Below are 67,572 nucleotides of genomic sequence, written 5' to 3'. Positions count from 1 at the left end.
TTTTTATATCATATTATACTAGCTGATACTATGTATCTATCTGAGCTTATCCTTTTAACAATATTTTATTTCAACCATTTCTGATGGTATTTGAGTGTGGAGCGGATCAATCAATTTATATATCAGCCTTCATTTAGTGTATGATTTCATGTTGTTGGTGCCTGCAGTTTATGTAAATCATTCTTATAAGATACAGTGTTATTATGTATGAGTGTTCATTAGAGGACAGTATAATTAATGATCTTCAAATGCTAGTAACTTAAAGTTAGAATCCAATTAAGCAAGTGGAAGTATAGGATGAAAATAAAGAATCATATGAACGATGGTGCCAAAACATGGAGATTCTGAAGAGCTAGTATAGTTTATTGGGAAGAACTTGGACCTTATCCCGCTTGACAAAAGAACATTAATATATTTCATTTGGGATCATGTGTATGTGTATGTTAATATTATGAAATTTGGGATCCCTAACACATCCTTTTTGTTTGTTCAGTGGTTACGTATCGGATATAAGAAAGAAAGATTGGAGAAAATGTTGGCCATTTCCAATGGATGAGTCTGATAACGAACTGCCACTTCCACCACTTGAAGTGCCGAAATTTCGATGGTGGGGCTGTGAAAATTGTCAACAGGCAACTGCTAACGAAATCAATCATGGAAATGATCAAACAGATGTTAGCCACAGGAATGGAGGTATATCTGATTGTAACTGCAGTAATGCGGTTGTCAATTCTGGTACTCCGGAATCTCCAGTGGCTAGTGCTGCCACTCCAGTGAATGCGGAGTTCGATCTTAATATCCCTATTGATCTGACTGGTGACACTGATGGTTTACCAGTTAGGAATGAGATAGAAAATAATAATGCAGAAATTGTACAGAACAGAATAACAGGTAAGTTCAAGCTCAGTTATATAGGAGTTTCTTATTTCCTACTTTCTGTGTGTTGATTGATTTTCTCTGTTATGTTCAGACCATGATATTGGCTCGGAGATTAATCTCAATCATCAAGTGTCAAGTGTTACACTTCCAGAAGCTCGTCCAGATCACATGGAAGAATGTCATATAAATAAAATAGGTAGGTTAAACTGAGTAAACTTATAAATTTAGGCTGCAGTAACATGGTACCGAGAAATTAAATTTGTATGTATCATAATAAGAGTGTATTGATTTCTTCGTTTTTTTTGTTTCCAAATACCAAAACAGCTTGTGAAGCTAATGTGGATAAGAGCCCTTCTGATATTAATGAAGGGACACCTACTTCTGAAGAAAACCAATGCCACAACGGTTTAAGACAATCTGGTTCAATTTTGAGGGAATGTACAGTAGTTGTCGGAGATAACATCATTGATCATGCAACTGAACATCTTTCACCAGAGTTGGCTGATGGCAATCATGATGTGTCAGTGGAAAATGAAGATGAAATTGTCAGAAATCATCAGGGTCGTAATGTAGAAAGGTCAACCAGTTTAACTCGTAGGAGACCTAGAAAGATGCGCTTGCTTAAGGACTTATTAAATGAAAATGGAGAGGCAAAGACTGATAAAACCACCGCAAGCAGATCACTATCTCATGGTCCTCTTAACCAGTTTACAACTTCAGAGGTACCACCAGTTTTCCAAGAAAACGAGGATGTTCCAGTAGATTCGACTTTGACATATAAGGGTCGCGGTAGAAAGCGAAAGTTTGTTGTGGATGAAGAGTCAACATCTGCAGATATGTGCTCCCAGAGGCTTGATAACGAAATTCAAAACCCAGGGGGAGTTTCTAGAACAGATAACACTGCAGGTAAAAGGCACAAATCGGTTCCTCATGTTGACAAACACTTGATTTCTAGGCCACAAGAAGGACAGTGGAGAAAGAGTGGGAGCACGGTGGATGTCACAAATAAGGAAAATCTGTCTGAAAGTCCTTCTGGATCCTTTCCTTGTGCATCCACTGAGAAGGGAAAGGATGATTTTCCGCTGCATATGTTAAGGAATAGAAATGTCTGCAATTCCAAAGGAAAAGGCAAGATGCCTCAAGCTGATGCAGAAATGGATTCTATAACCGGGAGGAAAAATGACAAGCTAGTTGAAGGTTCATTTGCACATACAGCATCAAAGAATTTGTCAAGTAGGCCTGAATGCATTGCAGTTCCATCAACAAAAGGTACATCAAATGGGAAAGAACTCAATGAGGAAAGGCATCTTCCCTTAAAAGGCTATCCATCGGAACAGATTTGCAACAAGCAAAATATCAGTCAAAAAGAAATTCAGCTTCGAGAGGGTACTTCAAGAGCTCAACTTAGAAATATGGACGGCAAAGCCATTTATTGTGGAGCTCGAAAAAATCCTTCAAAGGACATGTCAAATGCAATTCTTGAAAAAGGAAAAGAAGTATATCTTGAAGTAAGTAGTATTAAACTTTCAACCCCCCCCCCCCCTTCTCTTCTTTTTCCAAAAAAAAAAAAAAAGAAATAAAATAAAAAATTGACTTCCATGATCAAAATAGATGTTATTTCTTTATATTTCCATTTGTTAAGAACTTTGCAATTAGTTCATTTAGTTGTTTCTACAAGATTCCACTGGCCCTGCCATAAATTTGTCTTTTGAACAATTTTATCATGTGAGCATCAACCAGATCTTTTTATTTTTGTGATATGTGTGCTTCATACTTTCTTCAAACTTTTGATATGGTCAACTATTTGATTTCTTTAACCAGAAATATTTAAATAACATCATATGAAACTGCTTTGTAGCTTGATCAGATTCTTCAAACTAACAGGAATTAGTTCTTTTGACCATCAAATATTTATTCATGCTGTAGTTTATTGACATTCTCTTATTGATGTCCAGTTGGGAATTCTTCAGTTTATTTGTTTTCATTAAACTTTAACTGCTAAATTAATCTCTTAAAATGTGTAGATTTCCTTCGCATGAATGTTTTTTCTTTAGGGTCATGAGACAACGAACTTTTCATAGAAACCATGTCTCCAAGGAGATAACAGCCCTTCTTTTTCAGGGAACCAATGGAGACAGAAACAATAACAAAATGATTGAAGTTGTTGATCTAGATAATAGTCTGGAAAGATGCGATGATTTGACAGCAGAGGACTCTGACCATGGGTCAGAAGATGATATCCCAATGGAAGTTGTAGAGATCTTGGCAAGGAATCAATATGAGAGGTCTCTACCTGACGTAGAAAATTTAAGCTGCCAACTGGAAATGTCTGTCCAGAGGGAAAAAGATCACGTAAGTGATACAGAAATTGGAATTAACAGAAGACAAGGAAATGCATTCCCAAGAAAAGAAAATTCAAGTAACTACTTTTCTTCAAGCGCACTCCATCAGTTCCCGTTTGGGTTTGAAGTTCCACAATCAAAAAATAAGTCATCAAATGGATCTCATTACTCACCAAGTGATACCAGGAAGCTTGGTCCTGCTCAAACTCCAATTTTTAATAGGAGGAATGCAGAGTGTAGATCCTCTGGTGCTTCCTCACATTTCAATGGAAGATCAAACCGATTCGAGACTATTATGCAGCAGGATGGAAGTGCTTCTCATGTTCGGCCATTGTCGAGCAAGAAGAATGCATCCCTGGGATGCGTTGATTTACGCAACAGAACTGTTTCGCAGCCTAGAGGTAGTAACTTAGACTTAATTTCACTTCAATCTGGGTCGACACAAAGGCAGAACAGGAGAAGGGATCTTTTTGACCTTAACTGCCCAAGTTCTCAAGATATTGACCTAGAGAAGCTTCCTACAAATACTGATTCTGGAAACATGAGCAGCAGGAATGCAGAACGCGCACTTACTGGAGAAAGTAATGGGACGGAACATGATCGTTATCAGAGTGTATCTCATGATACGTATTCCAATGAAGCAATACATGCGCTGCATTTACTTAGCTTAACCGGGGCAGGTAGGGAGACAGACACATCATCTACTGCAAGTAGAAGTGCTAAAATGGTTAGGAGACCCTCTAATCCCGGCATATGCAGTGCAAACTTGGAGAGAGAGACACATGGTTCCCCACGAAGGCAGATTTCTGAGCATCTCAGCAGCATTAATTTATCAGATAAATCACGAAACCGCCTTTTTGACTCTCCAATCTCTGCCACTTCAACAGATCAGCATGGTGGGAAGATCAGAAGTACTGATTTCAGGGACCAAAATTTGCCAAGGTATGGAAATGGAATTAAGATGAACGGCTCCAATGCAGCCATGCAAAATGTAGATAGTCTGCAGCTCAGGGGGGCCAATGTTGAAACGGAAACCTCGAATCAACATAGATTGGATGTTGCAGAGCCCTGGCAAAGTATCTCTGGAAGCACAATTGTAGTTAACAGAAACCCGGCGGAGTTCACTGCACCAGAAGATGGTAATCCATACATGATCAATGGAGAAGATCTGAAATTCGAGGATATCCCCCCAAACAGAAGGCGTGGCTTACCTGCTCCACGTGGACGCAAGCAAATGAAGACTCGAAGGTTACAAAATGAAAGACGTTGAAATCAATATAGAGTTGTGCATAGTTAGGCTACAGCTTTTGCTTGATTCCTTCATGTTGAAACGGTCAGCATATACTACTTTATGTTCCTTTAATTATATAAATAATTCTGCAGCGGACTTTGAGTAGGAACATGAGACTTAAATAACAGTTTTTTTTTTCTTGCAAAGTTTCAACTTTCAAGGAAGAAACTTATCTTTGAATTTAAAACTGAATTTCATTATCATGCTACCAGGTGCCATACACAAGTTTTATGTTATAATGTATTACAGTTTTGATGTTGTAAAGTTTGTGTGGAAGGAAATGTGGGGTGTGGTTGAAGAAAAGGAACTTGTTTTCACTTAACCAAGCGTCACGGATTCTATTATCTTGTTTGGAAATAAAAAATTATAAAACTCTCAACATATGGTGCCTTGCCACAAGACAAGAAGGAATGTTTCTTGGTGAATACTCTAAAAGTGCATAGGAGAATGTGTGGAAGACTGGAAATAGTCTCAAATAAAATGACAGGCAACTTATTTTCCTTAATACTCGCAACAAGTTCTTAATTGTTTAAATAAAATTTTTGGTTTAATTAGTACAAATACCAGAAAATCCAAGAATAAGAATATAATTGTTACTGCTCGGATGGTAGTTAACTAGTTATTTTCTATTCATACTTCTAATTAATTGTGTATCAGATCCAGCAGTCATTTTACATAGTTAATTGTGTATTCAAGAATGAACACTTTATGCTTCAAAAAGTTGATGTGCCTCGATGATGGAAATTGAAGAATGTAAGACCTGAAATTTCATCTGGTCATCTTCAATTGTGTTTAATTCTTTCACCTTGTAATGATAGGAAATAGCTATATAGATCAAGAATATTTCAAGAATTAGTTAGTTTAGTAACAATAAAGATCTGAGGGTTGTTAACATTAGAATGTATATATTATAGTGTCAAGGCTTGCTATAAATACGAGCCTCTTGGTGTACACTGTAAATAAGTGTGTGATAATAATAATCATTCTCTTTCATCTAGTTCTCTATTTTCTCTTAACTTGTTATTACTTTTAGATAGTATCAAGTGCCAAATTAATGATCCATGGCTAAATCCTCAATTCTTTACTGTTGCTAACCTAACTAATTATTGAACATATTCATGATCTATATAGCTATTTCCTATCATTACACACCTAGTTATGATGTACTTTAGTCATCCTATGTTTAATTTTGTTTTTAAATGATATATAGGAGATAAAAAAACAAATCATCATCACCTGCAATTAGCATGTAGAAATTAAATACTAATTACATAAGAGAAAAGGATAATTATGTATTCATTTCTTGACTTAATATTGGGAGAGACACCAATAGACAAAACACATGTTTAATTGTTGTGATCGAGATATGGAAGACCAAATATTTGTGTCTTATGACAAAAAAGACATAAATTTGTGTCTGAGATGGCTAGAAATAGGAGAGATTAGGATAGAGGCACAAATTTAATGAAATATTTTGCACTGTCCTCACTCTTTTTTTTTATAATTTTAGATATACTTTTTCTTTTAGTTTCTCTTCAGTGTCTTCCTCAATCTTTTGTCATTTTACCTCTTCCTCCACTTCTCTGTGACTCTATCTTTCCCCTCCTCCTTCTTTCCTTATTTCACTCTTTCACTCTTCTCTTCCGTCTCTCCTTTCTCTCTTGTTAAAGGTACCGTTAAGAATAAAAATAATTTGATTAAAACGGATAGTTTAAGAATGGAAAATGAAAAATATATGCTGGAAGAATTTTATTTTTAATTAAAAATGATAATTTTTGTACTTTATATATTTCTGTATTTTATCTATTCTAAAGGCTTGTCGGAATGAGTTTCTAAAAAAAAAACTTTTTTCAACTGATTTTTTTATAAGATTTTTTAGAAAAATAAAAGTAATTTTATAAAACTATTATTTATTTACCAAAATAAGCCACCAATATATTTGTGTATAAATATATTTAATTTATTTTCAATGTCTATTTGTATTTTAGTATGTGTTTGATAGTTGGTTTTAGTGTACAGAGAACATAGTCGATAACTTTATGTTTTGATATCTCATGTAAAACTATTTTTTTATTTAACAATTATATTTAGGTACAACAATATAAAAATATTTTTTTATTTATCATGTTAAAAAAAATTAAGTAAAAAATATCTTTTAAAAAAAATATAAATTATAATTTTTAAAATTTTTTTATTTTTCTAATACTTTTTTATATTTTGCCAAACACACACTAAAAAAATAAAAAAAATTATTAAATTTCTTTTAACAACTTAATAACATGCAAACCAATACTAAATAAACGTAAATAAATATATTCTTTTAGTTATATCTAGTGTAAATAAATGCAACAGAAAACACAATTTTGTTTACCTTTATTCCTATGTTAAATATCTTAAAACACATACCAAACACATCATAAAAATAGAGATACATCTATTTCAATTTTTGGGAAAAAATTATCCACTTCACTATTAATTGTATCCACTATTAGGCTAAAACGGTTATGTTAATATTCACATCATCATTTATAGTGTTTTAAAAAATAAATGTGGTAATAAAATCATTAATAAAGTTATATATATATATATATATATATATATATATATATATATATATATATATAATCACAATCATACTAACCATTAGATAAATATTAATAAGCATCAAAATATGAAAAATAAATCAAACAGTATTGCTCTTATTAAGAGTACTAGAGTTAGGGAATTAGATGGAAAATCAGGGAACTCAAAGAAAAACAGTTGAAGACGAATTTGAGATAGATAAGAAATTGAACAGATAGAATTGAAAAATGTAATCAAAGGAAAAAAGAGATGTCTTAAAGGCATCATTTCACATTTCACATATCAGCCAATAAAAATTACAATATCTTTTATTTATACTAGAAGCATGCAAAAAAAAACGTGAAAAGAGAGTATTGATTCTTGAATGTAGCAATCTTTCAGTTGGAAAAAAAAAAAATACGTCTCATAGCAATAAGCATGCTATAGCATTCAAACAATACACTAAAAGAAAAATCCATAAATATCTGATGCTTTTCTGTTACACAAAATGTTGTCCAGAAAAAATTGGATGGAAAATATACAAGAGAATGAGAGAGATAAAGCAAAATGAAAGGGAAAAAATAAAAAATAAAAAACTACCTACTGCGGGTGGCGAACTCAAGGAGAAGAAAAAATGACATGCATTTTCAGTTTCAGATCTTTTTATTCATGATTTTGTATTATTTTTCGATTTCTTTAAATTATTTCTTTTAAAAAATTAAACTAATAAAAAAAATACATAAATAATTACATGTTTAACATTCATCAAGTCTTTGAAACCACAATTACATATATGCATTTCTGTAATATTTTCTAACAGTACTGGAATATAGTATCTTTACATTGGAATATGCTTCACGTTCTTGATAACATAGTCAATAATTCGGTCGATGAAGAGTCAACATATGTTGTATGTGTTTCTAAAAATCACTCATGTGGAAGCCAAAGCATCAAAGAAAAATTTAGAGCAGAATAATTGTGTAACACCAGAACTCCCATCAATAATTAAGTTTAATCTATCCATGGATAACTTAATTTATTATATATTATTAATTTTATAACCAAAATATCTCGCATGTTATTTTTTTATTGTATTTGAAATCAAAATTTTTTTTCAAAAATGAAAGAATTTTTTTCTTTTTCCTCTTCCTTTCTCTATCTTTCTTATTTTTTCACTTATTTTATTTTTTTATATCATTATCAATGACTAATTATAAATTTGACAATTAAAATATGTAACATGATATTTTCTATTTATATTAAAATTAAAATATTAAAATTAAAATATAGTTATATTATATATTATAAATTATTATATATTACTAACTAATTTAATAACCAAAAAATATATATATTACATGACACTCTTTTATTAAAATTAAGAAGAAATATTTCTCTCCAAAATTAATAAATTTTATTCTTACATTCTCTCATCTATATCTCTCTTCTTTTTTCTATTTCTCTCTACCTTTTCTACTATATATATAATTTATAATTTATATTTTATATTAATAATTTGACAAATCAAAATATGTCATCGTAGATATTTTTCATTATAATTAAAATAATATTTTTCTTTCAAAAATTAACAAATTTTCTCTCTCATTCTTCTTCTTAATCTTTCTCTCTCTTTTCTCTCATTCTCTATCTTTCTGTTCTAAAAAAAATAAAATTAACAAAATAATATCATTATTCAAATAAAAATATTATTATTATATATATTTTAATTTTTTTATTTAATTTTAAATTTTTACCGCTTATCTTTCTAATTTATATTTTCACTTCTCTTCCTTCAAATATTTATTATATATAATTTGGAGAGAATATTAATATTGTGACTAAAAGTTAAAATCAAGATTTAATTATTTAAAAAAAATTAATTTTGAGTTAATTTTATAACTATCAATATAAATATTTTTATGTTAATATTTAATTATATTTTTATATAGATAGAAAAAATATTTTTTTTAAATAAAAAGCATAAAAATTAATTATTTTTATTTGTGCAACAATTTAACATGTAAGCAAATGTAAAAGTATACACGTTTAATTGTTTCAAATTTTAGATAACAAATGTTAAAAGTAATTATTAGTAAAAAATTAAACTCTTTTACATAAAATTAATAACTAAAGATTTTATTATTTGTTTGATTTTATAAATTTTTTGTGCCATAATCTATAATATTAGAACAAAACTAATATAATTTTAAAAAAATTGTATTCCCATAATATTATTATGGATAAAAAATACTAATATATTATAAAACCTGCTCATAGAGTGAACAAGTCAGTTAGGTAGTTATGTCTTGATAACTAAGAGTAGGTTAAGCTAGTTGATGAGTTTGTTATAGTTAGTTATATTTCTTGTACAGCAAGCTAAGATTATAAAGCCTCTTGTGTCAGCACTCTACTCACTCAATCAATTTTTGGCACTTTATTTGAAATTATTTCTCAAATGGGGATGGCATTTTCAGCACCTTGTTTGTTAAGTTATTTAATGTTATTTTCCTTTCCTTTCAATATGTTTTCTTACACTTTTATTTTATTTGATCATGTTTCGTATTTCCCATGAGTGAGTCATTTTCTGTTTTGACTTGAGAAACCATTAGCTTAGAGTAGTATCTTGAATCCTAATATTCTTCATGGATAATGAATTTAGCATTGAATTTGAAATGCTTGGACTAATACTAATTCTAACTAACTTTCTGCATCTCTTGTACTATACAAACTGCTTTATTATCGATAACCTAATTGACATCTCTTCAAAACTAAAAAATTATCGACGATCTAATTGTTATTAAAATCAAATCTGTCAGTAACTTAGATAGTTTTTTTTTTTTTTACGAGCCAATTTTTACTGATGGCTAGTAGGCTAGTAAAGTTGGTATATAATGGAGCCAATAATTCTTGCCATGAATCATTTTATTGTTTTCACTATAGAAAATATTAAAAATGAGAATAGAAAATAAGAGCGCAACTTAAATGCACCCGTAGTTTTTTTTTGTATAGTGTTTAATGTTTGATTTGAATTGTGATGCACCGTGAATTGAGATTTTTATATAAACTCAACCCTATCCTATTCGCAGGTTGAGAATATCTCAACTCTAATACTATCCACTCTTAACCCGCGGGTATTCGATTCTACCTGCGAGTTACAAAAAAAGATACAATATTATTATATAACTTGATGATAATTTAAAATAAAACTTACTAAAAAAAATATTAAATTATCAATTAATGATCTTTTTTTAATGACTAAAGATCTTTTACATTTAGTGAGAGGTATTTGGTTCAACATTCACTTAAAACATATTTTTATATAAGTATATAACATATACATATATAGGGTGCGGGTTGGTCGGGTAGGGTTGAGACACAACCCGCACCCTACCCGACTCGCACGAGAATCCTACCCGCACCCTACCCTATCCGCTACGAATCGGGTTGACAACCCTACCCGACTGGGCGGGGTCGGATTGAGTATCCGCAAGTAGGGTACATGTTGCCACCCCTAAATGCTAGAGTAAGTGATGAATTTGAGATGTCACAACGCATTACAATTATTTTAGGTTGGAATTGAGAAATTTTGAACACTAGACAGAATAAAATTTGAATGTTATGGTGCATTATTGTATTTATTAGGATAAAATATTACTTTAATATTTAGGTTAAATTTTAATTTTTTTTAATATTTAAAATATTTTATTGTTTTAAATATCTTGTTTTAATTTTGTCTTAAAAATTAGATTCTTATTTTCTCCTCTTTGTACAAGAAAGAAAGTACAATGCAAAAGAGGTTTTTGGTAACTTGAAAAATCTTCATCTATCTACTATAATATCTTACTACAAGACTACAACGACAAATTAGGTCAAGTAAACAAAGGCAGCGAATAAAGTATACGGAGACAATGAGAATATTAAATAATGTGAACAATATGAATATGCCGGATGTTCAATTCATAGGTATGCAGATAATTATATTAATTATTCTTAATTGGATGATTATCCCTTTTGATTCGATTTATTCATGCACAGTTAACTATGGCTAGATATTTAATTCACTAGTTGTGCGGATAGTTAGGGTTTAGGAGATAAATTGGAATGGAGTATTTTTTTACTTTATTGAGTCAATTTTAGAACTCATTATCTACATTATTTACAAAAGTCATTGTCTATCTAACAAAGACATAATATATGTCACGCGTTTAATAATTTAGATCCAGGAAAATTGTTCCTTCAATATATTCTAGATTTGAAGATTCTTTGGAGTTAATTACCACACGTTAATTTATGTGTTATCCGAAAATTATTTTTCCAGTGAAGCCATGAATCGAAAGAAGTAAACTTTGAAGAAATTATATTTTTGAGTGTCATGCATATGGTATAACTTTGCTTAAAGTACTTGTATCATTTTCCAGAACAATTTTAAATACATTGGTAATAAACAAACATCATCTTTTTCCATCATTCATATAATTAAGTGGAAACTCATGTGCAGTTAACTTTATATGAGTTAATAGTTAAAAATCGTTAAATAATTTGATAAATTTGATTAAATTGTAATCTATCAGTTTTCAACTATCAACTTCACATGAAATTACTGCACCTGAATTTTCATTGTATAATTATTCTATACTGAGGATGGGAGAGATGACTTTGAATATCTACAAACCCAAGCATCCTTATAGACAAGTCCTTGGCTACAATAATAATTGTTTTGTGGGCTACAATGTCTGTGTTCACTACATATGCATAACCCTTCAAGAGCACACCCATCACTCTTCTCTAATTCCTTCCCAAACAATATTTCATCAGACCAATTACTAGAAAACACATTTTGTGGATCCAATTGTTGTTTTGCTTCAATAAACTTGTTGTAATTTGGGTACTTCTTATCCACTCCCAAGAATGCAATGTTCCTATTCTTAGCCCAATGTGGCTTAGCCCCATACTTAAAAAACGCCATTTGTTCCAATTCTTCCCAAATATCTTGGTTTAATCGCGGAGTTGATGCCTCTTTGGCTCTATAATAATTGAAATCAATTACTATAGAGTCTTCAGATTGACCTAAATATGCATCCGACCCTTTGATATAACGTATAAGAATACCGTTATAGTTGTCAACCCCACAAAAATGTTCCGGGTTTAAGTCTCTGAGCTTTTTCACGTCCAAGATGAAATCACGGAAAATAGAAGCTGGAAAGATTGCTGTGGATTCATAGAAGGACAAGGCTTTGATTCTTGGATCCCAAGCACATGATGTGAGAAGTGATTGGGAGTATAAGCATGAACCTGAGGTTTGCATTTTGCTTTGGTAACCGATTACTGGATAGCCAGTGAAAAGAATGCCATTGTTCTTTAAACCATTTGCTGTACCTCTTTTAAATGCTAATGTTGCTGCTGCTGTTAAGCATTTTCCATGCGTGTTTCTTGTTTTTTCTAACAAACTCTCTGCATGCACATCATCATGCATTTAGTCTCTATAGAGGACCAATAAAATTTTGTGAATTATTATTAATTACCTGTAGCTCGAACTGCTTCGGAGATCGAAGTTGGATTATTTTGAAATCCAATGAAGTCAAAGACTGCATTACCGGAAGTATTTAAGGGAACCCTTGAATCGTATCTATAAACAGCAGTGTGTTGTGATGGATACCAAGTTATGTCTGCAAACTCATATTTCTTTGCATGATCTGCGTACAAATCTTCAAGACCAACATCGGTCGTGAAATTGTAGGTTATGCTTCTTTTGAACCTTGGTTCCACTCTTAATGTTACCTACAGGTTAATAATAACATTACTAATCCATCACATTTTATTAAGGATAAATACAAAATTAAATATGTACTAGCTATAAATTTTCAACCAACACTAAAAATATTAATACATGTTGGAAAAGGAATGATCACACATTGACATACATTTATAATCAAACTTTATAAATAATATTCGAAAAAGTCTAGAGGCCAGCAACTTTTGTGTTTTTTGACCAGCACTTAACCATCAAAATAAAAATGAGTGATCTCCCACCATTAGATGTAATCTCACACCATTAAAAATACTATTGATGACCAATTGATGGTTACAAAACACCATATATCCGACATTCTCAATCTCTTTTCAATCCGGTCAAAAAACCCACATGACAAGTGTGTATTCAAATGGAATGAGACACGTACTCGTCATCTTTTATGTATATAGTATTTGAATACATACTAACAAATATATATTTGCTATCAGCTATTTGTAAGACGAACACGAAAAAGAATGAGAAAATTGTGTGATGGTTTAGGCTTAATGAATCTACTTATAGAGAGCTCAAATTTTTGTCCCTTTATATTTCACTTGCACAGTAAACAAGATAAATTATGACACATCTCATTTACAACAAAAATGAGATATGTAATTTGGGACAAAAAAAACATATATTAGTAATTATTTTATTTATTTACACAATTTGATAATATACAAATAAAATTAAAATAAGCAGTAGTTATTTTGTTAAAATTAATATCATATGGACACATAAGCTACACCGTCTTTGTGACGTTAAAGAAGTATATAAAGGTTTTTAATGTGTAGGTATAAACAATAAAGAGTAAATATTTTTTTTTTTGGTCTCTGATTATTTACTTAAAAGATAAAGCGATTTTCTATCATTCCAAAATTTTTAATCATTTTTTAACCATTCAAATAATTTATTTAATTAGTCTCTAACTATTTAAGTAATTAGACTAAATAGTTCCTATAAACGTGACTTGCTAATGTATAAGGGACCACTTATACTAATTATTTAAATAATTAAAAATCAGATCATAATTAAAAGTTTTAAATGGTAAAAAACTATTTTATTTTTTGAACAAATGATCAAAGACTAAAAAAACATTTACTCAACAATAAACAATAAAACTCTCCATAAACTGCATGATTGAATTTGATACGTTTCAATATTTAGATTTTGAGCTTGATCCCAACTCCCAAATAATACTCCCTCCAGAAATAATTAGAATCAATGCATTAAAATTTTTTATTTAGTAGACAAGACTTCATTAAAAAAAAAAACAAAGAGAATGGATTATGGATGTTTGTCTTTTTTATCGTCCTACTTTCGAGACACCTCAAATTATTATTCATACCACGCGTGGCGGCAATCAAGGAAAAAATTCATGTACAAATTGTCCGTGTGAATATCCATCATTCTTTTTTATATTTTAATGGTCTCAATCTAGATTTAGATGAAATATACTATTCTCACTTTTCAAATGGTATGACTATTTTAAAATAGGATTTTAAGAAAATAGAATTTAACTAATATATATTTTAATAGTATATATTAAAATTATAATTAGTAAAAATGTTTAAATATTTTATTTCAATAAATATATAAAAGTATTTTATGAAAACTTTTTAACTAATAACTTAAATATAAATTCTTAATACATATATTAGTTAAATTATTTAAAATATTATCATTTTAAAATTTTCATATTATATTATATTATATTAAACGCATTAAATTTTAAATATATACCTATATATACCTTTAAAGTCAAGATTTTTTTCTTGTCTTTCTTTAAAGTCAAGATTTTAAAATACAAGAAATAACATCATCTTTTATAAAAATAAAAAACTCTACTCTTGTTTATTTATGTTTAAATATTCCATCAACTTCAAAATATTCATTATTTTAAAATTTTAGTCTATTAATATTTCAATTCATTTAACATCAACAAAAAATTATATATTTAAATAAATTTATTAAATTTTACATGTATAAAAAAATAAAAAATAAAAATTTTATTTATGAGTACCTCACAAACACAAATATAATTCTGACAGGCGCATATTAGTAATGAAAAATGTTAGGTAATTTTTTTATATTTAAATTAATATCAATTAATTTCTTATTTTTATTAAATATTAACTACCCAATCTTTCTCTCAAAAATAACCCTATAATACATAACATATATATAGATGAAACATAAATTAATATTTTTTTTAAATTAATTAAATATAATATTTACTGAAATGGGTAATGTAAGACTACAAGAATAATTATTTTTAACGATAAATTTTTAGGGACAATAATATAATGGTCGCTATTTTTTTAATTTAAGTTATATTTTCGTGGTCATTGTATATTTGCTATTAATATTATATATTATAATGACAATTATTATTATTGCCACTAAAAATATAAAACTACTTCTAGTGAAAAAAATTTAATAGTCATAGTACTATGGCCGATATTATTTTTATTAAAATATTTTATTTTAATAATAGTTCCACTAAGTTCACTCTCACCGAAACAGAGAGAGTGAGGGCCGAAACCCTAAGTTTACTATCACCGTCGTCACTGCCCGTCGCAGCCATAAGTCATCTCCACCTTCTAAATCGGCACCTTCGCCTCCCTGACATCTTCCTCCTCCCCTCTCACTTTCCAATCTCCACAACCTCTACATCGACAAGTGCCTCTCCATTCCCTTTCTCCCCTTTCTCCTCTCTCTCCCGTTCTCGCTAGAAGGCGCTCTCTGTGCATTGCATTGCCGACAACACTTCCTCCGCCCATTTTTCAATCTCCGCAACCTCTACATCGACAAGTGCCTCTCCATTCCCTTTCTCCCATTTCTCCTCTCTCTCTCTCCAGTTCTCGCTAGAAGGTGTTTTCTGTGCATTGCATTGCCGACAACACTTTCTCTGCTGCATCCGATTCACTCTGCTCATCCGATGCCAACTTGGCTGCTCTCGGGGAAGGCCTTCTTAGGCTCGAGCGTTTGAGATTGATCTGGTGCTCTAACATTTCTAACGACGATTTGAAATCCATTGCTTACAAATGCACCTTTTTTAAATAGTTGGATTTGCAGGTAAGTTTTCATCCTGTTTTTCTTCAATTCAATTAAGACTGATTTGATTTTCTATCAATGCAGCTTATAATTTATTGAGAATTTTTTAGGGTTGTTTTGTAGTTAATAAATTTTTTTAGGGTTGTTTTGTAGTTACTAATTTTATAGTTACTCCAAAGTTTACACACTAAAATGTAGACGGCTAATGCCAGTTATCGATAAATGTATTAGTGGTTATTTTTATTGTCATTAAAAGTAAAATAAATGACTGCTAAAAGTAATTTTTCTAGTAGTGTGTACTAAAAAATTATCGTTTTAAATTGATGTTACACATTTGAGTAATGTCAATGTCCTGAAATATGAGTAGTATAAAATTATGATTACGTTTATTTATATTGAATTGAATTAAATCATTAATTTAAATTATATTTATTTAAATTTTAAATTAAAAAAATTGACAACTTTAAAATTTTACAAGCTTAAAAATATTATATTCGAAATGTGTAACATCCATTTAAAATCATAATTTTTCTATATATTACGAATTTCAAAAAGTATTATATTTAGTTAATTTAAATATAAAAAAATCCTAACATAAATAATATACTAACCTTGGAGATAGCACCCAAGACACCGAGTGATACTTTGGCAGCATTAAACAATGGATCATGTGCTTCCAATTTCAAAATCTTGGCATATCCTTCAGATTTGGAAGCAGGAACAATGATGCTGAGCCCCACAACATGATCATGAACAGAACCACCTTTCCCCCACCAAGAACTCCCATGTGCCCCTGTGCTAATAAGTCCTCCAATTGTTACACCTGAATGAAGGAAATAAATAAGAGAAGTTATATCATCATGAAGGATAAAATTCATACACCATGTTGATCCAAATAAGGGAGTGGCAATAAGAGATGTTGACGAGGATCATGAAGGTAACAAATAACTCGAACAGATATAACTATTTTCACTTTTATTTTAATAATATTATTATTCTTACTTAATTATGTAAATACCAAAAATATTATGTATGTATTAAATATCAATCACTAGAATTAATTATTATATATCGTCAATTTATTTTTAATATTTTAATATAACTAAATCAGCTATCTAGACTATATTTATATTTTTTGTTTCTGAAATATCCTCAAATAATATTAATATAAAAATGGTTTAGCCAATACTTTTTTTGAATTTTTATTTATTTTTTAATTTTTATAACATAATTACGTAAAAAAATTAAAAAATAAAAAATCTATTACGAATTTACAATACCTTCCCAATAAGGAGAGGCCACCAAACTAAACCCAGAGGCTTCAACGGCGTCAATCAACTGGCGAAGGCCAACGCCAGCGTCAACGGTAACAACGGAATTGGCAACATCAATCTGTATTTGACGGTTATAACGCTCTGTACTAATAACAAAACTGTTTTGAACCGCTTGGTCAGGACAGGCGAGCTTGGGGATGGTATGTGAGAATTTTGTGACCACCTTCGCTTTCAGATTGTGTTCCACAGCAAACGAGACGGCCACGTGAAGCTCTTGTTCCGTTGTTGGGTAGGTTGCGTTGAGGGCATAACAGTCTTTTCGATCACCCCATTTTCCATAGCTGTTGTGAAGAATACAAAATGTTTGGTTGCATTGAAGTGGGGATTCTGGAATCCGAGCCTCAATGGTTTGAATCGTTAACGGAAGTATGTGATTGAAAGCAAGAAGGCACCAAATCAAAAAGGTAAAGCTAAAGCTATCCATTTGATTTGTGATTGGCGGTGAGGTTTAATTTCTGTGACGAATATATAGGAATAGAAACATCATTTTATTTGGTTAATTAAGGAATGTTTTTATCATGGTTCTGAAAACCGAACCGGACCGGCCGGTTCAACCGGAAAAACCGGGAACCGGTCACTTAACCGGTCCGAGTAAGGTCAGAAACCGTTTGGTAGAAAACCGGTGAAAAAACCGGTCGAACCGGCGGTTAACCGGTAAACCGGGAGAACCGTTCGGTTTTTTTACGGTTTATTGGTTTGCATATTAAACTTCAAAACAGCGTCGTTTTGAAGGAAAAAAAAAAAAAAAAAAAAAAGAAGAAAAGAGCTATGCACGAAGCCACGATCCCTAATGGCTAATTCCCAATCCTCATCTCACTATCTCAGTATCTCAGTCTCAACTCTCACCCTCTCACCCTCTCACGAACCCTAATAGCCACCACCATCGCCACCGCATCCCACCGCCATCGCCACCGCATCCCACAGCCCCTCTTCGCCGTCGCGGAGCTCCTCTCCTCCATCGCCGTCGCGGAGCTCCTCTCCTCCATCGTCGTCGCCGAGCTCGCCACCTCCACCGTCTTCGCCGAGCTCTCCACCTCTACCATCGCCGCCGGTAATACTCTGCCTTCCACCTTGGCTCCTATTTAATCGTCGCCTACTCTGTGCTTGATTTTATAATTTTTTGATTTTTCTGTTCATGATTTGTTAAGTCTGTGTTCATCTGTTCATGTTTTGTTAGCTGTGTTCATCAGAAGTTCAGAACATGTTTATAATTTGATTTTTCTGTTCATGTTTCTGTTCCTATTTGTTCATGCTGGATTACATGATTTTGGTTGCTGCTTGATGTTTATTTGGATTACATGATTTTGAGTTGCTGTTTCATGTTTATCTGGATTACATGATTTTGGTTTCTGTTTGATGAATCTTCAATCTGTTTTTGGCTTTCCATTATGATGCGTTTATTGGTGACTTGGGATTGAATGATGATCATTGCAAGCAAATTGAGGCTGGGGCGTTGAAGGCAGCTGGGGAATTTGTCATCCTTCTTTTCTCTGTGTGTTTATGTGTGCTTATTAATATTTATAGAGTTGTTTCTTGTTACTGTGTGTTTGTAATCAATAGCCAATAGTTGTTAGATTGTTATCTATTAGCTTGACAATCTTTGTAATAATGTACTGAATGGTATCTCAAAATTTCTGTGGCTTTGAGAATATTGTTACTTTTTGCTTCTGTTTGGTGGTTCATGAATATTCTCAGTTGATTTCTGTGATTGTCAAGCTGCATGAAGTTGATTTCTTTTTTACGTTTTATTTTTTGTTTAGTTATAAGCTTTGATGTTTGATGTTTGAACCTCTAATATTAAGTAATGGATAATTTATTATGTAAAATATTAAATTTTATTAAGTTAGAAATTATTAAATTTATATACTTAAGATTATTTTAAATTTTTTAATAATTTTATTTAATATTTAATTAAACCGGTTGAACCCCGGTTGAACCCCGGTCGAACCAGTAAACCATTAAACCAGTGACTTCACCGGTTTATTGACCGGTCCGGTTCTCGCAACCTTGGTTTTTATTTCCACTTCATTTACCATTTTAACTTTTATTATTATTATTATTATTGGAATTTCATACTTCAACGTGTTAAAGACTATATATCTGTCTGAATTGATATTTGAGGTTGAATAAATTTAATTTTATAGAATTAATTTTGAGTAAAAATAAATTTACGCTGATATGATTTATATTTGACAATAAAATTAATTTTAATAAAATAAATATTATTTGAATAATATTGCTTAAAATTATTTTTATAACATGACATTAAATTATATTATATACATAAGAATGTTTTAAAATATGTTTATTTTTTTAATGTTTTTTAGTATTTTTTTTATATAATATTTTTTTAGTATTTTTAGTATTTTTTTAATATGTTACAATTTTTTATTATTGTTTTTATTTATGATTAATTTTTTATTTAATTTACTCTACTTAATAGAATCAATAATTCATATTATAAAAGATAACAATAATTTATATTTAGAGAAAAAAAGTATAGCTAAATAAAAAATTAGAACGTTTCAAAAAGATAACAATAATATGTATTTTATGTGATTCAAACAATAAACTAAACAGGCTCTAATTGGTTGTAGGTCTAAATTTCACTTGTAAAAATTTTGATCAATAAATTATTATATATAAAAAATAAAATTCAAACCATCAATATTTATTTAAAAAGATGAGTGAACTAACCACTCAAATTCACCAAAATTAATTATATCAATTTTGTCATTTTTTAATCCAAAAATTTAGAAAGGAAATATAAATAATTTTAAGATAACCTATGAAACGAAATTCAAAAATAATATTATTTTAATAAAAAATAGTGTAAGTACACTTATAATTTTTTTAGTTTATATTTTTAAAATCAGAAATTGCTACCAGTGATTTTATTTTTTTTTAATTTACAAATTATCCAGTAATTTTATTGTTTTGAATTAGTTTTTTATGGATAAAATTCAAAAACTTTTTCATATCATTAAACGAGCTATTTTTAAACATTTATCTTTTAAATGGCATTCAATGATATATATATATATATATATATATATATATATATATATATATATATATATATATATATATATATATATATATATATATATATAATATGAAAAGATTATGACATTTAATAATATATTGATTGATATAATAAGTGATTAATTGATTATATTAGAAACTATAGTAATTAATTGATTAATTAGATTTTTGTCCGATTTTTTTTCATAAATAGAATTTCAAATTAATTACCTTTTCAATTTATATCTTGTAATTGATTTTTTTAATAAAATAATATATTGAATCTCATTGATGATTTGATAATGGCTTCTTTTTTGAATAAGAGTGGTAAAAAAAATTTACACCTATGAGCACTGAAGTGATTAATAGAGATCCTATAAAATCCTATGGATATGAAACTCCACCCGTAGATGGATAAATAGAGACGGAGTGGGGATTAAGTATACGATCTACCGCAAAATTTATGAAACAAAAAAAATACTTAAATATCTTTATAAGTTATGTACAATCTTAAGAATTGTTTTATGAATTATTATATTATTTTATTAAAATTAATTTATTTTATTTTATTTTATTTTAATTTATAAGTTAAAAATTTTGTACATATATTAATTATATTAAATTTTGTGTTTAAATTATGTTTTAGTTTGATGCATTTAATTAATTTGTATTGAATTTTATTATAATTATATTAAATTTTAAAAAAAAAATAAATTTTAAGTAGAAATTTGTGACAGAAATAAAATAGCATCAGAGATTTTTACTAAAAAACCAGAGGATGGAGAAGAGGTTTTTGTCTCCACAAAGGTTCATTGCTATTTCTATTCTTGATTAATATCACGATATTTAAATTATATCACATAATTACTTTTTTATTAATCCAAAATGTTATATTTTTATTTTTTTAATTATATCTTATTATTGATTCTGCTTATGATTTCTTACCATTATTAATTAATGAAAAAAATATATTAAAATGTTCTAAAGTCAATTTTATATATTCACTAAAAGATGTCAAAATAATAAAAACAATAACGCTCTACATCTAAGTAAAATATTTAATTAAATCTAACTAAGTTATTATAGCAACTTTTAAAATCACGCACCTCCTTCTCCTTCTCCTTCTCCTTCTCCTTCTCATTCTCCTTTTCTTTCTCTGGTTCTTTCTCCTTCTTCTCCTTCTTCTCCTCCTCTTCTTCTTTCTTCTTCTTTTTCTTCTAAATTCGCGCATGCATGTTCTTCTTCTTCCCTTCTTCTTTTCCTCATCCTTCTTCTTCTTCTTCCAAATTCGCGCACGCAAATTCTTCTTCTTTTCCTTTTTCGTTATCGTCATCACCAATAACACCAACATTTTACAAATATCTTTATTAGTTATAATTTTCTCTAATGCCATCATTAAATAATTTCGGTTCATTTTTTAATTTATTTCGGTTTATTTATATGTTAATTGAGTTTCACTTGATGCTACTGATAAGTATTAACTAAATTTTTTATTTCTTAAGTAATTTCGATTCATTTCTTAGTTTAATTGAGGTTCATTTGGATACAGAAATAAATTCGATGTGTTTTTGTTAATGATTGAATCTTTTTTACTGTTTGTTCAAATCTGAACTAATTTCGATTCATTTGTGTGTTAATTGAGGTTCACTTAATGCTGCTTTGATCAAATTTTTATTCCTTAAGTAATTTTGGTTCAAACACATCAAATTTATTTTTGGATCCAAATGAACCTTAAATAAACTGAGAAATGAACCGAAATTACTTAAATAATAAAAAAATTGGTCAATACTTATCAGCAGCATCAGGTAAACTTTAATTAACACACAAATGAACCGAAATTAGTTCAGTTTTGAACAAACAGTAAAAAAGACTCAATCATCAATAAAAACACATATAATTTATTGAGTAAAGGACAAATAGGTCCCTGACCTTTTTTTCTGCGGATATTTTTGTCCCCAAAGATTGAAAAATACATTCATGTGCCTGACCCTTCCAAAACGCGGACAAATTTACCCATCTGTTGAAGTGACTCCGTTGGACTCAACGAAAAATGCTGACGTGGCTCCCGTGACGCTGACCTGGCCGTTACGGGAGCACACGTGGCATGTAACTTTTTAAAACAGGACATATTAGTCCTCTCACACTAAAATGTGTAGCTTTTCAAAACAGGACATATTAGTCCTCCCACCTCAAAACGACATCGTTTCATCCAAATCCCCAATCTTTCACATTTATGAAACTGTTTCCTTATGTATTTATATGTCAAAAAATAAACACCATGTGAAAGTCCATCCCTTATAACAGTGATGCCCAGTCCTCTGTATATTCTTTTTAGTCCCTCTTTTCTCCATACATTCTTGGCAACAATTATAGGACCTTTATGTGGTTGTTCTATCAAGTGTTTTTCATTGCGACGAAGCTGAAGGCGAATTTTGACCAACTCTATTGGGGAAATGATTAGGCTCTGGAGGACACCTGTGCCAACTCCTCCTAATGCTACACCCTTGAAGGAAGGAGGGTCATTAGGAGAAACAGATTTGCCAAATACCCTTGAGAGAATTGCATTAGTTTAAAAAACCATAGCATTTTGAAATGTAACAGAGGCCAAAGGTGCACCCATGCCACGATAGAGAGAAGCAGGTCCTTCCTTAGCCAAAGCATTTCTAAGAATGGTGAATGCTGATGATGAGCCATGGCCACCGGTGTTTAAGACCTGTTGCCTTATTCGAACTATGTCTAATGGATGACCAGATACTATCCCAACAATTCCTCCAAATCCTCCTGCTACAAACTCCCTTCCCCAACTTGTTGCATGAAATTCTGCCCAGAGATCCATTTTCTTCTTTCCTCTGTTTAAATTATGTGCTACAAAATGTTGAAAAAGATCCCAACAATTCGGGTTTGCTACAATGCTATGTTTTTTCCAAAGCTTGATTTTTTTTCCTGATTAACAAACCCAAGAGAAACAAAATTGATTGAAAATTAAAAGTTTCCACAATTTATGAAGAACATGTAAGAACTCCTCATAATTCTAGAAAAATTGCTACACTCTCAAATAGAATCAACAACTTACCATAAATTGCATATGGAGGAAATGGCTCTGGCCGAGGAGGAAGTTGCCATCCAGGGCGGCGGAGGGGTTGAATTTCCCACCGACGGCAAGTGGCGCTGGCGAAGCTGCAGTTCTACATCGAGGCAGTGGTGACAAGGTTGGCACCGTCGCAAAGGAGGAAGGAGAGGACACCGTGCATGATGGAGGTGGCTGGATCCTGAGCGGCGAGGACGGCGTCGCGAGTGATTCCACGGGTGTGCTTCGCGGTGGCGTTGTTGCAACACAAGGAGCACCGAACGGTCATGTGGAGGCAACGCTGAGTTCCGACAGTGATCCTTGCAGAGATTGGTTCTGTCGTGCTTCTTCGATTGTGGCCAAGCCACCACTACTGACGGCGGCGGTCTTCTCTGGGAGCACGAAGATGAGACTAGAACAGAACAGTGGGACACGGTGGTTATGGAGGGTGCGCATGGGAGGGGAGTAGAGTGTGTTAGGGTAAGCAAGGGAGTGGAGAGGGAGGGGGATGGGACAAGGAGAGGAGGGGCAGCGTAAGTGGTGGTGGAAGAGGGAGTCAGGGGGCAGGAGGTGGTTGGGGTTGGAGGTGGCTGAGGACAGTGACCCATTTCACCGTTTATGTGGAAGGATTAGGGCTCATAAATGTGAAAGATTGAAAATTTGGGTGAAACGACGTCGTTTTGGGGTGGGAGGACTAATATGTCCTGTTTTGAAAAGCTACACGTTTTGATGTGAGAGGACTAATATGTCCTGTTTTAAAAAGTTACATGGACGTGTGCTCCCGTAACGGCCAGGTCAGTGCCACGGGAGCCACGTCAGCGTTTTCCGTTGAGTCCAACGGAGTCACTTCAACAGAGGGGTAAATTTGTCCGCGTTTTGGAAGGGTCAGGGACATGAATGTATTTTTCAATTCTTGGGGACGAAAATGTCCGCAGAAAAAAAGGTTAGGGACCTATTTGTCCTTTACTCTAATTTATTTTTGAATTCAAATAAACTTCAATTAAACTAAGAAATAAATCGAAATTACTTAAGGAATAAAAAATTTGATCAATACTTATCAGTAGCATCAAGTAAATCTCAATTAATTCACAAATGAACCGAAATAAACTAAAAAATGAACCAAAATTATTTAATGATAGCACAAAAAAAATCAGAACTTAACAAAATATTGGTATTATTAGTGATTACGATAACGAAAGAGAAAAAAAAGAAAAAGAGAAGGAGAAAAAGGAAAAAGAGAAGACGAAGACAAATGATATATTTTGCATTATTGAATTGCCGTGTGTATACGTTTATGTGATGAAAATGATTTTTATTAAGTTTGGGACAACTTAATTAGATTTAGTTGGTAAAAATACTTGAATATGTAGTTAGACTTTAATTAAACCACCTCGCTTGTTATGATGAGTCAGCATTTAGATTAGTTCTTCAAGTGGCTATTTATTTTGTTAGATTAAATTATACATACCATTAACACCAATGCAACAGAAAATAATTCATGAAATTAAAAAAAAAATGAAATTCTGTAATCATCGTATTATTGCTGTACGCAACAGAAATCATTCATAAAATTGTTTCGTGGCGGCTTTATGAAATTCTGTAGTGCTCTGTTCGACGTATAAACACAATAGCCTATAGAAAACTTTTTAAGTATATAACATATTAATGCTAGAGGATGATTATAATTTATTTTTTTTATTATTAATTAATAATTAATATTTAAAAATATAAGATAAAATATATTATTAAATTATTAAAATAAATAAATAAAATTAAAAGATTGAATTAATAATTAAGTAATAATTAAAAATAATAAATTTTAATAATTTTTTAATATTTTTTATATAATAATAATATTTATTATTATTATTAAAGTATAATAACTGTAGTGGTTTGTATTTTGTAACAAGTTTATAACAGAGAGAGAAGAGAGAGATAGCGCTAGCGAAGATCAGTATGATCTATTAATAATAAAACAATTTATATAAAAAAAATATATAAGTAATTAACAATATTTTTAAATAATATGTTAACAATGTAAATTAATAGAATTAAAAGAATAAATTAATTTTAAATTTAATTAGTAACATTAAATTAAAATATAGTGTATTTTTATTTGATTAATAATTATTTATATTATTCAAGATAGTCATTGTTTATCTAATATTTTCTTTTATATAATGGATGTTACACGCAATTAAGTAGGACGTTTGATTATATAAAAAATTAACTATAAGTTAGTTATTTTGTTTTGTTTAAAAATATATATGTAATTTTATTTATTTTTAATATATATTATATATTTTAATATATATTGTAATTTTAATATATACATAATATAATTAATTCACCAAAATTAAAGAGTAGACGTTTGATTTTTCTAACAATATTTCTTGCTGTTGACTACTATAGTCTGTATCATCTTCGATTCTCGAATATTATGGCCACGAAGTTACCATTATTATTATTATTATTTCTCGTCTCGTACTATATGAAATCTAAATATTAAATTTTAGATATTTTATTTATAAAAATTATGATACTATATGGTGAGTCATTTCTCTTAACAAAAATTTAAAGTGTTAAATTAAAACACATGAATAATTATATATCATACACTAAAAAAAATAATTATATATCTAATCATCACCGATAAAAATAGCAAATTAAGATAAAATTTCCATGTCTTGCAATTGCAAACGTATTAATGACGATTATATTGCTTGTAAGAATATATGTCGGATTAGATAGGATTGCTTCAAATAATTTCTTGTGGCTTGCTTTAATTTTACGGCAAAATAACCCTTTCACTCTTAATTTAATTACAATTCAGTCACCCAAAAAAAAAATTAATTACAATTTTCCTCTTCAGCCTTTAATATTTTCCCTTTTTAAGCTGTGACTTTTACGTACTTCTCATTCGAAGAACCAAATAGAGAGGAATTTAGAGTTTGTTTGAAAATTATTTAATATGAGAAAATTTTTTTATTTTTTTAAAAAAATAAATTTATTTTTATTTAAAATTTAATTCTATAATTTAAAATAATTATAATATATTAATAGAATATAATTTAAATTTAAAGAATGTATGAGTGGATTTGAAAATCAAACTTCTTTTAGTCTGATTTACAAATAAAAAGAAAATGAAAATGAAAATTTTTAAAAAAATTTAAATCATTTATTTTTAGTTGTTCTAAAAAAAAATTTAATTTCTAACATTTCAAACAAATTTTTAGACATTTTAATTTGTATTCCGAATAAAAATGGAACCAATAAAAAAAATATAAACTTATGCAAGAAGACATAGAATTCATTTAAAATATTTTGTAAATTCTTTCTCTCTATACTAATGTTATAGGAATAGATTTGAAGCACAAAAAAAAAAAATTCTAGTATATCTACTCTTTCAATAGCATTTTTCCTACATATTTTTAATCATATGATTATTCTAAGTATAGTAGAATTGTATTTAGAGATATATTTAAAATCCTACCATACAAAATGTAACAGTTTATATCAGACATTTGATAAAATCATCGATTTTTATGTGAAATTTATCTCTTTTTTTTATGTTCTTTTATATATTAGTGAATCTGTTACGACAAAAATTCATTTTTTAATTTTTTTTAAGATAACAATGAAAGAAAATTATTATCGTAGTATGATCTTTTAGTATTGTTTCATTATTCGTCTTAATAATATTGTTGAGACTTATTAAGTCAAGGTAGATATCAACATCGTCGATGAGTAATAACTCAAATGGCATATTCTCTCCATACTCAATTAAGAGGTTGCGAATTCGAGTCTTATATCTTTGGTAAAAAAAAAAAAAGGGTAGATATCAACATCAACAATTGATGGCAATTTTTTTAGAAATATAAAGTGGTATAAATTTCAACTGAAAAAATTTTAATATTATTCAAATTATTTACTTTATGAGTTCTTGTGCTGATAACATAACATAAAATCATGATAAAAATGGAAAAATATAAATATCTATTTATAAGAGTATGAAAACTTTTGTTAATAATTAGTATTTTTATCCGTAATAATATTACGGGAATATAAATTTTTTAAAATTAGAGTCTACTTTGTTCTAAAATTATAGATTATGCATGACACAAAAGATTTATAAAATCAAACCTGGCCCAACACTAAGGACCAGGTCCAAATATACCAAAAGGCCCAATCCAAAGATTGACCTTCGTTATTCACCGACCTCTTTAGAAGAGGTCGGACTCAACACAGACTTCCTTCCAAAGAGTCGGGCTCAAGAGATAGCTGGCAGATAACACTTATTCAAATAAGTAACTGCCCCTAAAATCTCTCAACCCACTTCTAGAAGCCATATCCCAACAATCCCTAGATAAAGGGACGGTTATCCACCTAAAAAGGTGGCACTACTCCAATGGTGGTTATTGGATCACCACTATAAATACCCTGACACCCCTCAGGTATCACTAAGTTCCAATACATTCTAAACCTGCTTAACCCCATGCTGACTTAGGCATCGGAGTGTCTTTGCAGGTACCACCCCCCATCTCTTGGAATACACAACTCGGAGGCGGCTCCCAGACGTAAACCAAGTCGGAGACCACACTCCTCCTGCGCTTGGGCCTCACAAACAAGCCCAACCACCGTCCGGTTCTAGGTAAGCCCCGAAACATTGGCGCCGTTGCCGGGGACCTGGAGCTCAACTCTTGATAATGGCGGATGATCAACAACATAGTCAGACAACCACTCGACATGAATAAGATGCAAGCATGTTAAAAAGAAGCTGGAATACAGTTTCTATGGATACCAGAAATCCCGTAAAAACTTCTCCCAATGAGAAGAGGATATCAAATAGGGATGATGATTCTACTTCTACAGTTAAATTGGATTAAAAGAGAAGAAAGCACCGTCCCAAGGACATTGTAGAAAGCAAACCAAGACGAACTCGAAAGCCAATTGAATAAAAGAATTTTCAATTCAGAAAATTCAATTGGCAAAAGAAGTTACGTGAAAAAAAAAAACGAACTCGAAAGCCAATTGAATAAAAGAATTTTCAATTCAGAAAATTCAATTGGCAAAAGAAGTTACGTGAAAAAAAATGAACTCGAAATCCAATTGAATAAAAGAATTTTCAATTCAAAAAATTCAATTGGCAAAAGAAGTTACGTAAAAAAAAAAAAAAAAAGAGGAAAAGGGAACGTGACTAATCCCAACCTCTTCGTGAAATAGGATGGACAATGACATCTGTGCCAACTTACAATCTCGGAAAAATCCATGATACCCACTCATGGAATGGAGCAGTTGCATGTTCCAAATACACAGCATCAGCCAATTTGAATGCAACCCAAACCGACAACGGAGTGATGAATCCATTTTTTTCTTCAGTGGATTCACATGTCAATCATAACAGTGAATAACACAAAAAATTCTCATGGTACATCTTTCGTTGGTTGCTCACAAATTACATCACTGTCAATGAATATGGAAAGAAATATTCCTGTGGTAGAATTTGATGTTGTTTGCACACCAATAAAGATGGATGTCTTCCAGGAAGAAAACTGAAATCCGATCCAAAGAAAAAAGAAAGTCGGGGTGATAAAGGCCCAGTCTTCATTGGAGGGGATGATGGTCAGACTTTTCTTCAAAGGTCGGATGAGTTGGGAGCTCACAAAGAAAATCCGACTTCTTTTAGATCCCACGAAGAAATTCCGACCTCTTTTAAAGGTTAGACTCTACAAATGAGGTTTAAAACCTCATTACTCAGAAGAATCCGACCTCTTTAGAGCCGACAAGGGAAAAATCCGACCTCTTTTTGGAGTCTGTAAAAAATCCGACCTCTTTCACGATCAACTCTACAATGAGGTCGAAAACCTCGAAGAATACCAGAAAGAGATTCTGACTTCTTTTAAAGATCAGAGTCTACAACGAGGTCAAAACCTCCAAGCTTAGAAAAAAAGTCCGACCTCTTTCCAAGCTTAGAAAGAAAAATCCGACCTCTTCTAAGAATCCAAGCTTATGAAGATAATTTGACCTCTTCTGAGGATTCAGGTCTACAAATAAAAATTCGACTTCTTTTAGAGCTTATGAAGAAATTCCGACCTCTTTTAAAGGTCAGACCACAATGAGGTCAAAATCTCTGAATTTATAAAGGAAAATCCGACCTCTTTTAGAGCTCATGAAGAAAAGTCCGACCTCTTTTAAAGGTCCGACTTTACAATAAGGTCGGATAGGCTTAGAGCTTACAAAGAAAAGTCCGACCTCTTTCTTGAGGTATGACTTCGAGAACCAGATCCCAAGCATAAATGGCCATGAGAAGGTCATACGAAGAAATTTCTCAACCGACAACCTCGTCTTGATCCAAAATGACATCGGGCCAAAATCAGACGAAAAATGAAAAGATGCCAACAAAGTCACTTAAGACTTGAAAAAGAACTACTACAACATACTCGACTTACTCGAAAACAATCTACCCAGATTGTGCCATATCTACAACAAAAGGGATACTACAGCTAGAAAGCGCACCTTACATCCTAATGCACACTTTTTCTGACTTGAAGTGACGAGATCCAAAGTGGTGTAAGAAGTTATAAATGCAAATCGTGGTCCAACCTCATTAAGCCACTTGTACTAAATCAAGCTGGCAAGGGGCAAACCTAAAACGAATTGCATAAATAACTTAAGGACAGCGTGATCATAATCAAACATCAACACGAAGAGGATGTAAACCTGACCTCACAACAATTTATTTAAAACAAATTGAAAAAGGGTGGTGATTTATTATAAGAATGCCTCCTCAAGCCAAGAGATAAGTATCTGACCTTACTAAGTTAACACAACAAGTATAAAACAAGTTATTCGACCTCCCAAAAAGAGAGTCCAAAATAACTTGTAAAAGTCACATAGCAACAAATAGTAAGATTCAAGAATGGCATGACTGAATACTCGAGTTTGACTTTATGAAGCTCGACCTCGAGTAGGGACACTGGCTTATTATGAGAGCCAAGTCCAAAATTATTAACCAAAGACAACATTCTACAATAATGCTAGGGCACAAAAGAAGAACGTGACCCCCTTCCAGAAATCTGAGAGCAAACTCAGATAAGGAAAGAGCTCTTGAGACAAAGGATGGCTACGAGATTCGCCGCAAAAGACCCTATCTTGATAAGAAAAAATATCAGGCTACTGATTTCAGGCGAATGAAAGCTGACAACAAAAAGGATAGGACCTTACAAGATTACTGAGATCTTAGGAAAAGGTTATTATAAGGTGACCGACTTAAACGGTACCGAGTTACCAAGGTCGTGGCATGTTTGTAACATGAAAAGGTACTATAGTTAAAAGCGAACTCTACTCCCTGATGTACTCTTTTCCCAACTTCATGATTTTTTCCCAAAAGGAAAGGATTTTTTCTGAAGGGGGGTTTTTAACGAGGCATCACAGTAGAGACTAAGGGATCATAGATAGTGAAAAACCCTTAGTAGCAGTAAAAGTACCTTCGCAAATAAACAAAGATCTTTTATCTCTTATAAATTCCTTCTCGTTTTTCTTTCTTTCTACGAAACGCGCCGACTTAAGCTCGACAAAGCGTGAAAATCCCATGAACCGACCTAGATGGTCGTCAGGATAAAACGACGAGATACAAGTCGGCGTAAAGAGGTTATGAAAGTCGATCGTAATAAACTCGAAAATTATCTGACTTACAAGTCGGAAAAACCGAAAAACAAGGAAACGCATCGCAAAAATAACCTAAATCATAAGAGCTCAATAAATCAAAAATTGAGTATAAGGAATACCAAAAAGAGATCAGGAAACCTATTGAAAGCACTAAGGCAAAAGGATGTCCCGAGTTGTTAAGGAAAACTTAACTTAAAGAAAGGGACAGTCAGCCAAGAAAAAGGTTTTTCAAAACAAAGATAAAAAATATTTTTTCTAAGATTACTGAAATCTTAGAAAAGGGCTACTACAAAGTGTCCAACTTCAAGGGTGAAAAACTGCCAAGGTCGCGACACACCTCCAACATAAGGAGATAAAACAATCCTTATGAAAATTGATTTTCTACAATTAACACACACCAATTGAAGCTCGATAAACCGCGGAAATCACGGGCCGATCATTTAGAAATCGCCTGGATGAAGCGACGAGGAATCAATTGGTGGAAAGAAGTTACATATGCGAATTGGAAAGAAAACACCTCGAAACAGCTCGGGCCAAATGGGTTGAAAAAGTTGTGTTTAGAACAAGTCGCAAAAATAACTTAACTAAATATGCCCCTCGAGGCATAAATACGATCTAACAACTCGATCCACACGGATAACAAATGGATCGTACAAAATCTCAAGCCCACGATCTCATCTCTACAAGTTCTAAAAATAAACGACATAGTCGTATAAAATGGAACAATTTCACAAAAACAAGTTGTTCCAAGAAAACTTGTTCTAGTATTCACAACAACATAAGGATAACTCGGATTAAACGAGTTATGCCAGTCAACCATATTTTCAACAAAATTGTGTCAAGCACAAGTCGTGTCTATCTAAAAGCAAAGCTTTAAAAATGATTTGTATCAAAACAAACCATTAAAGCAAAGCATTAAAAAGTGATTTGTATCAAAATAATCACTTCAACCAAATGACTCGTATAGAAACGAGTTAAAAAGGAAGGATTGTAAACGTTTTTTAACAAAATCGAAACGTAAAAACTATCCTCCAAAACAACTTGGGTAAAACGAGTTATATCATACACAAGGATGACAACCTTGTAAAAACTAGAAAGGGGAGGGAATAAGCATATAATCCCTTCACCTAAGGCGCCAATTTATGCTCGACAAAGTGCAAAAATCACGAGCTAATCTTTTCAATGGTTGCTCGGATAAAGCGACGAGGTTCAAATTGGTGTCCAATGGTTATAATACGGCTTGATGATTTAAAACAACTCGAACTCATGAGTTGAACAAAATCGAGTAAAAAATAACCATATGATCTAAGAAATTTGTATTAAAACAAATTGCGCAAAACAACTTGATATATAACGAGTTGTGCTTCAAAAAAGTGACTTGTATAAAAAACAAGTCATCTATAAACTCAGAATGAATGAGTTCAACAAAAAAAGGCTTCATTCAAAAATTCTTTCTGCTTGATTGCTCGAGTCCGACTTCATAAAGCTCGACCTCGAGCAGGGGCATAATGGATAAAGCAACGAAGTCCGATGGTTATAAAGATGATCTGGTACTTTAAAAGGACTCAAAATAAACAATTTGTACTTGAAACAAGTTGTGAAGTCCTAAAAATAGCTTGAATTTAAACAAGTTGTATGAAATTAGATCAAGAAATAGCCACGTTTTAATTAAACGATTTGAAATGAAACAAATCGTAAGACCTTAAGACTACTCGCATCGAACGAGCTAGATGAGGTTATACTCATAAATAATTACAATTTCTGAAATAAACGATTTGCATCAAAACAAGTCGTAAGAAATCAGAATAAGTTTCAGAAAGGTGATTTGTATTAAAACAAGTCATGTATCCTCAAAACAACTCGAATTGAACGAGTTGTATGAAACTAGGAAAAGAAATATTCTTTGGTTAAGCAAGATGTGCTAAAACCAATCATACAGAGCCTACAAGCCCGAGTTCAAATACTCGAATCCAACTCTTAAGAAAAAGAGATTGAACTCGAGTAGGGGCACTGTTCATACACTAGCCCAACACTAAGGCCCAGGTCCAAATACACCAAAAGGCCCAATCCAAAGATTGGCCTTCGTTATTCACCGACCTCTTTAGAAGAGGTCGGACTCAACACAGACTTCCTTCCAAAGAGTCGGGCTCAAGAGATAGCTGGCAGATAACACTTATTCAAATAAGTAACTGCCCCTAATATCTCTCAACCCACTTCTAGAAGCCATATCCCAACAATCCCTAGATAAAGGGACGGTTATCCACCTAAAAAGGTGGCACTACTCCAACGGTGGTTATTGGATCACCACTATAAATACCCTGACACCCCTCAGGTATCACTAAGTTCCAATACATTCTAAACCTGCTTAACCCCATGCTGACTTAGGCATCGGAGTGTCTTTGCAGGTACCACCCCCCATCTCTTGGAACACACAACTCGGAGGCGGCTCCCAGACGTAAACCAAGTCGGAGACCACACTCCTCCTGCGCTTGGGCCTCACAAATAAGCCCAACCACCGTCCGGTTCTAGGTAAGCCCCGGAACAGATTTATAAAATCAAACTATTTTTACCAAAAAAAAAGTCATAGGTTGACAAAAGTCTCTGACTAAAAAGACCAAGGTATCTATAGATAAAAAATTAAATAATAAAATTTTTAGTTATTATTTTTATATGAAAAAGTCTAATTTTTTATTAATAATTAATTTTAACATTCGTTATCTAAAATTTAAAACAATTTAACGTGTATACTTTTTAGTTAGGTGTTAATTGCTAAGTCTGTTGTACAAATAGGAATAATTAATTTTATACTTGCTATTTGAAAATAATATTTTTCTCTCTATGTATATAAAAATATAATTAGATATTAGCATAACAAAATTATACTGATATTATAAAATTAACTCAAAATTAATTTTTTTAAAACAATTGAATCTTGATTCTAACTTTTAATTATACTATTAGTATTCTCTCCAAATTATATGTAATAAATATTTGAAAGAAGAGAAATAAAAATACAGATTAAAAAAATAAGCGGTGAAAATTTAAAACTAAATAAAAAATTAAAAAATTATGTATATAATAACAATACTAATATTTTTTATTTAAATTATATTATTTTGTTAATTTTGTTTTCTGTAGAAGAGAAAGATAGAAAAAATAGAGAATGAGAGAAAAGAGAGAAAAAAGATAAAGATGAAGAATGAGAGTGAGAGTTTGTTAATTTTAAAAGAAAAAATTATTTTAATTGTAAAAGAAATCCGATGACATATCTTGATTTGTCAAATTACTAATATAAAATATAAATTATATATAGAGTAAAAATAGTAGAGAGAAATAGAAAAATGGAGAGAGGTACATGAGAGAATTTAGAAAGAGAGTTTATTAATTTTGAAAAAAATATTTTCTCTCAATTTTAATGAGTGTCATATGACACATTTGATTATTAAATTAGATAATAATATATGATACACAATATAGGTATATTTCAATTTCAATTTTTAATATTTTAATTTTAATTTTAATACAATTAAAGAATATCATGTTATACATTTTGATTGTCAAATTAGTAATTAGTCATTGATATTGATAATTATATATAAAATAGATAAAGTGGTTGAAAGAATGAGAGAAATAGAAAAAGAAAGAGGGAAGAGGGGAGAACTCTTCAATTTTGGAGAAAAAGATTTGATTTCAATTACAACGAGGGAGTGACATGTGGCACATTTTGGTTGTAAAATTAGTATGGAGAAGAGGAAAATTCATTAATTTTAGAGAAAAAGATTTGATTTCAATTGCAATAAAAAAATGACATGTGACACATTTTGATTATAAAATTAGAGATATATAATAAATAATAGATTCTCAAATGTGCGGTTTGCTCAATATAACTTAACGGTAAATTATACCCAATCCCCTCTAAAATAACATGTAACTTACCCTTTATTATGTGTCAAATTTTAATTGGTCATCATCTTAACCATAGTTAGATTATTTTGTAATTTATTATTTGAGATGGGTAATGATATAATTTCTTAAAATATCAAAATCCCACTTCCGTTAATTGAAGCACATTTCCACTCCTCCATTCTTTCTTCATCGCGTAGCTTCCGTCCTTCCAAGCATCGCCGTCGTGACAAAAAAGGTCAACATCGTCGTCATCATCTCTTAACGACGTTGTTGAATTCTCGTCGTAATTTTGCCGTCCTTCCCAATATAGCCAGTGCTGACTTTATTGCTATCTCCTATCCTCTCATTCGATCCCTCTTTCTGCAGTAGATCACTCGTTATCAACATAATTAATGGTTAGTTTGGTTATTATATTTATGAAAAAATATATCTTTATTTAATTACATGATAAAACATATATTCGTATGTAAAATATAATATAATAAAATAAATCTATTAAAAGGTACGATGTTTTATCATGAATGGAAGTCAACAAAAAATTTAAAACAAGTCAAACTTTAACGTATACTGAGTTTCCAAATCAATTTGTTTATGACAGAGAAAAAAGGAAATGACATTCACGCAAGAGAGGGTATTCTATTGTGAGGTTAAACTATATTCCATTGGGTATAGGTGATATCTATTATACGAGAATTTTGTTAACTGTTCAGAAAGGTTGCACAACATATGAATCTATTAGGATAGTTAATAGGATTACATATCCTAACTTTCAAGATGCTTTTTATTCATTGGGACTACTATATGACAATAGAAAATTTATTACGGTTACTAATGAGGTTTGGTCATCAATTAAGAAAACTTTTTATGATGTTATTGATATCTAATAGTGTTAGTAAACTAAATTGTATTTAGAATACAATTTGGGCATTATTAATTGACGGGATACTATATAAGAGGAGAAAAATATTGAAAAATTAAGGTATTTCATTATGTGGCAAATCATTATCACATGTAGGACTTTACTTGCCAAAATCAGTATTCACTTATGGACAGCTTTACGTTGCTTTGTCAAGAGTTAAGAGTCGCAATGGTTTGAATATTCTAATTCTAGGCTAAAATAGCGATCCAAAATCATCAACAACAAATGTTATGTTCAAAGAAATTTTTAATAATATTTAGGTAAGAAAAATAGTATTTTTATTTTAGTAACATGTTATGATTTACATTTTTGTACGAATATTTGTTGTATATTTAACTAATTTATCTATAACTATATTTTCAGACTTGAAATGAAATGTGTAACATAGAGCACAACATCATATGGCAATTGTTTATCTAATGATGTTAGTAAAATATTATATTGTCGATAAACTTTTGTTAGGTTTTTTGATATAAAGTTTAATGTAAAATTGATATGCTACCAATACAATTATATATATATATTCTTATATGTTTAGGTCTCTTTTCTTATGGTTCAAGAATATTATAGATTTTAAATTGTTCTATTTGTATTTTATTTTAAATAAATATAAAATAACATATTCAATACACTTAGTATATAATGACAATGATAGTATTATACTAAAGTTAAAAAATTTATGGTTATAAAATACTATTTTTAATTTATCATGTCAAATTAAAATATAAGTCCGTGCATCGCACGGGTTTAACACTAGTAATATAATAAAATAAATCTATTCATAGTACTTAAAAGTATAATTAAAATCAGGAACATACAAATATAATAATAAATTTTATTTTAAACAAATAAACATATCTTTTATCATACATAAATTATTTTAAAAAAATGAATAAATAGTTAAAATTAATAACACAAGTTTAAAATGATAAAATTCAACTTTTTTACAAGTATTTTTTATTGTATTTTTATTCGTTTAAATTTTAATTTATTAGTACTTTATTATTTACTTAATAATTAAATAAATTATTTTCATGAAAAATTATTTTTTGTATTATTTTAAAGAAGAGACTAATAAAACAATTTAAAAAATAACGTAAAAATAATATTTTAAATAAAAAATAGTTAATATTAAAATTTTTAAATGCAAAAATAAATTGTATAGATATTTAAGAGATAAATATGAAATACATGTCTAAAATAAATAAAACAGACAAAAATAATTCTCTATTTCTCAAGAGTACTTCTATTTATATATTTTATTTATTTTAGGCATGTATTTCATATTTATCTGTTAAATATTTATACAATTTATTTTTGTATTTAAAAATTTTAATATTAAATCTTTTTTATTTAAAATATTATTTTTATGTTATTTTTTAAACAGTTATATTGGTCTCTTTTTTAAGATAATACAAAAAATAATTTTTCATAAAAATAATTTGTTTAATCATTAATTAAATAATAAAGTACTAATAAATTAAAAATTAAAAGAATAAAATATTATAAAAAATACGGTAAGAAAGTTAGATTTTATCATTTTAAATTTTCGTTATTAATTTTAACAATTTATTCAATTTTTTTAAATAATTTATGTATGAGCATATGTTTACTTGTTTAGAGTATAAATTTTACTATTATATTTATATGTTCATGATTTTAATTATATTTTCAGTACCCTAAATAGATTTATTTTATTATATTATATTTTTTATATAAATATATGTTCTATTATGTAATTAAATAAAGATATATTTTTTTAATAAAAAAATTTAATAACCAAATTAACCATTAATTATGTTAGTAAGGAGTGATCTACACAGTAGAAAGAGAAATCGAGTGAGAAGACAAGAGATAGCAGTGAGAGATTTAACAACGTAGCTAAGGAATGATACACTTAAGAAAGAGAGATTGCGTGAGAGCGCAATGGATGACGATGACTGCGACAGCGACAGCGACGGCGATGCTTGGAAGGACCGAAGTTACGCAAGCAAGAAAGAATTGAGGAGTGGAAATGTGCTTCAATTTAAGGGAGTGAGATTTTGATATTTTAAGAAATTATACTATTATCCATCTCAAATAATAAATTACAAAATAACCTAATTATAGTTAAGATAATGACTAATTAAAATTTAACACGTCATAAAAATTAAGTTACATATTATTTTAGAGTAAATTGAGTAGCATTCACCTAACTTAATACATTCTCAATATTTTATTTACTATGTACATGCAAGCAGCCAAATAACTACTTCACGCATGCAACTACGCATTTGTATGCTCTATCAAATATGAAACAATGGAGCCTTGATATGTATAAGGTTTAAATGCTAATAATTTTAGCATTATGGAATAATGTTTTATTAACAAATTAAATAGTATAGTGCTCTTTGTCTTTTTAGATTGCTCGTACAAGTTCGATCCTAACTAGGGAAAAACAACAAAAGATTTATGATCGATCTCCTTTGACAATTTCATCAAAGACAGACCAAAAATTAAACTACATAAATTTATAAGTTACAACAATTACAACTAAAAAATATTGGAAAAATTTTAAGTGTATCAAAAATACCGGTGTTCCAATTATTTTAATCGTTAATTTTAATTAATATATATTAGATATATATTTTTTATAATTCAGATCAAAATATTAAAACAACTGGAACACTGTTCCCCGATACACTTAAAACTCTTCCAAAAATATATCAACTATAACACACTGAAACAACACACACCTATACATCACGTCAAGAAGAAGAGTACCTTATAAGAAAAGCATTATAAACTATTATAAAAGAAAAGTTAAAGAAAGATATGGATCACTGCCACTCAAGTATTGTCTCCTTATGCTTTTGCCACCATTTTGCCTCTAGCTTATTAATTTTAACCATTTTGCCAATTATTCTTATTATAACCCTCTTAGTTTAAATTCCTCTTTAATTTCCTTTGTGCTCAATAAGTATAACTTAGAATAGACCTCTTAAACTATATGTTTTATTCTTCAAAAACTATTATTCTCAACAAGTTTCTTCAACCGTGTTTATATCCATCTCTTCGGGAACAAATTGAATTTTCGCTTGCACCTCTATTAATAATGCCTCACCATTTGTTCTTTTGTATTACTAGCGTGATAACCCGTGCAATGCACCAGGTTCACAAAATTTAAACATTTTTAAAAAAAAATACTAAGAATATAATTAAAATATATTCTATAAAAATAGATATGTTGTATTAAATTTGAATAATTACAAAATTATCACTACATTAAAATAAAATAATAGAATACAATAATTATTCAATATATCAATAAATGGTATAACATGTTTTCTAAGATAATAAAAGATAATAAAATATAATAACAATTGTTAGACACTAAAAAAACAAGAAAAAGAAGCCCAACAGAGATGTAGTTTACTATTACGTATAATCTTAAAAACACATAATGTCAAGATACCAAAACAAAATATTTACAACATATATAAATTTGTTCATTAATCAAAAATCAAAATATGTCCAAAACAACTTAACATATAATTCAAAATATCTATCAAATAGAGTTATACATAGGAGGCCTAACATCGCTGAATCGACGCGGTTAGCTATCGAGCCGAGTTTCAAGGTAATGATGTCTCCCTCCTTTAAATTGTATACTCTACAACATTCATTCCACCCGACCCCAAACTTTCATTCTCTACCTCTTCCTCCACTTTTCAGTAAGTGGAAAAAGAACACATTCTTCTCTACATTGGAATCTGGACCAGTGATCGTCCAAATCGAACCATCTCCAGATAGTTTAAGATACGCAGCAAATTTCGAAGCCAAATACTGCAACGAATAATTCATAGTTAAGATAAACATAATATTTTCATACACAATGAATAACAGATTTACGAAAAATATTCAATAAGCTTGCAAGAAAAAAAATAAAAGAAATCACTCTTTTGAGATCAAGTTACCCATCTAGATTGACCCAGATCCGAAGCTGTGATGATCTTTTCATAATAAACCTCTGGAGTTTATCTAATTCAGGATAATATAAATATGTTAGTCACCACACTAAAAAATAGCAAGCTATTCCATGATCTTAAAATCCAAAACACAAGGAAAAAAAGTTACATTTAGCATTACCTATCATCAGACAATTCGTTTGTCGCGTTACTTTGTTCATTGACCTCCAATGATAAAGTGCATCCACTAGACAAATCTATCGGATTATGCGGATTATCCCCTACCAGTGTCCCATCTTGATCATTGTTTTCATCACCATCTGATGAAAACTGATCATCAGATGGTTCAGACCCAGATAGAACAATCACATCAGCTGATGAGTCCTCATCAATCCTGGTATACTTTATGTGGAATACTCTTGATACATTATTAAGTGTCTCTGGGTCCATTAGCTCAGGCACATAGCAGTCAGGATCAAGATGAACTTGGATGGGTTGGTTGTCGTGATTCCACAATGAAATAAAAAAAATTCTAAAACCGACATATCTAAATTGAACAGATGCCCCTCTATCGATAAAATAGAAAGTTCTAATCTGTTCAAATGAGTAGTCAGTTATGAGCAACTGATTATTCTTTCTTATCACCTCCAGCACTAAACAATTATCTAGTTCGTCAATGACATAGAACATTGGCCATAATCCCTCGCCATGAGTTGAAACAAAAGTTGGGGGAAGAGCTCTCACCCTATATTCAAATTTCTTCCTAAAGTTAATTCATGTGTAACAAAACATGCTAAAAATATTTCACATAATTTTACCTAATTATTTAGTAAAGAGAGGTATATATACCTTTAAATCTATCATTATTACCAACTGAGCAACACAAGAGAACAATAATCACGTAAATGAACTGGCATTATAATGAGCATCACAAAAATAGGTAACTAAGTAACTAATACATATGAGGTCTTTTTGAATGTCGAGGAAAAAATACTAAAGTTTTGAAAGAAACAATGAAAAAGAAATTGATGTTATCTTGATGGATTCTGAAACTAAATCATGTACATAAACTTCGAATCATCTTTTCACGTATTAATAAATGCTGAATTTTTAAAGTCAGTATCAATATATATATGATTAGTAAACATTATATTATTTATTTTGAATGCACATTGATAATTTATCAAAACTAATCTTTTTAGAGTTGTTGTAGTCTACACCCATTTCAGATTAGAAAGATCAGGAACTCAGAGTTTAGCTAATCAAACTTATCTAACAGGAAAAAGAAACTATCAAGAGGAGGAAAGTAGAAAAGACCACTAACTGAATATAAATTAAAAACAAACCATTCGAAGTTAAAGATCTAACCCACCTCTTTAATCGGTTAACATGCATGATATAATATTCCATAATATATTTGGTTACCTGCTTACTGAAAAGCCGAAATCTAAAAATAAGGTCTTTTTCGTTGGGCCAATATTGATGGTTGCTAAAAACCTCCTATTAGTACATAATGGTATGATTAGAATCTAAGACTGAGACTTTTACCCAAGAAACCAACTAAGTAAGAAAAAAAAAAGTAACAAATTAAAAGCATGTTAATGAAAAATACCCAAGAAACTACTTTGGAAAACTACTATACAACATATTTTACAGATTACGACAACTTCTGAAATCTGGCCTACATATAAATGAGAAGCCAATAAAATTAAATTACAACATAAAAAATATCTGAGAAAGAATTAAAAAAATTATAGATGACATAACATCGATATTTAATTGACATTAAAATTTTTACAAGTAAATCTGAAATATATTGAATGGAAAAGTAGATGAGACTTCAATGGAATTGAAAACGCTGCAAAGAAAATATCTTCTCTAATGCTCAACACCATACCTGTTTGGATCTTCTCTATCAGCATCCATTGCCATTCAGCCTTATCAGATACAGAGACTTCGTATAAAGATTCAAGAACAACAAAAATATCTTGTCTCTTACTGCAAAAGAGAGTATTATAATAAAGTAAACCCTAATAGAAGATTTCAACAAATTCAAGAAAAATAAGTGATAAAATTGAATCCAGAAACATAAAGAACAAATATAAAGAAAGAATAGCAACCATTCATAAACAAAAGAAGAAATAGATGAACAAAAATATCGTTATTTATTCTAGTAAATTAAATTTCTACTGATCCTAATTATAATGTTCAGAAGTTTGAGAAAGCTAACCACTACTACTAATAATTATTTAAACAAAAAGTCATGAATTATGAGTTTGTTAATTAGAACATGCATTACAAACGATATGAAAAAAAGAAAATATAGAAAATTAAATCAATAATAAAATATAAAAGACCAAAATGAATATTCAAAAATTATAAATATGATAAAACTGATTTTAAAAAAAACCTTTTTTATATTTTAAAATAATCGATAAAATAATGTAAACAATGACTATATTTTTTAAGTTGAGGAAGAGTTTACAAAACCTAAAAGAATAAAGCCATACCTGAGAATATGAAATTGGGATTAATAGTTGGAGTACTTTACAAAATAACTAATCATTGTAAAGAACAAAAAAAATTTAAATGCAAAATTAAAATCATGCTAACAGAAAGCATAGATAAAAACAACTTGATAAGAATCAGATGTTGCGCTCAAAGAAGTATGAGAGATGTCATGTGCTGAAAATCAACTGTTTCTTTCTTTCCTTTTAAATTTGCAGCTAAACTTTCACTGAATAATACATTCATGTCCAAAAAAAAAAGTTTAAAAGCAAAGAAAGCTAGCAAAACTGAAAAGAAAACCAAAAGAAAAAATACAAAACAGAAAACTTAGTTACCAGTGCAACCATTAGGGCAAAAGCTGAAATTAATCCTTGGTTTTCAGTTTTTAGAGGATTTACCTTAACAACACCTCCCTTGTTACTTGGCTGAAGTTTATTGTCTCGATCTGTCAAAACCTGAAGATAAAGAAGTATCCGTCGAGTCACTGAGGGAGACTGGTCTGTCGGACGGATTGGAAGCACTGGGAGCCACCGCAGATTACGACAGCTTGGTATCCTGTAGGAGGATATGGGGTTTTGAATATGGAAAAGTTCGGTGGTAAACTTTGCAGGTTGAGCGAAGTGAGACGATACAGAGAGACGAAGGAGGTTCAGTAAGTATGTTGTCGCGTTTGTTTCTTTTTTTACTGGGGGAAAGGTGGAGAGAGTGGGTCATGACCTTTGGTTTTTTACTCTTTGTTGGTGATTACTGTTGATCTTCTTAAACCTAGGAAAAAATTAAAGAAACACAAAAATAAAAGATAGTTAAATTTATTTTTAAAAAAAATTACACTGGACCATTACCAAGAATTAATTACTAATGATCATAAAGACATTTAATATTCGAATTGTTAAGAAACACTTATTTTTTTTAGTATTTATGACAATTAAAAAGAAGAGCTAAATATAAAATATAAAATACTAAAGTTATATATTCTTATCTGTTTAGGTCTCTTTTCTTATGGTTCAAGAATATTATAGATTTTAAACTGTTCTACTTGTATTTTATTTTAAATAAATATAAAATAACATATTCAATACACTTAGTATATAATGACAATGATATTATTATACCAAAGTTAAAAAATTTATGGTCATAAAATACTATTTTTAATTTATCATGTCAAATTAAAATATAAGCCCGTGCATCGCACGGGTTTAACACTAGTAATATAATAAAATAAATCTATTCAGAGTACTTAAAAGTATAATTAAAATCAGGAACATACAAATATAATAATAAATTTTATTTTAAACAAATAAACATATCTTTTATCATACATAAATTATTTAAAAAAATGAATAAATGGTTAAAATTAATAACACAAGTTTAAACTGATAAAATTCAACTTTTTTTACAAGTATTTTTTATAGTATTTTTATTCTTTTAAATTTTAATTTATTAGTACTTTATTATTTACTTAATAATTAAATAAATTATTTTCATGAAAAATTATTTTTTGTATTATTTTAAAGAAGAGACTAATAAAACAGTTTAAAAAATAACGTAAAAATAATATTTTAAATAAAAAATAGTTAATATTAAAATTTTAAATGCAAAAATAAATTGTATAGATATTTAAGAGATAAATATGAAATACATGTCTAAAATAAATAAAACAGACAAAAATAATTCTCTATTTCTCAAGAGTACTTCTATTTATATATTTTATTTATTTTAGGCATGTATTTCATATTTATCTGTTAAATATTTATACAATTTATTTTTGTATTTAAAAATTTTAATATTAATTTTTTTTATTTAAAATATTATTTTTACGTTATTTTTTAAACTGTTATATTGGTCTCTTTTTTAAGATAATACAAAAAATAATTTTTCATAAAAATAATTTGTTTAATCATTAATTAAATAATAAAGTACTAATAAATTAAAAATTAAAAGAATAAAATATTATAAAAAATACGGTAAGAAAGTTAGATTTTATCATTTTAAATTTTTGTTATTAATTTTAACAATTTATTCAATTTTTTTTAAATAATTTATGTATGAGCATATGTTTACTTGTTTAGAGTACAAATTTTACTATTATATTTATATGTTCATGATTTTAATTATATTTTCAGTACTCTAAATAGATTTATTTTATTATATTATATTTTTCATATAAATATATGTTCTATTATGTAATTAAATAAAGATATATTTTTTTAATAAAAAAATTTAATAACCAAATTAACTATTAATTATGTTAGTAAGGAGTGATCTACACATTAGAAAGAGAAATCGAGTGAGAAGACAAGAGATAGTAGTGAGAGATTTAACAACATAGCTAAGGAATGATACACTTAAGGTGCTTCAATTGAAGGGAGTGAGATTTTGATATTTTAAGAAATTATACCATTATCCATCTCAAATAATAAATTACAAAATAACCTAACTATAGTTAAGATCATGACCAATTAAAATTTAACACGTCATAAAGAATAAATTACATGTTATTTTAGAATAGGTTGAGTAGCATTCACCTAACTTAATACATTCTCAATATTTTATTTACTATGTACATGCAAGCAGCCAAATAACTACTTCATGCATGCAACTATGCATTTGTATGCTCTATCAAATATGAAACAATGGAGCCTTGATATGTATAAGGTTTAAATGCTAATAATTTTAGCATTATGGAATAATGTTTTATTAACAAATTAAATAGTATAGTGCTCTTTGTCTTTTTAGATTGCTCGTACAAGTTCGATCCTAACTAGGGAAAAACAACAAAAGATTTATGATCGATCTCCTTTGACAATTTCATCAAAGACAGACCAAAAATTAAACTACATAAATTTATAAGTTACAACAATTACAACTAAAAAATATAGGAAAAATTTTAAGTGTATCAAAAATATCGGTGTTCCAGTTATTTTAATCGTTAATTTTAATTAATATATATTATATATATTTTTTATAATTCAGATCAAAATATTAAAACAACTGGAATACTGTTCCCGATACACTTAAAACTCTTTAAAAAATATATCAACTATAACACACTGAAACAACACACACCTATACATCACGTCAAGAAGAAGAGTACCTTATAAGAAAAGCATTATAAACTATTATAAAAGAAAAGTTAAAGAAAGATATGGATCACTGCCACTCAAGTATTGTCTCCTTATGCCTTTCCTACCATTTTGCCTCTAGCTTATTAATTTTAACCATTTTGCCAATTATTCTTATAACCCTCTTATTAGTTTAAATTCCTCTTTAATTTCCTTTGTGCTCAATAAGTATAACTTAGAATAGATCTCTTAAACTATATGTTTTATTCTTCAAAAAATATTGTTCTCAACAAGTTTCTTCAACCGTGTTTATATCCATATCTTCGGGAACAAATTGAATTTTCGCTTGCACCTCTATTAATAATGCCTCACCATTTGTTCTTTTGTATTATATCCACCTAAAACACCGTTTCATTCCCTGTCCGTTAGGTATCCACCCGCATAAAAAAACGTAGTGCTCTATTAACAAGTATTAAAGCTCCATTGCCAAACTTGGTGCTTCGTTATCAATTAATATAATGGTGCGATAACTTTGTTAGGTAGACAATAAAAAATCTGAATAACGTGAATAACGGGTTAAAAATTTTGCCCAATAAAATAAAATAAAATACTCCACCTAAATTACCCAATCAAAAAATCTCATTCATTAATTTAAAAATTTAATCATCTACATACTTAGTAAATTTAACATATAATATATTTTAATGAAAAAGTCCAGGAGGCAGCAACTTTGTTAAATTCTGGTCAGCATGTAACTAGCAAAGAAAAATGAGCCATTGGATGAAATCTCACACCAATCTTACACTATTAAAACCATCATTGATGGCTACAAATCACAAAAGTTGTTGGCCCCCTAGCATTCCTCTATTTTAATTGTATCTAACTGAACCTATTCAAATCAAATAACTATCCACATAAGAATTAAATAACCATCTGTATACCTACTAAAATGACCGTCTGACTAAAAATTAAAATAATTATCGGCATACCTACTAAAATAACCCAAAGAAACAGCATACCAGATAATAAACAACGAGCTCGTGTTGGACGGAAACCCCGGACTGAATCTGGCGTCGTTCGTGATGACGTGGATGGAGCCCGAGTGCGACAAGCTCATAATGGCCGCCATTAACAAGAACCACGTTGACATAGATATGGGGTGAGGGGGTGCGAAAATGGCGCTACTAACAGGGTTGGAAGGAACCTGGTGCGGCGGTGAGGGGGACGACGGCGTCAAGAGTTTTGCGGCGACGACGATGACCGTTACGAGAGAGATTGACGCCGGTGAGAGGTGCAAAACGGCGTCACTAACAGAGTTGGAGGAGAAACTGGTGCGACGGTGAGGGGGACGGCGGTGTTAAGAGCTTTAATTTGCAACGACGACAATGACGGTTGCTGTAAACCCGCGAAATTATTAAATAATTAACTAATAAATTAATTATTATTCAACGAAATTATAAAAATCAATTTTTATAATTTAGAGGAGTAGAAATATTAAAAATACGAATTTTGACACTAATTTTAAATATTTTAGTCTAAAATCGGACAAACAGACCAAACCAGTTGAACCGGGTCCAAGACCCAATATTAAACACCGAGAACGAGCCTTCTTCTTCTTCACACTTGCAAAAACGTTGAAGGAGAGAGAGGTTAACGTAAAATACCTAATCCTTACCACTGTTAACTTCCGTTGTCCATAACTTTCAATCCGAAACTCTGATTGACGAGCCGTCAGTGGCCCCCGTGATCGTCTCAAAATTCTCTTAAATTCTATCGGAACAAAGTGGTAAGAAATTTGCATTTTTCATCCAATTCTTATCCTCCTCAATTTTGAGATTTTTGAGTTTGGGTATTGATAAATCGAATGATTTTGATGGTTTAGGTGAACTCTAGCAGTAGAAAATCACTGGGTTTTGTCCAATTGTTCCCTGGGTAAGGTAAGAAACTATTGAACCCTTGTGAATCAATGAGTTAGTAAATGCTATAATGATTATAGTGATATTGTGTGAATTAGATTGTATTCTTGTTAATTTGGAGTTCAATTAGGCAATTTGAAACAAAATTTGGGTGATTAACCTTGTGGAATTGACGTTTGAAAGCTTGGAGCTTGTGAAAAGAGAGGTTTTTGAGGCGTTCCAAGTTTAGGGAGTAATCGGCCAAGGTATGATTTTTGTTTCTCATAATTAATGTTTAATATCACGTGAAAACTTAGGTTAGAAGACCTTAAGATAGGAATGACCTGAATGAATTATTTATGGATTGTGTATATGGTATATGATGTGTGGTTTGGTTTTTGTAAATGATTTGCTATTGGAGTTGGTTGGTTTTGAGAAAATATTTAATATTGGAATTGGTTTGATTTTGAAATGATTTGATATTGAAAATGATTTGAGTGATTGAGAGGTGTTTGGTTTGGTGGTTGAAACCCTTGAAGGGTGGCAGAAATTTGAGTTTTAGAGTAGATACACTACAAGAAAAGCGGAACTTAGTAGCGGAAAATTTCCCGCATTTTGCCAAATCGCCACAAATTGATTGAGTGACTGCGGTTCTTGTAGCGGGTTTTATCTCCGTCAAAGATTGGTCAGGATAGTTGCGGTTCTGTGTGTCAAACGCTGCCAATTATATACTACTCAAAAATTGTTTTCATAATCGAAATTAGAGGAAAGGGGGCAGACCTAAAAGGGGGGCAAAGCGCCAATCACCATCAGCTGCAGCCGCTACATCATTCCTCGTCATGGATCTGCTCAAGCTGCCGCATAGCTCCCGTGCGCGAATGGAAGGTGGAGAGGCACGTCCGCTATTTGTCCCTCTGCCGTGCACATCCCGGTGTCACCTTGTGGCTTCCCAATCGCCCTGGTGTCGTCGTCCTCAACCTTCCCCCTTTTCCTGTTGTGCGCCGCTCGAACGTACCCTCTTCCCGCTTCCTGGTTCGCTTTCTCCCTCTTTTTTTTATCTTCCAATTTCATCTTTTGTCCTCGTACCTTTGTTTGAATTGAATCATTTTGATTGTTGATCGAATCTCTTTGCATCAATTTAGTTTAATTGCTTGTTCCCAATTCGGTTGCTATTTTGGTTCAAACCCTAATCCCAATTTAAGATATGCATATTGGTCTTTCAGTGTAACTATCTCAGATTTTGTTGTTATTGTTGAATTTCCTTGTGCTTTTTTGTGAATCCTGAAATTTCTATGGTTATATATTGGCTTAGTTCTTTTGGCTGTTTAGGAGTGAATTAAGAGAGCATCTTTTGGATCAAGAACTGCAAAGCTACAAGAGAAGAGTGATGAAATAATAGCTTATTTAGATCTCCAATACTATTTAGGTAGTTTTGTTATAGATCATGTTAGTTCTCTGATAACCATTACTTGATGAGAAGGTTGCCAATTGCATAAGATTCTCACCATTGTTGGATTTTGGACACTGGTAGATGTATTAATAGCTTAGAAATTAGGTGAAGATAATTACACCTTCATAAGATGTACAAAATAATAAATCAATCTTATTTATTCCATACTCAATAAAAAGGACAATTGAACTTGAACTTGAACTACAGCTTCTTGCTTCTTTTTCTTTTTAATTTATACTCATCATTAATTGGAATCTAGTTAAACTCAATCATCATGTTCCAAATAGTTATCAAGTTATAAACATACTTTGAAAGAGCATTGTTTCCAAAAATATGGTTCAATCATCTACTGTTTGGTCTAATTGTGCCACAATTTTATATTGATAACTATTTTTTTATTCATGGATAAGTTATGATGAATAAATAACACTCATGTTTCCATATAATGTTGATAATGGCAGCAAAAAACTTGAGTATTGTTGACAAATGCTGCACATGTTCATTTGAAACATCTTGATTTTTTCAAGCACACCAAGAAGCTTTCTATGGCAAGCAGAGCTATTTTGCTATCTGGTCTTGGAGGTATATAAATTGCAAATAATTATTCTTGTCCTGAAAACAAAGATGACTTTCAGTTCTGTTTTGCTAACTACATTTATATTAAATGTTTGAAGAACTATACCAGCAAATTTTGATAACTAAATTAAGTAGTTAGCATTTCAATAAATTTTGATACTTTCATTTTGTGTGTTTCCAAACATAAAGCTATCCTCCATATTATCTATTTTATCCCTTTGATTCACTTATTTCTAGTTTTATATTATTTAGTTTGCCAACTCATACATTATATTGTAATATTAGTCAGTAATTAAATTAACCCTTTTTGGTTCAATAGTAAATCTGAGACCAAACCTATATAAATTACCTATATTATTGAAAGTGATCATGCATGATTACTAGTTACAAAGCACAATCCAGTGAGCAGTGCCTAGTAGTAGCTAGAAGCCTTAATAAGCATCTAAGATTGAATCATAAGCTAGCTAGATTCAGTTCTGCTTTATTATATATTTAAAGTGACTGAGGAGCAGTGGTGCACAGATCTAAGACACAATGAAATTAATTAGAGCAAAAAAGACCCCACATTTTGCTTCAATGATATGGACTATGGAGTCACTTACATGCAATATAGGGTCACTGACCCCTTAATTTAGGCATGTGCCCACTTGAAAAAATTGCAATTATACTCTATGATATATATATATATATATATATATATATAAAAGGAACCGAAGGTCTTGTTCGTACCTCTATTCGTTGATGCCGAAAGGTGGGTTCGGGCATCCATATTCTAGTTTTATTGACGATCGAGTGACTGGAGTGGTGAGGGGCTAGAGCAATAGGAACTGACACAGCTTGATTGCGATAAGGATCACTCCTAAATGAAAGCTAAACTAAACGACAATAACATAACTCCTAACGCAAAAGAGTAGCCGCTTCTATGTTCTATGCTATTTTCTTTCCTATAGAGCTAATCATATTTTATAATATATTTATTTATTTTGAGACACCCTGCTGATGTTTTCATTCAACCAGCAAGGTTGGACCTATATATGATCACAAATTACTTATCTTATAAAGACAACCATGCTGAATTGTGTTTAGTTTAGAGGAGGCAAAGCATGTTTTGTGGGTCACATTAAATATTTAAATTTATTTTCATTTGATATAATGTGTTTCAGTCTTTACCGACTTAACGAATCATTTCTTTGTAGACTATAGTGATTGGTTATTCTCTAAGTGTTGGACCTATTCCTTGGCTTATAATGTCTGAGGTACATAGTCGCGATAGCTTAGTAATAATGTAAATGATTCTTTTTAAAAAATTTTGAGATAGAGAATGTCACATTAATATATTTAATTATGATTCACTCAGATACCTCCAGTGAATATAAAGGGTCTTGCAGGAAGTATAGCCACTTTGACAAATTGGTTGACTTCTTGGATGATCACAATGACCGCAAACTTGCTTTTGACATAGAACAGTGCAGGTTTGTGACTTATGCATGTTTTAAGGTGTAATTCTTGTATGTATACCAAGGTAGAGTAATTTTCTTCACGCTAATTTATCACACAAAGTAATGATAAATTAGATTGACATGAGATTGTATGCAACCTCTAAGATTTTTTATTGTTTGTTAGTAATTTCCCTTTATTTTCCCTTTGATAATGGTAGAAAATGTGTTTTAAATGACACTTATAGTACGTAGGCTCTTTCAAGTTTTGTAGTTTTTCTATTCCTTTCTTGCTCTTCTGTTTCTTTTTGAGAGTTTTTTCAAAGCAATTTTACTATACTGTTCTCATTTACTATTATTGTTTCTATTGTTGGTGGAATTTTCTTGTATATGCTTCAGCCAAATAATACATGATCTTTCTGATTCTATATTATTATGCAACTTCTCCTTAATATTGTTTTTTTAGTGTTCTTTAATACTAATATCTCAAGTTTAATAAAAAAAATTACAAAGAGAATAGGTTATAGTAAAGAAAAATTGTCTAAACTATTGTAATTATTCAGTTTTTCTATAAGCTCATGTATGAAATTGCGGCGGTTCAAAATCGGCGCTTTTTTTTTTTAAATCCTACATAGATTTGCGCCGCAAATTTTTTTTTTTAAATCCACTGACCAAATAGCAGTGATTTTGCAACCGCCGTAAAATCAGTTATCTGATTTGCTGCGGTTCATTAAAACTGCCGCAAAATCAAATCTCCACCCCCTAACTTGCAACGTTTGTGAAACCGCTGGTATACTGTTTTGGGGCGGTTAAAAACCGTCGCAAATCCCTATAAAAACTGCCGCTATCCGGCGTGTCTCTTGTAGTGATATACTGCCGAAATTTCTATAAAAATTGGAGTTTTGATTTGAAGTGTTATTTTAAAAAGATAAAAGATTATTATATGGCTTGTATATTTGAGACTATTTGTTGACCCTCTGTCGCAAGATGTGACCGACCACTTTAACTTCCCGGGTTCCCCCATGAGCATATATATATATATATATATATATATATGGATTTTGAATATTATATTATTGAGTTTGGAGTTTGACCCCATGGAATATTATTGAGTTTGGAATTTGACTCCATGGAATATTATTGAGCTTGGAGTTTGACTCCATGGAATATTATATTTGAGTTTGGAGTTTGACTCCATAGAATATTATATTTGAGCTTGGAATTCGACTCCATAGATATTATTTTTGAGCTTGAGGATGCACGCACAGAGGGACTGTCTAATGGTTAACTATTAGGACATGTCGAGTTGGCTATATAAATAACAGATGCATCATCCATATGACATGCATACATCATGTGTATTGTATGTTTTGCTTGAGTATGCATTGTTTTGGTTTACTTAATTGCTTAACTCTGCTTATCTGCTACTTGTTCTACTTGCTGTAATTGCACCTCTATCTATGTTTTCCTTACTTGAATTGTATGTGTATGTTTTTTGAAAGAACCCTCTTGGCGAAGGTGTGAGGGAGGTGTTCCACTGGTGATTCGGAAGATTGGAGGAGACAGAAAGTGAAGTGTTAAGTTAAAGTTAGATTTAGAATTTGAATACGTTAGATAACTTACTTAATTTCTGGTTTAGTTGGATCCTTGAGCCGAAATCTGAGAGTCGGAGTTTTAGGAATGCCTCTGGCTTTTGTGAGACATTTTATATTAACTATGCGGACACCTTTACCATGCTGAAAACCCCTGGTTCTCATTTTATACATATTTCTGTTGTTTTTCAGATGTAGGTCGAGAGGCACCTCGTTGAGCGTCTGGAGACCATCCTTACAAGTGAAGAACTGTCTTTTGGGCTGTTATATTTTGTTTTAGGTTATGTATATATGTAAATAGAATCTCCACATGTATATTTTATATTTTGTCCTTCCTAGACATTGACCTGGAGAAACATTTGTTTATTTTGTAGTTTGAGTTATATTTTGGGTTGTATATATATATATATATATATATATATATATATATAATTACATACTCTGGCCGGCATTAACTTTGCAAGTCAAGTCTAGAGCTTAATATCTATGTTTTGGAACTATGATCTGTATATTATGTTTTTAGCCTTCTTTTGATATTGTCTATCCGTTTTACGCTTATTCGTACGAGTGTGGCACGATTTTCTTTCTTTTTTTTTAACTTCTTCTTCAAAGCTCCTAGATATGAATTCTCTCAACTATATTTATGTACATATTTTACTTTTAGAGGTCGTAATACCTCGCCACATCTACTTTACGACTTAAGCGTAAGGCTCTATGTGGTAGGGTGTTACAGTTGCGGGAGAGATCGACGTCATTGAGGGGGTGGTGGGTGCAAAATGTACAATATGTAAATGTGTAATAGTACGTAGTGGTTTAGGTGCTAATCCTAATTTTTCAACTTTTAAAATCTTATAACAATTATTTAATTGATTAAGAATATGAATTTTAATTTCAAATTCGGTTTTGCTAGGTAAACAATGACTTTTGTAAACAATGTAAACAATGGGCTCTAGAATTGACCCAATAAAGTAAAAAAATACTCTATCCCTAAATTACTTCATAAACCTTAACATTAGTATAACTATCTGTACACCTAGTGAATTGAACATCCAGCTATTGTTAACTGTGCATGAATAAATCAAATAAAAAGAAATAACCATCCAATTAAAAATAATGAACATAATCATTTGTATACCTATTGAATTGAACATCTAACATATCCATTATTCACCTTGTTTAATATTCTCTTTCTCTACATATACTTTTCTTTTCAAATTTACTTTTTCTTTTTTAAACTGTTATTCACATTATTCACTATATACATTGTTTCTCTATATTTTTTCTATTACTAAGTGTTTCAGACCATTCCTTCTTAGATGTCTTTAGAAATATACCTTCTTACAAATTTTATCAAAAAATATTCTATTGAATAAAAATTTAACTAAATAAAAAAATACAATATCCTTTATAATAAAAATTGACTTATTAAAAATTATCTAAAAAGTTAATATATAAGATCATATAAAATTTTAAAATGAATGTATTTCGATTTTGTATGGCATTTTTTTAGAGGATGTAAGAAGTAATTCTGTAAATAAATCTTTTAAATAATTATCACTTGAATAAATTTATTAAATGTCAATTATTCGTTGATTTTAATATATAGGTCGCATTTGTTCGATGGCAAAGTGGCTTTCGTTTTGCCACATGTAGCCAACAATTATTGAATGTGTATTAATTAAAATGTGTGAACGAAGAAGGTAGCAACTGAAAGGAAAAAAGCATGCCACCAACCTTGGAAAATTGGCGCACACAGACAGCTGTATGTAGGGGTGGCAAGCGGGAAAGCTCATCCCGCCCGCCTCGTCCCGTTCCGCTAGAAGCTTGCTTTTTGGCGGGGTGGCCCGTCTCGTCTGATGCGTAAGCATCTTTCCTATCTTTTTCTAGTGAATTTGCATCTAAATTGTTGAATTTAATAAAGAATTAATTATATTTTAGTCACTATAGATGCTATTTTGAATTTTGTGCAATACTGTTTATTTTAGGTAATATTCGACTGAATTTGATAGAGTTTCTGCAGAGAAAGAGAAGAAACCAAGGAGATGACCAACAAATACCGACGCGGACGCATGGCTCACGCGACCGCGCGGAATGGAGGAGATCGCAATGACGCGATCGCGTGCCTGACGCAAACGCGTGGACTGGAATCTGCACAAATGACGCGAACGCGTGGACGACGCGGACGCGTCACATGCGCCACGTGCAGAAAATGTAGAAAAACGCTGGGGGCGATTTCTGGGCTGTTTTGACCCAGTTCTTAGCCCAGAAATCACATATTAGAAGCTGCAGAATGGACAAATCAAGTAGTCCCACCCATCAGCTGAAGACTTGTTAATTAATTCGAATTTAAATTCAAATCTTATTTTAGGAAAAGATATTATTTTAATTTTAATTTTAGAAATTTGATTTTTAAATTATTATGATTAGTTATAAAAGAGATCCCAATAGGGTGGTTCCAGAACAACATTTCACAACATTATTCCATACAAATTTACATTTCATATTCCATGAGCAACTAATCCTCCATTGTTAAGGTTAGGAGCTCTGTCTATTGTATAGATTGATTATATTATTTTTCTATTTTAATTCATGTTTTGATTTATATTTCAATAATTGTTTTCGTTCTTTATTTTATGAACCTGGGTGGAACGGAAGTATGACCCATGTTCTATTTGAGTTCTTGTATAACTTGGAAAAGCTCTTTACTTGAACAATAACTTGAAAACATATTATCATGAATTTCTAATTGTTTGTATTTAACAGGATACGTGACATATAATCCCTTTATTTTTGGATAATTAGGATTCTTGTGGCATATAAACTAGAATTTGATCATCACCTTCTCATTGGAATTAATTGACCAAGGAATTGGCAGTTGATGAATTTTAGAGGAGACTAGGAAGGTCTAAGGAATTAGGGTCTAGTCACAAATAGTTTGCCATGAATTAAATCTTGCATTATTAAAATAGTTAATAAGAAAAGTCAATCCAGAAAATAGATAACTCTGAAACCTTAACTGTTTTCTTCATATTTTATTCCCAACTTATTTATCTGCCTATCTTTAATATTTTTGCTATTATTTAATGTCTTTGAACTCTCAACACTATTTTCTATTTGTCTAACTAATCCTATCAAACGCTATTGTTGCTTAATCCATCAATTCTCGTGGGATCGACCCTTACTCACGTAAGGTATTACTTGGTACGACCCGGTGCACTTGCCGGTAAGTTAGTGGGTTATAAATTCCGCATCAAATTTTTGGTGCCGTTGCCAGGGATTGACTGTGATTAACAACTATTAGTTGTTTGATTGTTTAGATTAGGCTTTTTAATTTTTAATTTTAATTAAATATTATTTTATTATTTTTCAAAAAAAAAAATTTTCCTTTATTTTTTTCGTTTCCCTTTCCCTGCCCCGTGAAATTTTTTTTTTTACTTTCTTTTATCTTTTATTTTTATTTTATTTTATTTTATTTTTTTCAAAACTTTCGTTCCTGATTTATTATTCCGTTTTATTTTTTTTATTTTTGTTTTGTTTCTTCCATTATTTTTTTTTTACTTTTTATATTTTATTAGTCTTATTTTATTTTATTTATTATTTATTTTCTAAAAAAAATTTATAATAGCACTAATATTTTTTTTTATTTTTTGAAATTAAGTTTGGTGTCACCCAGTTAATTTTATTTTAATTTTTCTGTTTATTTTTTCTTTTAAATTTTTGAATTTTTTAGTTATTTATTTAGTATTTTTATTTTATTATTTTACACAGGTTATCTCACATAGACTTCTCTGCACTCTGACGTAGAGAGTCCCATTTTTTTTTATTTTCTACTTGTGTATGCGCAGGAATAGAGACAAAGAACATCTCTTAGACTTTGATCCTGAACCTGAAAGAACTTTCAGGCGACGTTTACAACAAACAAGACCTTACAAGGCTGCAGAATCCACTATGGCAAATAATAATGCTAATGTCAATTTGGTAAATCCGAATGGGGATGATCAACAGAGAAGAGTGCTTGGCTCTTATTCTGCCCCTACTGCAGATCTTTATGGAAAAAGTATTGTGGTGCCTCCTATAACTGCAAACAACTTTGAGTTGAAGCCACAATTGGTCACCCTGGTGCAATAGAACTGCCAGTATCATGGACTTCCTCATGAAGATCCAAATCAGTTTATTTCTAATTTTCTGCAGATATGTGATACTGTGAAGACAAATGGAGTGAACCCAGAGGTGTACAAACTCATGCTCTTTCCGTTTGCTCTGAGGGATAAAGCAAAGTTATGGCTAGATTCCCAACCAAAGGAGAGTCTGAATACTTGGGACAAGGTTGTTACTGAGTTTCTCACAAAATTTTTCCCACCAAAGAAGCTGACTAAGCTTAGGTTGGAAGTTCAGACTTTCAAACAGAAGGAGGGTGAAACTCTTTATGAAGCTTGGGAGAGATACAAGCTACTGACTAGGCAATGCCCTCCGAACATGTTCTCCAAATGGACTCAACTAGATATCTTTTATGAAGGTTTGGGTGAGATGTCCAAGATGAGCCTAGACACTTCTGCAGGCGGTTCATTGCACAAGAAGAAGACACCAGAGGAGACTATTGAGCTTATTGAATTGATTGCAAGCAACCAATATCTGTACTCATCTAACAGGAATCCTGTGAACTCTGAGACCTCTCAGAAGAGAGGCGTGTTGGAAGTGGAAGCCGTTAATGCTCTTCTTACTCAGAACAAACTTATGTCTCAGCAGATAAATCTACTTACTCAATAGATGGGTGGCATGCAAGTCTCAGCTATCAACACTCAAAATCCACCCCAAGAAATCTCCTATGACATGGCAGGTAATTTTGTTCAAAATGATAATCATGATTATGCTCAACCTTCTTATGAACAGATGAATTACATGGGGAGTGGCCCTAGGAATCCCAACAATGATCCATAATTCCATATTCTAAGACATACAACTAGGGATGGAGAAATCACCCAAACTTTGGGTGGAGGGACCAACCTCAGAGACCTCAGAACTTCAACAATAGTTCTTAGGGCGGTTTCCAGCAGAACAATGATTTGGAAGCAATATTGACAGGTTTTAGATAGGAAACTAGAGCATCCATCAAGAACCTGTAGATTCAAATGGGTCAATTAGCCACAAAGGTTAATGAAATTGATCAGAGGACCACTAATAGCCTTCCTGGTAACACAATTCCAAATCCAAGAGAGGAATGCAAGGCTATCACCGTAATAAGTGAACAAGTAGCAAGTACGGAAGCACAAGTTATACAGGAAACTAGAGCCTCTATTAGAAACTTAGAGGTGCTAGTGGGCCAACTGAGCAAGCAAATACTTGAAAGGTCTGCAAGTACATTTCAAGGTGATACAGTGGTGAACCCAGGAGAAGATTGCAAGGGTATTCAATTGAGAAGTGGTAAAGTAGCTGGCTCTGAGACTAAGGCCAATGAAGAGCTAGTTGAAAAAGAAGCTCCAGAGGAGAAGAAGGAAGAAGTAGAACACGCCCCTCCAAAGCGTGCGGACAATCCATTCCCAGACTCTCTTGACACTTATCCTACTTTGCCAAAGGCTCCTGAGTACAAGCCTAAAATGCCATATCCTCAGAGACTTCAAAAGGAGACCAAGGACAAACAGTTTTCAAAGTTCTTGGAAGTCTTCAGAAAGCTGAAAATAAATATTCCTTTTGCTGAGGTTTTGGAACAAATGCCTCTCTATGCCAAGTTCATGAAGGAGCTGTTGTCAAAGAATAAGCCTTTAAGGAGAAATGAGACAATGGTCCTGACTAAAGAATGCAGTGCCATCATTCAGAATAACTTACCAAAGAAGATGCCAGATCCAGTGAGCTTTCAAATTCCATGCACCATTGGGAGCACAACCTTTGAGAAGGCATTATGTGATCTGGGAGCAAGCATCAATTTAATGCCCTTGTCTGTGATGAAGAAGCTACAGATCCAAGAGGCACAACCCACAAAGATAGCATTACAGATGGCGGACAAATCTATGAAGCCTGCATACGGATTAGTGGAGAATATCTTGGTCAAAGTGGGTAAGTTCTTCCTCCCAGCAGATTTTGTGATTCTTGATACAGGAGAGGATGAGAATGCCTCTATAATTCTAGGAAGACCATTCATAGCCACTGGAAGAGCTCTGATTGATGTAGAAGTGGGTGAATTAGTGCTTCGAGTGTATAATGAGCAACTGGTCTTTCATGTCTTCAAAGATGTGCATTCAACAGGTGAAGAAGAGAGACGCATGCAGGCTGAGCTTATTGATCCAAACCTTCAAGAACCCCCTGATGATGCACAGCAGAATTTGCAACTCAAACCTCCTGTGGTGACAACCGATAGAATTCCGCCTAACATCAAACCTAAGTTTGGTGTTGGAACTGCATCATCCACCAAGGAGGAGGTCCCCAAAAAGAAAAAAATACCCAGAGGATGGAATAACAAAAAGATCCCCACTGAAGGTTTCTCCCTAGGAATGAAGGTGGTGTTGACCAGCAATCCAGCATGGGTTTATACAGTAATCAGAATCCTCTTTCTGGAGAATATTGAGCTACGTTATGGAGACACAGGAAAGAAGTTCAAAGTAAGGGGTGAAGAGCTGAGCCCCTATGATCCTCCTCCTTAGAGGAGCTGACCGTCAAGCTAGTGACGATAAAGAAGCGCTTTTCGGGAGGCAACCCGATAATTTCGTATCCTTAGCTATTTTTCGTAGTAGTTTTTCTTAGTTATTTTATTTTTATTGAGTTCTTACTAATTTTCTGATCATGCAGCTATGTTCTTCCTGTAACCGAACACCTCAAGCTATAAAAAAAAGGGGCACACGACGCGTAAGCGTCATTGACGCGAACGCGTCAATCAAGTGTGCGTGAAGATTAAATATTGACAGAGAGTTACGCGGGAGTGGCGCTGGACTTATGCCTTTCACACAAATGATCCCACGCGAACGCGTGCCCCACGCGTTCGCGTCGCTTGTGATTTTCGCCACCCACGCGTCCGCGTCGCTCACGCGAACGCGTGACCTGCAGAATTGTGGTAAAAGGTGTTTTGGCAGAGAGTTGTGCTGGCTTGGGGCTGGAAATGTGCTACAAGCACAAAATTGTCCACGCGGACGCGTCCCCCACGCGTACGCGTCATTTGACCAAACAGCCATCCACGCGTCCGCATCGCTCACGCGAACGCGTCGTATAAAGATTTGGTTCCCAAGCCATGTGAACAGAAAGTCACGCAGGCGCGCGGCTGGCTTCGCGCGAATCGCGCAAAACCCAGGGCACGCGACGGCTGGCTTCGCGCGAATCGCGCAAAACCCAGGGCACGCGATCGCGTGCCTGACGCTGACGCGTCATTAAGGAAGTTCCGCGACGCACGCGAACGCATGCTCCACGCGAACGCGTCGCTTGCGCCGCCCAGTTTTCTTTCTCTCTCTCTCCCAATCCTAATTCTCTCTTATTCTCTTATCCTTTTATTTTTTCATCTTAATTTTTGTCTCTTCTATTTTCAGTTCTTATTTATTTGAGGACAAGCAAACCTTTAAGTTTGGTGTTGACGCTTCGCGTAAAGGTTTTCTGTTTATTTTTATAGCACCAAAAGAGAGGCGAATCATCTTCACTGAGGAGCACAACCTGAAAAATAAAACGTCCACTAGGATAACTAAGGTGGTTGAGTTCCTTTCATTTTTATTCATCCCCTCTTTGTCTATGTTATGTTCCGATTTTCTGCTATTTTGCTTTGTTTGTTGCATAATCCTTTATTAGTTAGAATCCTAGGACTAGTTTAGTTTTCTTTTAATTGCTTAATGCTGAAAAGATGTTTCATGTACCACTCACTGAACTTGAATCTAAAAAGAAAAGAAAAAGAAGTAATGTATTCCATGAGAAATTGAGTTAATTTTAAGAATAGTCTGATCTACTTAAATGTGGTGGTATTTTCTGTAATTCTGAATGCATGCTTGAACAGTGCATATTTTTTTGATAGTGAAGCTTATGAATGTTAAAATTGTTGGCTCCTGAAAGAATGATGAAAAAAAGAGAAATGTATTTGATAATCTGAAAAATCATAAAATTGATTCTTGAAGCAAGAAAAAGTAGTGAAAAACACAAAGCTTGCGAAAAAATAATAATAATAATAATAATAAATAATAATAATAATAATAAAGAAAAGAGCAAGCAGAAAACGCCAATAAAGATGAAAGGGTAAAAAGGATCCAAGACTTTGAGCATTAATGGATAGGAGGGCCCAAAGGAATAAAATCCTGGCCTAAGCGGCTGAATCAAGCTGTCTCTAACCATGTGCTTGTGGCGTGAAGGTGTCAAGTGAAAAGGTTGAGACTGAGCGGTTAAAGTCGTGGTCCAAAGCAAAAAGAGTGTGCTTAAGAACTCTGGGTACCTCTAACTGGGAACTCTAGCAAAGCTGAGTCACAATCTGAAAAAGTTCACCCAGTTATGTGTCTGTGGCATTTATGTATCCGGTGGTAATATTGGAAAACAAAATGCTTAGGATCACAGCCAAGACTCATAAAGTAGCTGTGTTCAAGAATCAACATACTGAACTAGGAGAGTCAATAACACTATCTGAATTCTGAGTTCCTATGGATGCCAATCATTTTGAACTTCAAGGGATAAAGTGAGATGTCAAAACTATTCAGGATTCCAGCTGTAAACCCCACTATAACAAGAGACATGGGTTTAATCGAACTCTCATTCTCACGCAAATTCACATCCTAAGCTTATATTAGTTTTTGGTTGCTTGAGGACAAGCAACAGTTTAAGTTTGGTGTTGTGATGCGTGAGCATCTTTCCTATCTTTTCCTAGTGAATTTGTATCTAAATTGTTGAATTTAATAAAGAATTAATTATATTTTAGCCACTATGGATGCTATTTTGAGTTTTGTGCAATACTGTTTATTTTAGGTAGCATTCGGCTGAATTTGATGGAGTTTCTGCAGAGAAAGAGAAGAAACCAAGGAGATGACCAGCGAATACCGACGCGGACGCATGGTTCACGCGACCGCGCGGAATGGAGGAGATCGCAATGACGCGATCGCGTGCCTGAGGCGAACGCGTGGACTGGAATCTGCACAAATGACGCGAACGCGTGGACGACACGGACGCGTCACATGCGCCACGTGCAAAAAATGTAGAAAAATGCTGGGGGCAATTTCTGGGCTGTTTCGACCCAGTTCTTAGCCTAGAAATCACAGATTAGAAGCTGCAGAATGGACAAATCAAGTGGTCCCACCCATCAGTTGAAGACTTGTTAATTAATTCGAATTTAAATTCAAATCTTATTTTAGGAAAAGATATTATTTTAATTTTAATTTTAGAAATTTGATTTTTAAATTATTATGATTAGTTATAAAAGGGATCCCAATAGGGTGGTTCCAGAACAACATTCCACAACATTATTCCATACAAATTTACATTTCATATTCCATGAGCAACTAATCCTCCATTGTTAAGGTTAGGAGCTCTATCTATTGTATGGATTGATTATATTATTTTTCTATTTTAATTTATGTTTTGATTTATATTTCAATAATTGTTTTCGTTCTTTATTTTATGAACCTGGGTGGAATGGAAGTATGACCCATGTTCTATTTGAGTTCTTGTATAACTTGGAAAAGTTCTTTACTTGAACAATAACTTGAAAACATATTATCATGAATTTTTAATTATTTGTATTTAACGGAATACGTGGCATATAATCCCTTTATTTTTGGATAATTAGGATTCTTGTGGCATATAAACTAGAATTTGATCATCACCTTCTCATTGGAATTAATTGACCAAGGAATTGGCAGTTGATGAATTTTAGAGGAGACTAGGAAGGTCTAAGGAATTAGGGTCTAGTCACAAATAGTTTGCCATGAATTAAATCTTGCATTATTAAAATAGTTAATAAGAAAAGTCAATCCAGAAAATAGATAACTCTGAAACCTTAACTGTTTTCTCCATATTTTATTCCCAACTTATTTATCTGTCTATCTTTAATATTTTTGCTATTATTTGATGTCTTTGAACTCTCAACACTATTTTCTATTTGTCTAACTAATCCTATCAAACGCTATTGTTGCTTAATCCATCAATCCTCGTGGGATTGACCTTTACTCACGTAAGGTATTATTTGGTACGACCCGGTGCACTTGCCGGTAAGTTAGTGGGTTATAAATTCCGCATCACCGCCCCGTCTAGTGAGGTGGTCTCAGAATTCTAACTCGCCCCGTCTAACGGCGGACTGGCGGGCCGGCGGGTTAAGCCCGCCAAATATCTTTTTTTTAAACTATTAAATAATATATATAAAGGTATAAAAAATTTCTTCTGTTTTTTATTTTTAACTATTATAATTTCTAAAAATATAAACAAATTATAATTTTTATATTCACAAACATTAAAGTCTTTGTAATTATAAATATCTAATAAACATAATTATAAACCAAGTTTTCATCCAAAATATAATTATAAATATTATTTCCAAAACAAAATAAACATAATTATAAATATTGTCTCTAAAACAAAATAAATATAATCTAAAATACTCAATTTTCATCTTTATTCTCTTGTAAGTTGGGTTGGAGAAAGTTGGATTTTGGCAAAAAAATTGTAAAAATACCCTTTACCAAAAAATACTAAGCCCATCGGAGAAGCCCGTTCCGCCCCGTCAAAGTCCGCAATTTAAGCGTGCGGGTTAGCGGATTTTTGCTATTTGGCGATCTCAATTTTCCAATCCAATTCACCTTTTTTGACAGGTTACGCGGACCGGCCCAATGAGTTTGACCCATTTACTACCCCTAGCTGTATGGAAGCGGATGCAACAGGGCAAATTTTTGCCTATAAAATGAGTCTTTGAAGCCTTGGTTTAAGGCATCAAAACAAAGTCTGTGATATATTATTAGAGTGTTGTGAAAAATAATCAGTTAATCACAGAATAAGAGTGATTAAATATATTGTAATTACGGTTATACTAGATCATACTATATTGTAATTACGATTAAATATAGTGGATATTTTTTAGGGTTTGACTCGTAATTTTTTGTCAAAAATTTTGGAATTTTTCATATTAATTTTGAGGATGTTATTTTATTGTATGTTGACATAATACAGATTTTACTGTTCATTGTATGGATAATATTCACTATATAATATTATTTATTTATACATTTACTGTTACCTGTACGAAATTAAAGTGTCTACAATTTTATTTGTTGTATTTATTGGTGATACTCTGTATCATTTTTGGTACACTTTTATCACTCTCATAGTGTTTAATATGTTAGGAATATACTTGACTCTTGATAGATTATCCCTCAGTGTTATCTTCATAAAATGTTATTGAAACTAAGTTCTTTTTAGACAATTTATATGATGATTGAATATATCTAATTAAATTTTTGAGCTAAAATTATTCACAACTTACTTTATGTATGGTAAGTATTTTAATATAATTAAAAAATATTATAGTTATAGGATTTTTTTATTGATATATGCATGAAAAATTCTTTATTTTTTATAATACGCACGGATGAAAACTCCTCCTAAATTGCACATGGTCAATTTACAATCCTCACCCACGAAATGAAAATAGGCACCATTTTATGTAAGGTGGCCACGAAATAAGTGTTGATATCTGACACACGCCATGCCAAGCTCAACAGCTACAAAATGGAGCACTTCAAGGCTGACACACACTAAGCGATATAGAATAGTGGATATGTCATGGATTTCTGAATATCTAATAACATGCAACCTATTTATTAATCAATTACAATCATTCAAAAATAAAAAAATATCATTTATGTTCAGTAATTTTTTAATTAAAATTAGTTTCACAATAAAATTGATTAACTCAAGATGATAAACCATTAACAACTCCTTTAATGTTATATTTGATTGGTTGGTAAAGGGTCCTATCGAATGGTGATGATAATGAGAGAATCTTGAACCATCCAAAACTCGGCTCATTTCAGAAACTATTGTGTAGGACAAGCCCCACTTACCACACATTGCTTGTTCAGATTGGCGTGCAACCTGAACCGAACCACAACAAAATAAATGACGGAGTTTAGTATCTATTATAGGCGTTACCTAACAGACAGTGGCACTTGATTGATAGATGTTATTTTTTTTAAGGAAAGTTTTTTTGTTTGAATTAAAATCTCAGCATAAATGTTAATCCTTGTTGTTAATATATTTTTTTCATTATAATCATTGTCTTCAAAATTCAAACTCTGTATATCAGCTTTTAAGATTTCAGCTAAATCATAACATTCAATCTTCTTCGTTTTCTTTTTTCTCTTAATCTTAATTTTTCTCTATGCTAGTTATACTTCAGAGTCCTACGTGGGTCAACCATTTATAATAAAATTATATAATATAATAAAATAAATTTGTACTATATAGTATTTTTTATTATCATCAAAAATTTGATTCAAAATAATAAAATTATATAATATAAAATTGTACTATTTAGTATTTTTTTCATTATCATTGATGATTTGATTTCAAATAATAAAGTTATATAATGTAATAAAATTATATAATATAAAATTGTACTATCATTATTTTTTGTGTGCTTTTTTATTGATAGCAACACTTGTTTTGTGGCTACTTTACATAAAATGGTTCTTATTTTCATTTAGTGGGTAAGAATTATCAATTGATCATGCGCAATTTAGGAGAAATTTTCATCCGTACGTATTATGAAAAATAAAGAATTTTTCATGAATATATCAATAAAAAGTCATAATTATAGTTTGCTTTGTAGATATTTTTTATATGACTTTATCATCAAATAAAAATAAGTATTTTATTTGAAATTTATCTTTACAAAGGTTAAACAGAAATCATGCATTTGCATACTCAATCAATTATGATTGGAATTCATAAGAATACTGATGAGTTTGAAAACTCTATTTCTAAATTAGTGATAATCAAACATTATTAATGTAATTAATTTTAATTTTCATATGTTGATTTAAATATTTTTGCAATGCAGATTTTAGTGTTGGGCCGAAAAACATTAGCTAGCCCAATTCATATACTCAGCCTTGGAATTGAATTTATATGGCTAAAATAATGGTTGTGTTAGTTAGGCCATAATTGATGAATTAAGCCCAATTGATCTTGTCATTAGAAGTGTGGCTGAAATATTTTGAATGGGCCAGATTCAATTCACACTACCATTAGCCCAATTCAAAATCTTGGTTGGATACTCCAATGCTTGATCCGAAAATATTTCATCAGAAAAGCAAATGTTGATATTTGCCTATGCCTTCCAACGGATCTCAATACTAACCATGTGATGGATTTCAAATTCATTCAATTACCATTTATTGCATGGGAACTATGAGAGAGAAATTTACAAAATTGATTTGATGGTGATTAGCAATGCTACACGCTACTCCACCTAAGGGAAGTAAAAGTAACTCACATTAATTAATTTACTCAAACTCACTTGATTGCTTTTCTTCATATCTCTTTCTCTCTCATCACTTTCCTTCTCTTCTTCGGTCCTTACACAGCAAACCATGGAGACTTTGAACTATCAAAAAGAAGGGAAGGCAAGCTACAAGACCATCTCAATGATGGCAAGAAAACATAAAAAATGCAGTGGCTAAGATCTTTAAACCATGAAAGGAAAGATATGGTGATGAAATCTCAGCCTCTCCATACCAAAAATGGTTAAGGAGATTCGGCCAGCAGGAAAGAAGATCTTGGAGGAGATGGCTTGTCACCACTTTTGAGTTCACTCATCACAGAAGGTAGCTAGGGTGGCTGCGTGAGGAAGGAAGCAAAAGTGGAGCAGAAGAAGTCATCATCATCATGAAGTATCAAGGGCCAGAAATTCATCTTGGAGAACAAGCCAAGGATGGAGAGCTCGGATTGATGAAGAGTGATGACCAAGAAAGGACTAGAGGTAATTGCATGTTGGTTATTGCATGGATTATCTCTTCTCTCTCTCTGGCCGAACCGGTTTTGTTACTTGGAGAAGAAGTTGGCTTGGTTTTTGGCTTCAAATGTGGAGGCTTCCCTCTTCTATAAAAAGAGAGAACAGCCACTGTTTGGAGTAAGGAGAAAGTTTGAAAGTGCAAGGCACAATGTTCTCAAAGCTACCTGAGCTAACAGTTTTCTCTTCTCCTTCAATGTATTCTGTTTTGTAATTTTTCTGTTTAATTTTGTCATGTCTTGAGTCTCATGGAAAAAGGCAAACAGTGAGGTTTGTATGAAAAAGCCATAGAGCAAAAAAAGGCAGAGAGTGCAAAATTAAAAGAAAAAGCCATAGATGTCCTTAGAGTTCCTTTGTTCATCTATGTTGTGTTTTATGATTCTGTGGGAATCCCATTGTAAGTTGGGTTAGCACTTTACAGATTGTAATCAGGAAGATTATAGTGAAATTATATCATGTTTGTGATGGAGACTGGATGTAGGCTGCAGTGCACTTAGCAGCTGAACCAGGATATATCTGGGTGTAATTTTCTCTCTTCTCTACCCCATTTCTATTTCTACTGCATAGGAGCAAAAACCAAAAATATCTCGTGTCGAGAGATGAGACAAAAAGAAAAGTCTCGTGGCTAGGGACGAGACAAAAGAAAAAGTCTCGTGGCTAGTCACGAGATAAAAAGACAAGAAGTTTCCAAAATTGGTTTCAAAGGTCAGCAAGAATTATCAAGCAAAAAGGGGGCTAATATTCAACCCCCCTTCTCTTAGCCACTGATAACCATCAATTGGTATCAGAGCTTGGTCTCAAAGAGATCAAGCTTTGCAGCTTGGAGTAAAGATCCTCATGGCAGAAAACAGTGGCTCAAATGTGGTGTCCTACAATCTGACCGAAGGACAATCAAGCAACAGACCTCCTCTTTTCAATGGGAAAAATTATACCTATTGGAAGGAGAGGATGAAGATATTTGTACAAGCAGTGGATTACAGACTTTGGAAGATCATCCTGGAAGGGTCTCAATATCCAACTGTTACAAGTGCCGAAGGATTTGTTTTTCTTAAACCAGAAGCAAGTTGGACGGATGAAGATAGAAAAAAAGTGGAGCTCAACGCCAAAGCTATCAATCTGCTCAACTGTGCTATCAGCTTTGAGGAGTACCGACGGGTATCACGTTGCACAACAGCAAAGGAAATCTGGGACAAACTCCTAGTTACTCATGAAGGAACAACCATTGTGAAAAAGACCAGGATAGATATGTTAAACAGAGAGTACGAAATATTTGCAATGAAGGAAGGAGAATCCATTGATGAGATGTTTGAGCGCTTCAACA

General features: G+C 31.5%; 2 protein-coding genes, 1 non-coding gene and 1 pseudogene across 3 annotated transcripts in view; 1 reads left to right on the top strand and 3 right to left on the bottom strand.

Annotated features, from left to right (window-relative positions):
- The window catches only part of LOC112757731 (protein EMBRYONIC FLOWER 1), a 6,421-nt gene extending 1,706 nt beyond the window's left edge, over positions 1–4,715 (top strand). The window contains exons 3-6 of the mRNA XM_025806287.3: positions 494–891; positions 971–1,075; positions 1,204–2,387; positions 3,001–4,715. Of these exons, the coding sequence (XP_025662072.1) occupies positions 494–891; positions 971–1,075; positions 1,204–2,387; positions 3,001–4,491 (3,178 nt within the window). The 3' untranslated portion in view covers positions 4,492–4,715. The remainder of the gene's footprint in view (positions 1–493; positions 892–970; positions 1,076–1,203; positions 2,388–3,000) is intronic.
- A 6,719-nt stretch (positions 4,716–11,434) lies between these two features.
- LOC112755430 (L-gulonolactone oxidase 3) lies at positions 11,435–17,738 on the bottom strand. The gene is made up of 4 exons (XM_025803515.3): positions 17,200–17,738; positions 16,531–16,742; positions 12,597–12,852; positions 11,435–12,525 (listed from the first exon to the last, which is right to left on the bottom strand). The coding sequence occupies exons 1-4, from the start codon at positions 17,675–17,677 to the stop codon at positions 11,705–11,707; spliced, it is 1,767 nt and encodes a 588-aa protein (XP_025659300.1). The 5' UTR covers positions 17,678–17,738; the 3' UTR covers positions 11,435–11,704.
- A 382-nt stretch (positions 17,739–18,120) lies between these two features.
- LOC112757730 (mitochondrial arginine transporter BAC2-like) lies at positions 18,121–23,113 on the bottom strand (annotated as a pseudogene).
- Positions 23,114–56,678: 33,565 nt separating this feature from the next.
- On the bottom strand, positions 56,679–56,784 carry LOC112761477 (small nucleolar RNA R71). Its single transcript, XR_003181872.1, has one exon. It is a non-coding gene; the product is annotated as a small nucleolar RNA R71 (small nucleolar RNA).
- Positions 56,785–67,572: the final 10,788 nt, after the last annotated feature.

The sequence above is a fragment of the Arachis hypogaea genome, chromosome 16 (genome assembly GCF_003086295.3).
Source record: "Arachis hypogaea cultivar Tifrunner chromosome 16, arahy.Tifrunner.gnm2.J5K5, whole genome shotgun sequence".
Taxonomy (NCBI): Eukaryota; Viridiplantae; Streptophyta; class Magnoliopsida; order Fabales; family Fabaceae; genus Arachis; species Arachis hypogaea.
This window is presented reverse-complemented; position numbering and strand designations above follow the sequence as displayed.

What these genes read in the sequence shown, in the direction of transcription:
- LOC112755430 (XM_025803515.3), bottom strand. Translation starts at nt 17,677, where the DNA reads ATGGATAGCTTTAGCTTTACCTTTTTGATTTGGTGCCTTCTTGCTTTC. An exon ending in GGCCTCTCCTTATTGGGAAG is followed by an intron (nt 16,743 to 17,199) that starts GTATTGTAAATT and finishes TCCTTCATTCAG; the next exon opens with GTGTAACAATTGGAGGACTT. An exon ending in TCTTGGGTGCTATCTCCAAG is followed by an intron (nt 12,853 to 16,530) that starts GTTAGTATATTA and finishes ATTAACCTGTAG; the next exon opens with GTAACATTAAGAGTGGAACC.